The sequence below is a fragment of the Peromyscus eremicus genome, chromosome 7 (assembly GCF_949786415.1).
Source record: "Peromyscus eremicus chromosome 7, PerEre_H2_v1, whole genome shotgun sequence".
Classification (NCBI taxonomy): Eukaryota; Metazoa; Chordata; class Mammalia; order Rodentia; family Cricetidae; genus Peromyscus; species Peromyscus eremicus.
In genome coordinates, this window is record NC_081422.1 from 26,650,486 (window position 1) to 26,722,574 (window position 72,089).

The window sequence follows — 72,089 nt, forward strand, 5'->3', positions numbered from 1 at the left end:
CCTCTCTTACCCCTCTACCCACCCCCCACTCCCGCTAAATCACCAAATTTGGTTCTCTGAGGTCTGAGGAAGCCACGGCTCTGGAAATTTAAATAACCTAAGCGCTGATTTTGCAGACGACCAAAACTTGAAAGCCCTTTAGACAGTATCAGTCAAGTGACCCGCACATCCCCTCCCCCAAGGGCAGAGAAGTAAGAGTCGGTGTACTAGAATGCCATTCACGGTCGGGGAAGGAATAGTTCACAGTCGCTTTAGGTGTAGAAGCCACTCTGTGTTGGGGAAACTAGAGAGACATGGGAGCAGATTTTTTTTTCTAGTCATCTCAGAACTGCATTTCCTGCTATGGTAATCAGAAAAATGCTAGCTAGGGCAACCTCACAGTACTACGAGGATGTCAGACGCGCCAAGACGCTCTGTGGTATCGCTTGCAAGGGATCCCTGTTCATCGGGGAGAATGAAGAAGAGTTCGCCAGGTTCTCAGCGGCCCTTGTGGCCACGCCTTGATAGGCCTCAGTTTCCACGAGCGAAAAATGGCCACATCACCCAAATTCCTTTCCCGACAGAGAAGGGCTAGGGTGTTCTGCAGCTACAGAAAAAAAGAGAGAAAAACAGTTCCTGTGGGCTTTTAGTTCCAAGGGAAACCAAGTCGTTCTAACGCTCCCCTGGGTGCAGCTCAGACCACGGCCACAGAAAGGCAAACTGGACAGGCCTTGTGGCGCTTATGCATATGGAGAAGCACACAGACAAGTGCACAGACCGGGTCAAGGCCCGCGGGTGCTTCAGCGGCTAGCTGGCTGGCTGGCTCGACCGGCTAAGGACAGCTCGCGCTGCGCTTGCGCAATAGCCGCGCACCGCCTTCAGCCCGGCCCCGCCCCTCCCCTTCCCCAGCCCGGCCGTCCGCGCAGGGCATTGTGGGACACAAACAAAGTGCCCCCCAAACAGGCTGGAGTGAAACGAGCGGCTACGGCGGCGCCGGCCCGCACGCGCGCTGCGGCGGCTCCCTCCCAGCCTCCCCTCCCCTCCCCTCAGTCCCTTTCCCCCTTCCCCACCCCGCCCCGCCGGGCCAGCGCGAGCAGTCGCCCGCCCTCGGCAACCGCCCCCAACGGCCGCCCGCGCGCCGCGGGCTGGGCCCCTCGCTCCTCCTCTCAGGCCCACGGGCGCCGGGCGCTCGCTCTCCTCCTCCTCCTCCTCCTCCTCGCGCTCTCACACCTCGCGGGCACGCGGGCGAGCCGCGCCGCCATGCGCGCCCAGTTCCAGGCTGCACACTGGCCTAGGCGCGGCGGCCCGAGATAGGGTCCCCTGAGCCTCCCGGGGGAGGAGAGGAGCCAGCCGCGCGCTCCGCCCCCTCCCCCCGGGTTGCCGGCGCCGCCACCGCCACCGCCACCGCCACCTCGCCGCCTCAAGCCTGGCGGGGAGGAGGAGGAGGAGGAGGAGCAGTAGCAGGCCTCCGGACCCCCGCACCGCCGCCCGCAGGTAACGGGGAGGGGAGGGCCAGCGGGGGGGAGGGAGGGAGGGAGGGCGAGACGGCGGGCCAGCCCGGGCACTGACACCACGCGTCGCCCACCTGGACCCGGGGCGGGAGGCGGGGGGGTGGCGGGAATGGAAACCTGGTTTGTCACCCCGATTCGTGCGGGGAAACACCCCTCATTGGCATTTAATCCGGGGCGAGAGGGGTGCTGGCGTTGGTCCCTGCGGACCCGAAGTAGTCACCCGGATCTTCCAGAGGAGCAGATTTGCAAGACAATCCGCCCCACACTGAATCCGGCGCCGGCGAGGTGTTTATACCCGCTCACCTGGTCTACCCGCGAGCCCTAGACCTGTTATTCCCTCCTCTTCCCGGCTGCTTTCCTCCCCCGCCCCTGGTATTAGAACGGCACTTTTCTTTTAAAAGAAAAGAGGAAGCGAATGCAAACACCTCTTATTCCCCCCACCTACCTGAGGATCTCTCTGTGTCTGGTCATTTTACTGTCGGCCTAACAAAAAGAAAGGGGTTACCTGCAGGTGAAATGACAACTAAGTTATAACTGATTAAAGGAAATTGCATCTGTTTGATTTTTGTAAGCCTTAACCAGAATCTTTTGTAAACTGCGATGTTCGTGTACTTTCTAGTAACTTACAGAATTTAAAACTAAAACTTATTTTTTTTAAATATATAAGCATACTAATCTGTTGAGTGTGTTTATCGGAAAAATTCTTAACTTCCGCTTATTAGCATTTTATGCGGAGATAAATTAATACCCAAAGCAAACTACAGTATGATAGATACCAGAGGCTGGATAAGGATTTGATATTTGCTTTTGCTTTTTGGGTAATTCTTGGTTGAAAAAATACTATATAGATCTTGATTTCTTTTCCTCTCATTCACTTTGATTTCCTGTTGATTTATAATATTCATTTGTGTCCTTTGTAGTTTTCCACGTGGACTGTAAAAATGAGTGTTTTCTTAATATTTTGTATTTAATGATTTGTATTTATTAGTTATGAAAACCAGATTTATTTTGTGCAACAGTGTTTTGCTTTTTATATATGTAGTCTTAGTCTCAGAACATTTGAATTTTATAGAAGGGACAGAAACTTAGTAACATTAACTGGAACTTTTCCTAGGTTTTGCAAGTGGTAAGTTGACAATTGAACCCAGTGTCTTTCTGCTGTACTTCTCAGTGGTGATATAATTTCTTTTATGGCCTGAAAGTTTTTGGTTTTACAGAAGTTGTCCGGAAAATACAGTGACCGTATTAGTACCAGATTCAGTGATGAATGTTTTTTCCTGTATTGTTGCCTGTTTTGTTGCTGTTGTTGAGACAGTATGCCTCCTCCTAAGTGCTGGAATTAGATTTCTTCCTCCACCACCATGTTTGATTCTTAAATATTTCCTAAAAATACCAAGTCAGTAACAGTGCCCATCAAAATTTTTGTATTCGAATTTCCTAAGTAATCCCAAAGTATCTCCACAGCTGTAGTCAATCAAGATTCCTGTATTGCATTTGGTGATTATGTGTATTTCGTCATGCCTTTGTTAAAAAGGGTAGTACCCAGACTATCTCCTTGGGGGGGAGGGCACTTACCTGACCAAACCAGTTGTTTTGTAGAGCATTTGAGCCTTGACCTTGTCCTCTGAGTGTCATTTCATTTACTGCTCTTTCATTTTAAGTGAAAGTTTGGTTCCAGACCTGTCTGTGGTTGCATAAGGCCAAGGATATCTATGAATACAGCCCAACACAAAGTTGTAAACTGAAAATATTAGGGTTTTTTGTGTGTGGCTTGATTGTGGTACGGTTCCTTCGAGAACTGTAGATAATAGTGCTGTATCTTGTTAAAAGATTGGACTTGGGCATCCCTGGAACAAAGATTTAATTAGCTTAAAGTGAAACCCTCTTTGGCAAGAATACTTAAATAGGTGATGGCCTGCACTTTGTATTGTAAGTATTAGGAAGTTGGTAGTGTCGGAACACCACACAGTTGATGATGTTAAATATGACCACTTGATTAAAGTGGTGACTGCCAGGTCTTTTGTGAAGGTATGGTTTGACAGTTTGACTATACGTGGCCTTAAGATGGTAAATCTGACAGGAAGCAGGGAACTTGTTTCTGACTATACTTTCCTTAGTGATTTTTAGCTCTCAATCAGTTATTTTATTGAAGAGTCTCTGAAAAATTGAAATTTTTTTATTGGGTGTGAACCAAATTTCTTCCTAAAAATGCAGATTAAATGCCTGATTTTATCACCTTAATTATTGATTTTTAGAATACGGAGCTAGGGAAATTGTTATCCTAATGAGCAAATTGGTTTTTGTTTGTTTGTTTGTTTGTTTCATTTTAAGGGGTTATGATAACCATTACGGACTTGAGATTTGAGGGGATAGTACCACCTGGGAGTTTATTCATTTTATAACCAATTAGGATCCTTTTTGAGGGCCACATTTCACCAATTTTGACATAGGAACGTTTTTCAAACTAGCTATATAGTGTCTTTTGACACTTAGGCTCGCCTCTGTCCTGGGGCACTTTCTGGTACAAGGTACCCTAGGCTGCTTTTGCTGGGCCATCTGGAAAGGGCTGTTTATCCAAGGAGTCGCGGTCATTTCCATGAAAAATGGTATATATAAAAAGATCTGAAACTTTGGCATAATCATTGCTACCAGAGTATTACTGTTTCTAGACTTGTTTGAAAGGATAGAACTAAGAATTTATTTACGTAGACAGAGTCTCACCATATAGCCCTGGCTGCTCTGGAACTCACAGAAATCCTACTTCTGCCTCCCAGGTGCTGGGATTAAAGGTGTGGGCCACCACACCCAGCCATTTTGCATTTGTTTAATCATGAGTTCATAGTAATATGTCCAATTCATATTAGCAGGACAGACTTTCTCATCTTTGATTCTACTTTTGTCAAAAATGAAGATCTTGCCAACTAAAGTTTGTTTGCTTGCTTTCTGCTCTATTTAAATCATTTAAAAATTGCAATATCAATACTGATTCTTAGCAAAATTGGAGATATACATATATATTTTTTAATTTAAACATTTTTATGTGTATGGATGTTTTGCCTGCATATGTGTCTGTGTATCATATGTGTACCTGTTGCCCTCAGATGCTGAAAGAGGGTGTTGGAACCCCTGGAACTAGAGTTATAATTGATTGTGAGCTGCCATCCCGGTACTGGGAAGTGAACCTGGGTTCTGCATGGAAGCAAGTACTGTTAATTGCTAAGCCGTCTCTCTAGCTCCAGGATTTTAGTTTTGAATGTATAAAATATATATTGTTCAAAATAATGTTGCAAAAACTATGCCTTTAAAAACTTCACTTAAGGGGGCTGGAGAGATGGCTCAGCAGGTAAGAGCACTGACTGCCCTTCCAGAGGACTTAGGTTCAATTTCCAGCACCCACATGGCAACTCACAACTGTCTGTAACTCCCAAGATCTGACACATAAAATAAAAATAATGTCTCAACACAAAATTAAAAAAAAAAAAAGAAGAAGAAGAAGAAGAAAACGGGTGGTGGTGGCACATGCCTTTAATCCCAGCAGTCGGGAGGCAGAGGCAGGCGGATCTCTGTGAGTTCGAGGCCAGCCTGGGCTACAGAGTGAATTCCAGGACAGGCTCCAAAGCTACACAGAGAAACCCTGTCTCAGAAACAACAACAACAACAACAAAAAACCCCCAAAACTTTACTTAAGAAAACTTCACTTAAGGGCCTAGGTTGAGGCCCCAGTACTGTCAGAAATCAAAACCAAAACCTTGGCTCAAGTGCTAGAGGGTTAGCAGAAGAGTAATAATACTACATAATACTACTTTTAAGTTTTACAATTATATTCAGATGCCTTTGGCTAGTCTTTGGAAATTTGCAGAGAAGTAGATGTGAAGCTTGCTTTTGCAGGTGTCATATTTTAAGTAATAATTTGTGAAAGAAAAACTGCAACTATTACTTGAAAAATCTTCTTCTGGGGAATGGAGAAAGCACCTGCCATAGCAAGCATGAAGGCCTAGGTTCAGATTCCTAGTTAGTGCCAGTGTGAGGAGGGGTGGGAGCCCAGGATTTGGGGTGTGGGTAGAGGTAGCAGGATCCTGAGACTTGTTAGACAGTCTAGGCAATAGATGATCTCCAGGAAAGTGATCGAGGAAGACAGGAGAATTTGACTTTGTTCCTTCCTTACCCCCCACCCAAATCATCTTTAAAGCTGAATGTAATTGATAAAGGTTTTATGAATAATTGCTTTTATACTACACAACAAAATTGGCACCCATATGCTGTCTGCAGATATAAAAGCCATTTGGACATATGATCAGTGAAGATAATACATTTTTATTTGTATTAGATAAATTTGATAACAATTCATAATTATGTGATCTGAAATATTGTGTTCACATAGTTTTCAGAGGGAGCAGTGGTTGTCTAAAGTAGGTATAGCCATATACTAAAGTAGCTATAGTATAGCCATGCAGCAACTATAGTCTCTTGTGGTATGCTATGTGGGCTAATAAGATTGTAATTACTAGCATTTGTTGCACTTTTCCTATGCTAAATATTTTGTGAATTATCTCAGTTTGTGGAGGCCCACAGAGGCCATCTAGTGAGACCTTACTCAAGGTCAGAGAATCTGAGCTTGCTTTACCCAGCAGGGCTGCATAATGGGATGATTTGACCACAGATGTGGTTACCAGGCAGGTGTTTGGAAGGGTCTACACTTGGCTGTACGGTGTGCTTTGGTCTTGCAAGGGGGAGGTCTTTGGCCTCTCCCTTTGGCATATTATAAAAAGCCCTTTTGAATAAACAAAGAGGCTGTTGGGTATTGACCCAGGGCCTTCCGAAGCTATCCTGCATTTCTGTCTTCTCATCGTTTAGGTCTCTCTTTCTGATATTTTCTTATCCCTCTCTCCTCTACCTAAGAATCCTTTGAAAGGTGGGAACAGGTTGGAGCTGGACTCTCCACAGACTCCCACATCAGTTAAGGTTCATTTTAACACTTAGATATTGCTACTAATATTTTATTTTGCAAATAAACTGATAGCTGGAAGAATTAAATGACTTGTCTAAGATGTCACAGCTAGTGAGTGGCAGACCCAGATTCCAAATTCAAATGTATTTTCAGAGTTAGCACTCATCTACTTGCTGTACCTCACAACTGAATGTAAAAAGCTAAGACAATGAACTTATTTCCAGTACTACTAAGAACTACATGATTCACTTTCTACTATAGGAATACTGAAATTGTAGGCCGGAAGTCACAAGTATTTGTCATATCTATTATAAATCCTTAGATTTCCCCCTCTAAGAAATTTGGGAGTCCTGACCCTGTGTCAAGAATTGCCTGTAGGATAAGATTTTATTAAACGTATCAGAAGTCAAGATGGATTGATAAGTGGATAGGTTTGTAAAAAAAAAAAAAAAAAATTTATGTGTGTCTGTGTGTGTGTGTGTGTGTGTGTGTGTGTGTTGATGATAGACTCTAGGCATGGCTTTGTAGTCAGCTATAAGTTTGTTTTTGTTTTTAATTTTTCTATACCTGAAAATTTCAGTTAGGGGGAATGATTAAACATCACTTCTTATTAAAAGCCAGTATTACTGGGGCTGCAGCTCAGGGGAGAAGAGTGCTGGACCATCTAGCAGGTGAGGTCCCTGCATTGTGTAAATTGAGGTAGTGATAGGCATGAGCCTGTAATGCCAGCACTGCAGAGGTAGAAGCAAGACGATTAAGGTCATCGTAGACCTAAGCCAATTTTGGTCACCCTGCGTTGTTGAATGAGGTTCTGTCTCAAAACTACAATAAAGTTTGAGTTCTTAAAAACAACCACCCCATACCCCTATTATTGTGGCAGTTAGCACAGACCCCTCCCCCCTCTCCCAATCACTGTACAGAGAATAAGAGATGTGAAATGTTCAACCTTAAATGAGAAATGCATATTATTATCACCAAGGCTCTGGGTCTTCTAGGAAGAGGGTCAGAAAAATTGTAAGAAAAAGCCAAAGATGTGTCTAACTTCAAGGAAATAGTACTTCCTGGACACAACAGGGCAGCTGTTCACATAAAACTCAGTGGTTGTGACAGCATGACCAAGACCTGCACAAAATCATGCCAGACAAAATCCCTGCATTGTGGGAATGGGTATAACAAGTTTTTCTCTGTCCTGCCAGCTCCCAAATAACAGAGACTTCTTATGAATTGTGAAAGCTCAGCCTTAGCTTAGGCTTGTTTCTAACTAGCTCTTATAATTAAAATTAACCCATTTGTATTAATCTGTGTGCTGCCATGTGGCTCCTTCTTCCCAGAGCTCTCTCTGTCTGGAAGTCCCGCCTATACCTCCTGCCATTTAGGTTTTTATTAAACCAATCACAGTAACATATCTTTACACAGTGTAATCAAATATCTCACAACAAATGGGCAGTGGAGGTGGGTACAAAAATCCTATCACAAGCTGAGGAGCTATTTATATTTGATAGTTGTTGGGAGAGAGAAAGTCGGTTTTCTTTAATGATAAAACTCCTGGTAGATTGAACATACTACAGGGCAGGTCCCACTCCCAAGAGTAAGTTGGGCAACATAAACCATGGAAAAGGGAGGAAAAAAAGAAAACTCAAAGTTGGGCAGGGAGTTGAGGGTGGCTATGGAAGAAGTTGGGGTAAATATGATCAAAATACATGAAGTTCTCAAAGAATTAAAAATATTGGGTTTTTTTTAATCCCAATATTGACAGCTGTTTAAAAAACAGTAAAATACAATATCCCTTATGTCTTTGTGTACAATAATCCCCTGAAACCTCTAGTAAGTCTTTATAGTTTGTTTTTTTTTTTAAAGATTTATTTATTGTGCGTACAGAAGAGGGCGCCAGATCTCTTTACAGATGGTTGTGAGCCACCATGTGGTTGCTGGGAATTGAACTCAGGACCTCTGGAAGAGCAGTCAGTGCTCTTAACCTCTGAGCCATCTCTCCAGCCCCTTTTATAGTTTTTTTAAAAGATTTTTTTTAAAAAATTATATTGGGATAAGAGCATGTGCGCATCGGTGAGTAGTTGCAAGTGGTTGTAAGCCACCTGACGTAGGGGGTGGGCGTTAAACTCAGGTTCTTAGGGTTAAGAGGGCTCTTAACTGCTGAGCCATCTCTCCAGCCCCTTCTAGACTTGTAAAGGGAGTTTCCTCCTTACTTAAGAGACTCTTAATTAATTAAGTTCCTAACAATAACTTTAATACCCTTATAATTACTACATATATCAAAAATAATTTCTCCCTGTGGTTTGCTGACATTTTGCAGAATGCAATTCATGTAATTTTATGGGGTATTTTTGTTTTAAATGCCTCTACATTCATTATGAAACAAATAGTTCTCCCACTAAATAAGGATTGATTGAAAATTGGGTTAAACTGAGAGTCTTGGGGAAGTTATTTGTTTATATTAAAAATATTTCATTTTACACCATAAGCCGAAAATCTTCAGACTTAGCCATAGGTATGTTGGTATTAGCAATGGTTTGTTGAGAGTGGGTTTCATTATGTAGTGTAGACTGTATGCTAGGCTCTTTGGGTCTTCTACCTCAGTTTCCCCAGTGTTGGGATTGCAGGTGTTATACCACTATGCGTTAGTTTAGTCAGTAGTGATGGCATGTATGTTTGCCTTCAAAAATACAAAGAAACATTAAGTTTGTGTTATGTTCTTGCTTGACTGCTACATTAATTTCTTCATTTAACATTAGTGCCTTGGATGCTCTTGGCCAGGTGTCGAATCCCCTAGAACTGGAATTATAGGCAGTTGTGAGTCATGTGAGTGTTGAGAACTGAACTTGTGCCCTCTGAAAGAACAAAAAGTACTCTTAACCACTGAACCATCTCTTCAGCCTCTTTGTGAATTTTTAATTTTTTTTCTCCTTACATTTCATTCTCTTCACTGATAAAATGTCTATCTCAAATGGTTATGTAAAAATGAAATAATGTACTATGAAAAAATACTTTAAACATTGTTAGGCACTTATTAATGATTATTGTTACTATTCTCAATAAAAGAATCATTTTTTTAAGTTTATGAAATATAGCTTAAATGTAACTCAAAAGGCATTCTTGTTAGCAATTTTGGCTCTCTGATTTAAATTGAGTTGTCTGTGGCTCCTTGCCATCCTTTGGTTTGGCTTGGTTGGTGTTTGTTTTGAAACAGTCTCACTCTAGTCCATGCTGATCTATGCAGCACTCCTCCTACTTCAGCCTCCCAAGAGTTGGGATTATAGGCACTTGCAAGTATGTCTGCACCACGTGTGTGCCTGGTACAGGTGGAAATCAGAGGAGGGGCTTCAGATGACCAGGCCCAGTCCCCCCCCTCCCCTCTCTCTGCCTGCAACTTTCAAATCAGATGTGAGCACTCAGCTACTGCTCCACCTACCTACTGCTTGCCTACCTTCCTACCTACCACTATGCTCCCCTCCGTGATGACCATGGAGTAACCCTCTGAAACTATAAGCAAGCCCCCAATTAAATGTGCCCTTTTATAAGTTGCCTTGGTCACGATGTTTTTTTCCATAGCAGTAGAACAGTAACTAAGACACATTGTAAGTGGAAAGTGACATAGAAATAGAAGAGATTGCTAACATCTGGGGTAGAGAGAGCAAAAGAGGGGAATTTAACCTGTTGAGAGCATTTAAAAGAGCACCAGAGGTTGAGAACTAGAAATGCATATGTTAGATTTAAAGAATGAGGAACCAAAGTAGATTTTGCTGAAGTAGAATTCATATTAGAATGTGTGGAGGGAGAAGTGGAACCCTAAAGCCTCTGAAAGGAGAATGGAGCAGATAGTATGTATATATAGTGAGAAAACCTAGCATCAGACATAAGTTGCTATTACTGGCCTTGTGATGTTTCTGTTTCTGCTGCTGCCGCCGCCTCCTCCTCCTCCTCCTCCTCCTCCTCCTCCTCCTCCTCCTCCTCTTCCTTCTCTCTCTCTCTCTCTCTTCTTCCTTCTCTCTCTCTCTCTCTCTCTCTCTCTCTCTCACTGTCTCTTGCACTATGTGTATGTAAAACTTCGCATATAGGTATGCATGTGGAGGTCTGAGGACAATTTGACAGAAGTTGGTTCTCTCTTCTATCATATGGGTCCTGGGAATTGATTTCAGGTCATTAGGCTTGATGACAGGTGCCTATATACATTGAGCCATCTTGCCAGCTCTCATTTTTCTGAGTCTCTATTTCCTTGGTAGTATAGTAGGAAGTAATAATTCTCTTAATGTTAATAATCTTGTACCCTAAAATCAATATTAAATGTTCCACCCAATGGACGTACTGCAAATCACCGAGGGTTAATAGTTGTTTAATGTGCTAAAGTAGGAGCTAGTAGGTGTCTGGACTCCAGTAATTGTCTTATTGGATAAACTCACGAATCAGGATACTGGCTTTGTGTGTGTGTGTGTGGGGGGGGTTGTTTGGTGGTTGTTGTTTTGTTTTTGTGTGTGAGACAGGGTCTCTCTGTGTAGCCCTGGCTGTCCTGAAACTTGCTATGTAGACCATAGTGGCTGAGAACTCACAGAAATTCTGCCTCTGCCTCCTGAGTGCTGGGATTAAAGGCATGCACCATCATGCCCTTACTACTGTTTTAGGATACTGTTTTAAGTAGTCTTAACATACTTACAGTTAAAGTAAGGACAGAATGGGTTTGGTCCTAATGAACAGGTCTATGTTGGAAGGAAAAGAAGAAATGTGTTAATTTCTAGATTATCACAAACTACATAATTTACAATCACATTCTTTTCCATAAAGGTGTCACTAGTAAATAGAGATTAAATAGGATGAGGATATTGATGGGGAGGTGTTTTTGTTTTTGTTTTGGTTGTTGCTTTCTGGAGCCACTAAAACTTAAAAAGTACTCTTTTTTTTTTTTTTTTTTTTTTTTTTTGGTTTTTCGAGACAAGGTTTCTCTGTGTAGCTTTGCACCTTTCCTGGAACTCACTCTGTAGACCAGGCTGGCCTCGAACTCACAGAGATCCGCCTGGCTCTGCCTCCCAAGTGCTGGGATTAAAGGCGTGCACCACCACTGCCCGGCTAAAAAGTACTTTTGTAAGGCATGAGAATAGAAGTTGGGTTTTGTGTTAGTCGGATTTCAACTCATGGAAGCCTTGAAACAAGAGAGGTTGTTTTTTTTTTTTTTTTTTTTTTTTTTGGTTTTTGTTTTTTCAAGACAGGATTTTTCTGGATAGCAGTTCCAGCCCTGGAAGTCGCTTAATAGACCAACTGGCCTCTAACTCACATCTACCTGTCTCAGCATCTGTCTCTGCCTCTGCCTCTGGGATTAAAGGCATGCACCACCACCACCACCACCACCACCACCACCCAGCTAAGAGAAAATTCTGAAACTAATTGACTTTCTCCTTTTGTTTCATCCAGGACCCAGCCTATGGTGACATACTCTCCACATTCAGGTTATACCTTTTCCCTAGTTAGTATTTTCTAGAAACATCCTTACAGATACACTTAGAGGTATGCTTTGTTAATCTCCTAGGTACTTCTCAATCTAATCAAGTTGACAATCAAGATTAACCATCATGGATGGAGAGATGGCTCCCTAGTTAAGAGCACTGGTAGCTTGTCCTAGTTAGGTTTCTATTGTAGTGATAACACCAAAACCAAAACCAACCTGGGGAGGAAAGGGTTTATTTCTTTTTACAGTCTCAGCTCACAGTCTACTATAAGGGAAGTCAGGGTAGAAACTCAAGCAGGAACCTAGAGGCAGGAACAGAAACATAGATTTATATGGAGGCATAATGTTTACTGGCTGTTCCTCATGACTTACTCAGTCATAACCATCTGCCCAGGAATAACATCACCCTCTGTGGACTGTGGCTTCCATATCAATTACTAATCAAGAAAATGGCCTACACGAACTTGCCTATAGGCAACCTTGTGGGGAGGCATTATCTTATTTGTGATGGTTCTTCCCAAATGACTTATCTTGTGTCAGGTTGGTTAAAACAACAACAACAAAACTAGTACACCCTTCTTGGAGAGGACCCAAGTTCTGTTCCAGCACCTACTTCGGGAGGATCACAACCATCTCTAACTCCAGTTTTAGGGGATCTGAGGCCTCTTCTGGGCTCCATGAGCACCTGCACACACATAGTGCGCATGCATACCTCAGGTGCACACACATGAAATAAAATTTAAAAATAAATCTTAACAAGGATAAACCATCACTGACCATTTAAATTATCTATGGGTTAGCTATATGAGGATACTGATTTTATGATTAGCAATCTTGAATTGAGTAGCTAAAACAGTAAAGGCATTTGTCATTTCAAACAAGACAGACACTACAGTAGTACAGCTATGGAGTTGTTTTATTTAACAGCTCAGTGACATACGCTTATGTTCTCACCTTTTTATTTTGCCATTCTTAGACTAGCTCCTTGATGGTTACAGGATGACTGCTGATTCTCAGTCTTGAATCCAGAGATGAAAGCACTCAAGGGCTTGTTTTGTGCCAAGAGATTTATCTGAAGCTCCTCGGCAGTTTCTAGTTTTCTATCCAGATGACATTCTCTTGGCTACTATCTTTTACCTAAATATATTTTTTATAGCTACAGTGAGAAACTGTTGATGTCTGTTCCTCTGCTCAATAATACGAATATGCCCTTCCTTTATGATATTTTAAGTGTTAAATGACAGAAGAAACTATTTGAGCACTTACCATGCCACACTAATTACTGTTCACCAGGCATTGGTTAGTGGTTAGTGTTGTCTGGGGATCTCTAGAACTTCTAAGAATCCATGAAGTCAAAGCAATTTCATAACAGTATTTTATTTATTATCATTATTTGGTTTTGGCTTTGGTTTGTTTTTCAAAACAGGGTTTCTCTGTGTGGCCCTGGCTATCCTGAAACTTGCTTTGTAGACAAGGCTAGAGCCTCAAACTCAGATTCACCAGCCTCAAAGGTGTGTGAGTGGTGACCATAACACTCATAACAGTATTTAGATGCTATTTACAACTTGCTTTTTATTTTCCTTTCTCAAATGTACAGTGGAGATTTCCAGAGCTAAGCATGGTAGTACATACCTGTAATTATAGCATTTGGGAGCCTGAGCCAGGATTACTAGCTTAGCCTGGGCTACAGAGTAAGCTCTAGGACAGCCTGGGCTAAAGTGAGACCTGCCTTCCAAAACAAAATCAAGCAACAATAAAAAGCTATGTGAAACCCAGTGTAACAGCAGAGTGCCAGTGCAATGGAAGAATTTTACTGACTTTTTGTACCACCACCCCCTTTTTTGTTTGAGAAAATAATTTTTTAAAAAACCTATTTTGTGAGCTGGGCAAGGTGGCACTCACTTTCAATCCCAACACCTGAGAGGCAGAGATAGATGGATCTCTGTAAATTCAAGGCCAGTGTGGTCTACATAACAAGTTCCAGGACCACCAGGTCTACACAGAAACTGGTCTCTCAAACCAAACAACTACCAAGTTCTTTTGTGTTAAAGTATGATAGACTTGTTTTTAAATGAATCCTTTTTGTGTGTGTGTGTGTTTATTTAATCTGTATGAGTGTAGGGGTGTGTGTGCGTGCGTGCATGCACGTGCGCTAGTCAGATCAACTTTTCGGAGTCACTTGTCTTCATCCACAGGTGGCTCCTGGGGCGGAACTCAAGTTATTGTCAGGTTTGGCAGCAAACACCTTACATGCTAAGCCCTCATGCTAACCTGAATCCTTTTTTTTTTTTTTTTTTTTAAATTTACAAGTTTTAATTTATAATATCATTGGTGTTAGAAATATGCATTTTACATAAACTTAAGAGAGTAAAGAGACAACAAAGCTTGAAATCTGACTGCTAGGCTTAATGTTACTCTGGCAGCACACATCAAAGTTTGTTTCTTGTTATTTTTCTTTGTCTTTTGTTGATTATCCTTAGTTATCATGTACATACCATGGCTTCATATGTTGCAAAGGTTCTTGAGGGTATTTCAGTTGTTCATGCTGCTTAGTATTTGTCCCATTGATAGGGCAGCATGCTTACTTTCCCCCATTCTTTACTAATCTAGGTAATTCTGAATTTCATTTCAATCATAATGGCCTAGCTTTGTTTAGTAGCATTTTCGATTTTGTGCCTATCAAGCATGATGGATTTTTTGTTGTTGTTGTTGTTGTTGTAAGCATCTCAAAACTAAGCAGAGAACAAACCAGTGAAGATCAGAAAGCCAATAATTAAGTGACATCACAAGTTCATTATTACTGGCTGGGCATGCTAACACATACATGTAATCCAAACTCTCAGAAAACTGAGACTGAAGGTCTACCAGATGTTCAAGGCCAGCTATATAGTAAGTGCTAAGCTAGATGAGGGCTACATAACAAGACTATGCCTCAAACAACAACAAAATTTTGTTATTTCTTAATAGTAGACACAGTTAATACTCTTGCTCTGGAAAATGACTTTATCATTAAACATAAGTAGAAGATGGTCTTTAATCTGTCTAAATTTGGCTATAAAGGAAAATACCTGAGAGATGGTTTCCGGGTTTTAGTAGGTTGGGTTGGAGAATTAAAAATGAACAGTCTCCTTTATCCACAGCTTGACTTTTGCAGTTTGAGCTACTCATGATAAGCTGTAAATGCTTCAACACTTTCAAGAGAGAGACCAGGTTTACATAACTTTCATTGTATATATTGTTATAATTGTACTACATGATTATTGTTGTTCATCTCTTTCAAGTTAGGTCTGAATAATAGGGGTCAGTACTATCACTGTACATGGCTTCAGGCATCCTTTGGGCTTCTGTAGCCTCAAATAAGAGGGGACTATTATCTTAGATTTTAAGCTCTGAGTGACTGGGCAGTTGAAGACATCCATCATTAACAGAGCCCATGCCTGTAATCCTAGGAAAGACTAAGACAGAAAACCATACAGTTGAGCCAGTCAGGGGACTCATAGTGAGCCCTCTCTCAAAAAAGAGGGGTATGAAGAGAAAGTGTGGCAACAGAATGTTAGCTCAGTTTCAGATACTGAATTTTAAATGTGGCAAACACATCCAAGTGGAATTATCAAGCACTCTCCGGGTCACTAGAAGCCCATAATTGAAGTTAAAGAAGTATGTTGGAGATTTGAGATTAATTTAATCAGATATAGTAGTCAAATCTACCGTTGTTTACTCCTTGCCATACCACATCTGTGTGTGTGTGTGTGTGTGTGTGTGTGTGTGTGTGTGTGTACACTATGTGTTAGTAGTGGGATACTTTACATATACTCATTGACTTCCTATACCTAAATTAGGTCATCCAGCTTCTTTGGCAATACAGTGATGATTTAGGGCCCTCTGATTACAAAGCTCTTTGTTTTTGCTTTTTTAAACTGGGCATTGAATCTAGGGATTTTGCATTGCATAGCAAACACTGTATATTGAGCTATAGCCTCAACCTATTTTTACTTTTATTTTAACACAGTCTCATTAAATTGCCCAGGTTGTCCTTGAACATTGTGTAACTCAAATAGGCCTCAAACCTGTGATCCTCCTGCCTTTTCTTCCTGACTGATTTTATAGGAAGTGAAGGAGTCTTACTACATTTTACTACAAAAAGTGTGGGAGACCAGCTCCAGGGTAGTCTTGATGAGAGAGGGATAAGAGATTTAGATAGGATAGAGGGGAGAGAAACAGAAACACAGGACAGCCTCGAGAGGGCCTGGATCCCAATCCACCGGCCCCTCCTGTCTCTTCTAAAGGGCTATTTATAGGAACGCCAAGGGGTGGAGCAAAAGACCTCCCCCTAGCACAGCCAAGTGCAGACCCTTCCAATCACCTGGTAACCATGCACGTGGTCAAGCAATCCTCTAATGCAGCCCTGCTGAGTAAAGCAAGCTCAGATTTCACTCGGAAACCTTTGTGGGCCTCCACAAAAAAGACTACCTTTTTTTTTTTTTTTTTTAATTAATGTATAGTAATGTATTAAAAGACTTGGTACATTTATCCTTACGTCAGTCTTCTGTACTTTAAATGGACAGATATCAGGGATGTCTGTCCATGGCAGATCTAGAGTTAGAAACCTTAATTGGAATTGAAGAGTGGTTACGATTTAAGGTACATACAGTTTATTGGGAAGACTTGAGATAATCGGTTTCTAAGAAAAGAAGTTAGACCTATTGGCATGTATGTTGGCCCTCAAAGCTAGGTCCTGGAAACCTGACTGGGAGCTTAGATGGTTAAGACAGACACAGTAATGTAAAGCTGGAATCAGGTGAGTTGTGTGATCAGATGGAGACATGTCAGCAGTGGGATGCACAGTGCATTCATAATATAGCGTGGTTGAGAAGGCAGGTTAGTTCATCTCTGTAGGGGAACAGTCAGAGACGGGGGTGCAGCATGGGAGAAGGGACAAGGAAACACAGTACATACTTTTTGCAATGTACTGCTTAGCAAAAAGTCAACCGTTTGTCAATATTCCTGCTTACACCGGGGAAGACCTTATCATCTGAAGCATTGGAGGCCTTTACTTGGCCATGCTTCTATCATGAATATTCATTTACTCAGGAGTATGCTCCCTCTCCAAAGTCATGAGCCTGTTGTAGTCTAGCTACTAGGGTTGCTAAAGCAGCATAATCTTTTAATCCACTTTAGTTAGTTTTGTTTTTGTTTTTGAGACAGGGTCTAGCTATGTAACCGTTTCTCAGTCCTGCTCAACCTCATGAGTACTGGGATTACAGGCATGTACCCAGGAGTTTAAGGCCAGATTTAGCAATAAACAAGACCCAATATTTAAAATAAAATTGAAGGGGCTGGAGAGTTGGCTCAGTAGTTAAGAGCACTTGTTCTTACAGAAGACCCAGGTTTAATTCCTAGTACCCACATGGCAGTGCAGGGCAGTCTATACCTCCAGGGGATTTAACACCCTCTTCAGGCCTCTGTGGGCACCAGGAATGCACTTGGTGTACTTATATACATGTAAGCAAAACACTCATACACATAAAATAAAAGAATCTAAAAAAATTTGTTTTGTTTTTTGAGACAGGGTTTCTCTGTGTGGTAGACTTGGCTGTCCTGGAACTCACTCTGTAGACCAGGCTGGCCTCACTCAAGAGATCCATTTGCCTCTGCCTCTGTGTGCCACCACCAAATGGCAAAAAAAAAAAAAAAAAAAAAAAAAAGTTTTTAAAAAACTTTATTGTAGTTTTCGTTTACACTTGCAGATTGAAAAGTATTTCTCTGAGACAGTCAGAATATACTAATGTGCTAATGTTTGGCATTTTCATAATCACTTTTTCATTACTTGGTTTTCAAGCAACAATAAGTACTACAAATAGGAGAGCTTTGAATATTCTAGCGCAGGCTGTAGCTCAGAGATGTGACTAGTGTTCTTTGGTGTTGGACTTGATCCCTAGCACTTCAAAAGTTACAGTCATTGTTCTAGTCCAACAATAACTTTTCAACCTTTTGTTTTGTTGTTTCAGTCAATATTAGCAACCTTTAATTTATTTTTTGTTTTACCAAGGATCAAAGGTAGGACCTTTCCCTTGAAAGAGACTTTGTGCCACTGAGCTAAATCTCTAGCCTCTTTTGTTGTTGTTGTTGTTGTTGTTTAAATACCATTTTGTTATAGGACTTGCCTGACTTTGCAACAGTTTTGACAATTTTAAATTAAAAGACAGTATTATAACAAGCCCTAACTTTTCACCAGAGGAACTGCTTTTTTTCTGTATAGAAACAATTTGACACTTTTAGGAGAGTTGACTGTGAGTTCTAGAAAGAAAAGATTTCTATTCTATTAACAATTGTCCTAAGACTGGGAAGGTAGCTCAGTGGTAGAATGTTTGTCCTAATATACAGGAGGCCCTGGGTTCTACTCCCAAGATTAGACACCCATCCCACCCCCGTGCAAGGAGAAGACAGTTGTTTCTTTAGAGACAGGTATTTTATTATTGACAATTACAAGTCACTGGAAAGAGACTCGTGTATTAGTTATGTTAAAAGACCATGACCAAAAGCAGCTTAAGGAAGAGTTTTATAGCCGGGTGGTGGCGCACGCCTTTAATCCTAGCACTTGGGAGGCAGAGATAGGCAGATATCTGTGAGTTCAAGGCCAGCCTGGTCTACAGAGTGATTTCCAGGACAGCCAAGGCTGTTACAAAGAAATCCTGTCTTGAAAACCAAACAAAAAAACCAAAACAAACAAAAAAAAAAAAACAAAGAAGAGTTTTATTTTAGCTTTGGTTTCAGGAGGAAGAGTCCATTATGTATGGTAGGGAATTCATGGAAGGAAGTAGTAGGCATGGTGGTTGGAGCAGGAAGCTGAGAGATGGCATCTGACAAGCAGAGGGAGCAAACGGAAGGTGGAGTGAGGCTCTGAACTCTTCCTCCTGGGATGGACCTCTTCCACCAATGCTCCCTAAACTTCCCAAATGACTCCACCAGCATGAGGCCAGGTGTTCAAATACATGAGCCTGTGGAGGACTTTTTTATTCAGACCACCACAACGTGTAATATGGAAAGCAGCTTCCTGAGGGGTGGGTAGGTAGGGGTGTGTGTGTGTGTGTGTGTGTGTGTGTGTGTGTGTGTGTGTGTGTGTGTGTGTCTCCAAGCTCCAATAATCCTCCTGTCTCTCCCTCCACTCTCTCAAACTCTAGGGTTATAGGTACTTGCAAAGACACCCATTTCCCCCCAACTTCCACCATGGCTGCTAGGGATCTAAACTCAGGTAAGATCCAAACTCACTGAATCAACTTCCCAGCTCTTAGGTTCTAGTTTTAACTCTTGAATTTTGTACAAAGCTGTGGATTGTAGAAACCAAATTATCTGAGGTCCACTTCCAATTCTGTTAAGTTACTAATTTAGCTAAGCTGTCTGGATTTTAGCACAAGTATCTGGCAACTGATGTTTAACTAAACTTTTTTCTGAACTATTTTTTTCATGTCTCAAATTCAAATTCCTTCATTCTGTTTGTGTTATGAAAAAAATTGTTTTTATTTTAGTATTTTTATGTAGCTTTCTTGTATGAGCACATGTGCATGCCATGGTACATGTATAGAGGTCAGAAGCCCTCTACCTTGTTTGAGGCAGGGTATCTGTGCATTCCAGGCTTCCTGGCCCACAAGTTTCCCATCTTACCATGTGAGTGCTGACATTACATGCACCACCCTGCTTAATTTTTTTTTTTTTTTTACATGGTTCCAGGGATGCAAACTTAGGTCATCTGATTGTGTAGCAAGTACTTTTATCCATTGAGCCACTGCACTGGCCCAAGTAGTCTTTGTTTTTCTAAGAGGGGTGAAATAGTGCCTCTTTTCAATTTTGCCATCTTTACCTTCTTAACCTTAAAAAGAATGTTTAAGCCATGAATACTAATAGCTATGTAGTACATGAAAATGTTCCAGTTCCAGTGTCACATTGACTGGGCATATAGTTAATCTAGAGCGGCAGTTCTTAACCCATGGGTCACAACCCCTTTTGGAGATCAAAATGACCCTTTCACGGGGATCACATATCAGATAATTGCATCACGATTCGTAACAGTAGCAAAATTACAGTTATGAAGTAGCAACAAAAATAATTTTATGGTTGGGGTTACCAAAATGTGAGGAACTATATTAAAGGGTCGTGCATTAGGAAAGTTGAGAATCACTGATCTAGAGGCACTTAGACTACTACTATCACCAAAGTAGAATGTTTCTCTGTAGTTGCCTGTATCTACAGATTAGTGATCTCCAGAGCAGCTATTTGAAGTCCTGTTCTTGATCAGTTTAGTCAAAGTCCTCAAATGAGTAACTCGAGAGTGTCATCTGTTAATCAGTTGTGAGTAAATTAGAGCTTAAAGAATTAGGTTTCATCCCAGCACTAGGGAGGCAGAGGCAGACGGATCTCTGTGAGTTCGAGGCCAGCTTGGTCTACAGAGTGAGTTCTAAGACAGCCAGAACTACACAGAGAGACACTATCTCAAAAAAAGGGGGGGGGGAGGGGTCCTACCTTAATTTGTTTAAAGAACCATTATTAATGTATAGTATCATTAATAGTTGTGGCAGTTATCAGTTATTGGCATGTTTGTGATTATTAGAATTCTAGGTTTTGGTGTGTGCTTATCATTATTATTATTATTATTATTATTATTATTATTATTATTATTTTGTACTTCATGGGATTCAATTCAGGGTAATGCACATGTTAGGGAAGCACTGTGTGTACCCATTGGGCTATATTCCAGCTCTTGCTGTATTGATCAACTTGTCTCTGATTCCCGAGTACTGGAACTAAAAGCATATGTCACCATGGCTAGCCTGAATTTTAAAAAAGTTAATTTTATGTTTTATGTGTGTTTTGCCTGTCTGTGTATGCTTGTGCACCAAGTATATGTCTGGTGCTCATGAAGATCAGAAAAGGATGTTGGATCCCCTGGAATTGCAGTTACACATGGTTGTGAGCCACCATGTGGGTGCTGGGAATCAAACCCAAATCCTCTGTAAGAGCAACAAATGCTCTTAACCTCTGAGCCATCTCTCCATCTTCCAGCTTTTTTGTTTGTTTGTTTGTTTGTTTGTTTGTTGAGACAGGGTTTCTCTGTGTAACCTTAACTGTCCTAGAACTCACTCTATAGACCAGGCTGGCCTCAAACTCCCAGAGATCTACCTGCCTCTGCCTCCCGAGTGCAGGCATTAAGGACACCGCGCCACCACCACCCAGTACATTAGTAATTTTTTAAAGGAGGAAGGTTGTGATAATTGTTCATCCATTGTATATTACCTATAGGCATCTAAGATAATGAAAGGAATTCCAGTAATATCACATCGTGTAAATTATATGAATTCCAATATTAAATTTATGAATTTTTAGTTATACATATGTTTGTCTTTGTGATATCTGTGGAGTAAAGAACAAGAAAGAAAGATTTCTTATTGTCATAACTTTTTTAAAATTAGGTTGAATATAAATTATACAAAAAGGACAATTTTGTGATGTTGAGATGGCTGCACTTACTACACAAGTCTGACAACTTTAGTGCCATCTCTGGAACCCATGTAAACATAGCCAGAGAGAACAGACTCTATAGAGTTGCCCTCTTACCTCTGTAAGCATGCCTTTCTGAACCTAACATGCACACATAGGATAATACATTGTTTTAAGGAAAAAATTTGGTGCCAGATGTGGTAGCACATGCCTTTAATTCCAGCACTGGCGAGGGGGTGTGAGAAAATGAGAATTTAAGTACTTCCTTACACTTTGTAAAATTCATTGGGTAGAACCATGTTAAAAATCTATGGTGATGTTTACTTTGGTACTCTGAAAAAATTTTTTTCTCTTTTTTTGTTTTTCTAGACAGGGTTTTTCTGTATAGCCCTGGCTGTCCTGGAACTAGCTAGCTCTGTAGACTAGGCTGGCCTTGAACTCACAGAGACCTGCCTGTCTCTGTCTCCTGAATGCTGGGATTAAAGGCCTGTGCCATCACTACCTGGCCCTGAAGTTTTAAAGGTAGATAAAAATGCTTCCACTTATGCCAAGTATAGGGGAGCACACCTTAATCTCAGCACTCAGAGGGCAGAGGCAGGCAGATAGATCATTGAGTTCCAGGGTGGGGGTGGGGGGGTTGCTACTTATATAACAATGTGAAGATACTTAAGTCATTGAACTGTACATTTAAAACTTATTGTCAGAATGACATTTGTTATGCTATCAGCATGATTTTGAAAAGCAGCTTTGCCCATGGAAGTGTATCACATACTTGAAAATCAGTCAGTCGTACATGTCATGGCTAAAATAATGAAAATACAGATGAGACTGGTAACTTGCAAAAGAAAATGTGAACCAGTTATAATAGCCACTGTTCTGAAAATGCAGTGAAATGTTAGGATTTGATGTTTGGGTGGACTTCAGTCAAGTATATTAGAAGGCTATAGGAGCCGGGCGGTGGTGGCGCACGCCTTTAATCCCAGCACTCGGGAGGCAGAGCCAGGCGAATCTCTGTGAGGCCAGTCTGGGCTACCAAGTGAGTTCCAGGAGAGGCGCAAAGCTACACAGAGAAACCCTGTCTCGAAAAACTAAAAAAAAAAAAAGAAGGCTATAGGAATGCAAGGTCATTCAAAACACCTTCCTAAAGAGTTGGAATTTGAGCAAATTTCATTAATGGGTAAAACAAATGTGATACATTCACACAGTGTTGTAATATTACTAAGTATTAGAGAGCAGAGAACTGTAGTGTGGCTCAGTCATGAGAGCATTATGCAAGTGACCACTTAAACCTTGAATTGTAAACTGAGACAAACTAGGAGCCAAGGGAGGGAGGACTGAAGAGTTGTTGTTTAGTGGATACTGAGTTCCAGGTTGAAATGGTGAAGATGATTTTGGAGGTGGATAGTGATTATTGTCTTCTAGAAGTGCAAATGTACTTAATGCCACTAAAGTGTAGACCTATCTTAAGGTAAATTTTATGGATGAGCCATATCTCCAGCCCCAAGGGAGAGTGTTCTTTTTTTAATTACTTCTTCAACCATGTTGCTTTTTACTGGTCTTTTGAATTTGTCTTTCTCATCTTGGGTGCATGAGTCCATCCATTTCTTTTAGATTTTCCAGTTGTTTGTAATGTAAGTTTTTAAATTCTTGTGCTTTTTTAAAATTTTACTTGGAATCCATTGTATTGCCTCCCTTTTCACCTCTTACTTGTAAGTAGAGTCTTCTCTTTTAGTTAGCTATAGGTTTTTGGATCTTGCTAACTTTCTTAAATTTATTTATTTTTGTTTTTGAGACAGGGTCTCTACATAACTCTGGCTGTCCTGGAGCTCACAATGTAGACCAGTCAGGCCTTGAACTCAGATAGATCTGGCTGCCTCTGTGAGTGCTGGAATTAAAGGCATTCGCCACCACCGCCTGGCTTTTAGTCTTCACTTTCTTTTGGTTGATTTGGCTGTGGGTTTTTGGATCTTGTTAATCTCTTTGAAGAACCATTTCTTTGATTAATTTATTTATATTTTCTTATTTCAATTTCATTAATTACTGACCTGATCTTTATTTGGGTTTCTATTATTCTTTTTTTTTAAATTATTTACTTGTTTATATTTTTGTATGCATGCTCTGCATGTATACCTGCATGCGAGAAGAGAGCATCTGATCCTATATAAATGGTTGTAAGCCACCATGTGGTTGCTGGGAATTAAATTCGGGACCTCTAGAAGAGTAGCTAGTGCTCTTAACCACTAAGCCATCTCTCCAGCTCTGGGTTTCTATTATTCCTGTTTTTACAAGGCTCGTAGAGAACTAAATTATTTATTTGAAGTCACTCTGTTTTTTAAAAATATTTTATACTGGGACAGGAGGAGCACACATTTGTCATGTGTGTGCAGAGGCCCAAGAACAGTATATGGATGGAGTTGGTTCTCCTCTCCCACCTTTTTGTGGGTTCTGGAGACCAGATTCAGTTATCAGACTTGGCAGCAAGTGCTTTACTTACTGACCTATCTCTTTACCCATGAACCATTTCATTAGACACCTCTGGGTTTTATAGATTTTTTAAAATGTAGTCACTTATAGTGTGAATTTCCTTCTGTAGTACAGTTTTCATGGTATCCTAAAGGTACTGGTTTTCATTTTCATTCACTTCTAAGCATTTCAAATAAACCTTCTCCTCAAACTGTGAGCCAAAATAAATTCTCTCTTAAGTTGCTTCTTGTTAGGCATTCTGTACAGCAAGGAAAAATAACTAGTACAGAACATTGGTACCAAGAAAAGTATGGATGTTATGTTATACACCTGACCATGTGGTTCTTAGGTGCTTAGAACTGGTTTGCAGGAAGGATGTGGAAGAGTTTGGAATTTGGAACTAGAAAATTGCTAGTTAATGGGCTATTCTGGTTGGAACTTGGGAAAATAGAATACTAAGAGAAACATAAGGTGTGGACACCCAGCTCATGAAGTTTCAAAGGGGAATAAGGATTCTATTGGGAAGTGGGCTAGGTGCCATTCAGGTTACATTAGTGCATGAGAGGGGCAGAGGGGGTGCGGTGAGATCAGTCTTTATTGTAACTGTGGCCTGAAAATTTTAATAAGGCTGAATTTCAAAGTAATGAATATAATATGTTTGGAGAAAATCTCAGTGCAAGGGTAGCATTAAGAGTGTGTGGCATGGGTACTTGCTCACTGCTCTTACTCAGGTCTAAAGAGAGGGGAAAAGACAAAAAGGTATGAATTGTGCAGTTTGCAATAAAAAGGAGCCATGTGCAAGTTTAAAGTTGCAGGCAAGGGGAATGCTACAAAAGAAGCCCTAACTGTACCACACTCAGGCACCAACACCCCCCTTACACACACACACACAGGTGCACATACACACAAATAAAACTGTAACTGTTAACTGAATTAGCCCCCTTAAAGAGAAACTTCTGCTCTGCACTGGGAGAGTAGGACAAGTGCCCTGAGGATAGTAAGATCCCATCCAAAGGCTCTAACTTACGAAAATGCACATTTGCTATGAAAGGAGAGAACCTGAAGTGAGAATGCAGCTGAAGGTGTTCCTGCCCCAAACAGCTGCCTAGGAAACTATACTAGCAGCCTTAAAGCTGTGATCCAAAGGGCCAGGCTCCATCCCAAACTAGCAGCAGAGATTGGAGCATCCATGTGGTACTGATTTTTCAGTCATGAAAGATTCAAGAGTGAGTGGGTCGTGGAAACATGCTTCAGGGAGCTGCTGAGGCTGAGCAATGTATGGCAGGGTCAGAGACCTTGAAAGGATCCCTACATCAAGGTGTGAAGGTGAGTGAAACCTAAGTTACAGTGGCGCCTCCAGTATATTAAAGATGTCAGAACTGTGGGATATCTAAACAGAAGAAGAAAAGGGAAAAGCCTGCAACTACGTCATAGACCTGGGCTAAGAGAGAGGCTGCAAGTGTGCTGCAGGCAGCAGGGCTGCGGGACTGGACTACCCAAGCTCTTTGGAGCCCAGAGGAGTCCACAAATTTCAGATGCCAAACATGGGCTCCAGGATAGGATATTGGCCCCCCTGAGCTTCGATCTTGTTTTAACTCAATCTTACCTTACTACACTCCTGTTCCTCCCTTTTGGAATAGGAATGTTTACTCTGTGCCATTGTATAGTGGAACTGTGTAACTTTTTCTTAATGTCATAGGGGCTCACAGTTAAGAGATTGCCTTGAGTCTCAGAAGAGCTTTGAATGTTTGTTTGTTTGTTTGTTTGTTTGTTTTAACATTGTTGGGACTAGTATAAACTATGGGAACTTTTGGAGTTAAGAGTCAATGCATTTTGCACATAGCCTAAGGCTATGGGAGTCATAGTTGGAATATTGCAGTTCTTCATTCCTATTTAGTCACAGTAATGAGAAAAGTAATTGATGTGATCCATTTGTGACCTATGGTTTCATTTAACTCAGAGGTTTCTCTTTATATTTTGTCAGGATGACATACGTGTTGATGAGAATGAGGTATTGAAGTCACCCACTAGTGTTACAGTGGGAACAATTTGTCTTTACATCTAGTGTTTATGAAATTGGGTGCACCAGTATTCAGTGTATACATGTTTAGAATTGTAATGTCCTCTTGGTGGATTGTTCACTTTATCCTATCATTGTGTTTATTTTATAGTATTTGCTTTCCTATTCATACTCTAAACTATTGTTCTGACGTGGTCTATTCTTCGCTGCAGTTTCCTGCTTATGTTTATTTTTCTCTTCTGTGTGAAAGATTCAAGTATCTGTCTTAGTGGTCACAAACTTGGAAAGTTTCTCCTTCAGTTATGACAGGTAGTTTTACTCGGTGTGTAGTCTGCAATCTGCATTCTTTCTCTTTTCCCTCTCTCCCTCCCTCCCTCCCTCTCTCCCTCCCTCCCTCCCTCCTTCCTTCCTTCTTTCCTTCTTTCCTTCCTTCCTTCCTTGTTTTGCTTTCCTTCGAAACAGGGTTTTTCTGGCCATCCTGGAACTTGCTCTGTAGACCAGACTGGCTAGCCTGCCTCTGCCTCCCCAGTGCTGGGATTAAAGGTGTGAGCCACCACACCTGGCTTTCTTTCAGAGTTTGAAATACATCACATCATTCCACGCCCTCCTGGCTTTTCAAATTTCTGTTGAGAAATCTGTTATTTTGGTGGGCTTGCCTTTGTGTGTGACTTGTTTCTCTTGGTATTTTTTTTTTGTTATTATTTAGTGGGTTAAGTATAATGTGAGGGGAGAGTATTTAAAATTTTTTTGAATTGTGTGTATGTTTGTGTGTCTGTGTGGGGGTATATATGCATGATTGCAATTGCCTGTGGAGGCCAGAGGATAGTGTTGGATCCCCTGGAGCTGGAGTTACAGATGGTTGGGAGCTGCCTGATGGAGTACTGGAAATCAAACTAGGGTCCTCTGTAAGGACAGTCTGTCCCCTTAACTGCTAAGCCACCTTTCTAGCCCCAAGGAGAGATTGGTTTTGTTTCCCCTGATCATCTCTAGTGTTCTAATTGCCTCCTGGTTTTTGTTTGATTGTTTGTTTGTTTGCGTTTTTAAGAGCATCCTTTGCCCTAATTTTGGGAACTTTTCTGCTATGACTTTTGTTGAAATGTTTTCAGTGCCTTCAGACTGAAAATCTTCTTTATGATTCTTGGATTTGGTTTTTAATATCCCATGTATCTTGAAAATATCATACTTTTGAGCCATGCATGGTGGCACACAGCTTTAATCCCAGCACTCCAGAGGCAGGCAGATCTGAGTTCTAGGCCAGTATGGTGTGCAGAGAAAGTTCCAGGACAGTGATGGTTATATGGAGAAACCCTGACTCAAAAATCAAAAAGAAAATATCGATGTTCATACTTTCTCCCTAATCTTTGTCTTGTTTTCACATGTCTATTCCTCCACCTGTCTTCAGGCTCCAGTGTTCGGGCCTTGCCTTGATCTTGGTCTGTTGGTGGCACTGTCCAAGGAGCTCTTGATTTTACTTGATGTGTTTTTCATGTCAGTATTTTCTTTCTTTTTTTTAATTGAATTTGTCTTTCATATCTTATATTGGCTTTCTTATTTCATTTAGGTGTTTGTTTTCTTTGAATTTCTTCAAAGATTTACTTGTCCTTCTTTGACTTCTTTGAATATAATTATATTTTGTTGTTATTCTTTGGGATTTCATCTATCACTCTCACTGGATGCCAGTGACATGGATTAGTAACTTTGGGGGCGTTTCGTGGCTTGAGTTTTTCTCGTTTTTCATATTACTGTTAGGATTATTTCATTGATTGGAATTTGTATTAGCTGTATCCATTCTGTTGAAATGGTCAAGTGGGGCTAGATTGTAGAAGAGTTGAGATACATGGTTCAGAAGTTATAGCCCTAGTCCAAGTGCCCAGGGTGCTTGGTCTTTCATGTATATCTCTCCCAGTGTAGAATTTTAAATGTAGGAACAAGCACAGCTCCTGACTTCCTGTTATGCAATTCCTGTACCAGCCAGGGAACAACCATAGTGCCCCCTTCCCCTGCCCTTTAAAAAAAAAAAAAAAAAAACAGTTGCAAGGTAAAGGAACAAGGATAAGGATAGTATGATGTATACTAGGACTTCAGTCACTAAGAGTCAGTGGAAGAAAGAAGGGTGAATGTGGGGATAAGGATAAGTATTAAATCAACTTTGAAAAAAATCAAAGTAGTGGGGAAAAAGCTTGGAGAGGAACCTGAAGATGCTGTTAGGTTCTACAGATTTTAGAGATTGTTAAAGCTATGGAAGTTTTTGGTTCAGAAATATAAAGATGAATAGGTTAGAAATGAGAATGTATATGAGTTGTGCATAGGAAGAATAGAGAGTACCCAACTGTGGACTGGACAAAACAATCCTAAAACCTATCCAAGCAATTTTAAACTAAAGCAGGATTATTATGAGATGTGCAAGAGTGAAGTTTATTTTTTAAAAAAGGCAAATAAAAGAATAATAAGCCAAGAGACAAAGTATAATAATAGATTAAAATTTTTTACATTATTATGGAAGGCGTTCACTTCGCAATTCCAGTTCAAACTCATAAAACCGAATTTGAGATGTGTACTGCACCCAGGGAGTTGAGACCAGTTAAGCTTGCAAGTGCATTTCTGGCACAGCTGTACTGAGTTGAGTGTGAGATTATTTCCTCCTTGGTACTGTCTGGGTGGTGCAGTCAGGGGCAGGCATGAGCAGGAGCCTTGTCAAAGAAACTCACTTGAGTCCCAGTTGCCATACCAGGCAGCTGTGTAGAACCCAGGGTCCCCACCAGCTCTTGGTTCTGCTGCAGCTCTGCCCTTGGGTGTGCTATATAGAAAGCTGCTGTTAAGTCCTTGTCTAGGGTTTCTCAGGGACTTTTATCAATCTCCACACTTGGCTCCAGCCCTTGCTCATGCAGCTGACTCTACAGGTTTGCTATGTGTAAGGAGAAGCACTACTCCAGCAGTTTCTGCTGCCCTCCTTGGAGCCTCTTGGTTCAGTCAAATTCTGATTCACAAGTCATTTCTGCCAGCAGTCCATGGAGATCTCACCTGGACTAATAAATTAATTGACAAATACAGTCTGTTACAGGAATAAAAATTGTTGTTTTATCTTGACTGTTTCTTTCATTGAGTCTTATTGGTGGGACTGCCAATCCACCATTTTACCCATAAATTCTCTGCTTAAATTCATTTTAGTCCATACTATTGCTCTGGATATTGATATCACTGAGAGTGAGAATTTGAACCTTTGTGTGAAGAACAGTGATCATGTCAATGGCTGTTGTTTGACTCTGGAAGATGATGCTAATAGTTACCCAGTCCAAAAGATTTGTTGTGAGACTTTTTTTTTAAATTTTACACTTTAAATTTTAAATTTTACACTTTTGGAAAAATACTTTATTTTATGTCTGTAAGTGTTTTTGCTTGCATTTTATGTATGTGTACCATATGTCTGCCTGATGCCCAAGGAAGCCAGAAGAAGACATTGAACTGTAGTTACAGATAGTTGTCAGATACAGTGTGGGTTCAGGGAACTGAACCTGGGTCCTCTCTAAGAATGACAAGTGCTTTTAATTGCTGAGCCATTTCTCTAGCCTAGGATGAGTCTTGAGACAGAGAAATTCAGCAGTCTGTAACTAGAGTGTTTTTGTGTAGTCTATGCTCTTATGCCTTTTTGGTTGGTTTTGTAGTAGAGTGGAGTAAATTATGATAACAAAGGGCGCAGAATTCCTAGAGTGAATAAAAGAAGTTGAGGCCAGATGGTAGAGTCATATTGTGAGCAAAAGAAATGATTACCATCCAGCTGGAAATACAGAGGCTCTCACACACTGACCCAGGAGAGGAACAAGAAAAGCCAAAATGAAGGGTTGTTTGAATTTTAAACATCATAGTCACAGCAGTTTTTATTATTTTGATATTTCGTGTGTATGGGCACTATTGCCTGCATACACGTGTGCGCGCTAAATTCATGCAGAAGGCCAGAAAAGGGCGATATCAGATCCCCTGGGACTGGAATTACTAAAATTATGAACTGTCGTGTGGGTGCTGGGGACTAAACCCAGGTCCTCTGGAAGAGCAGCCAGTGCTTGTAATAATAGCTGAGCCATCACTCCAGCTCACACAGCAGATTTTAAATACAAGGTTACATTTCTTGAAGGTGTAATTAATCTTAGAAATCTCCCTGATGATATTTGTTCCAGGCTAGAGTTAGGGCATTCTCAATAGCCTGAGCACTGGGCAAACTACCGAGGTATTTAGAATAATACCCAAGCAGAACACAGAGCCAAATGCAGAGTTAAAAGCCCCAGAGGTCAGAGAGCAGTAGCTAAGAGCTGAGACCAAGACTGACTTCTTACCACCCGCTGCCGTCCTTCCCCTGAAAAAGAGACCTACTTCCTGTGTGTCTGTCTTTTTATTGACTTTCTGTTCTGCCTTCTCATTGGTTGTAAACCCAACCACATGACCTCCTCATCACTGCCTGTCTATACAGACCTCCAGGTCTCTATGGTTGGTATTGAGATTAAAGGCATGTGTCTCCATGATGGCTGTATCCTTGAACACACAGAGATCTGCCTGTCATGTGATTGAGATTAAAGGCATGTCTTACCAATGCCAGACTTCTGCTAAATGGCTTGCTATTAGCTCTCACCCCCAGGCACTTTTATCTATTAACATACAAATAAAATCACATTTCAGCACAAATAAAATATCACCATACAGGTCACCTGCAGATTTGTTGGTATAGTGTGAAAAGTTAGCTTGAGTTGAGCTTGATCTGAGATGGGAATCCTGAAAGTCTAGACTGCAGTGAGAGTGATAAGAATAACCCTGCCCTTGCTTGAAAAGGTTGTTTGTTCTTGAAAGTCCTTTAAGAGGATACAGTCTCCAGGCCTGATTTCAATAAGATACAGGGTGAGATATGAGAAGAGTGCCAGGAAATGTTGACCAGCATGCTCCCTGATCAGGCTTCTAAGAATCAAGCTGTAAAGACTGAGCTGGTCGTTTCCTAAGATAGGGTTTGGTAGGGATCCAGTGTTGAGGAGAAAAGGCCTATGGTGGGATAACTTGAAAGGGCTTCAGCATAAAGGTGCTTGTTTTCTTTGTTTCTTTTCCTCTTGTGATGACAAACTACTATTGCAAAAGCAACCTAAGGGACAAAGGGTTTACTCTGGCTAACAGCCCCAAAAGGTGTCAATAACATTGAATAAACCACTTATATTGTTTGTATTTAGATACAAGTGAAATCTCTTTGCCAATCCTATCCAGGTAAGTTTCCTCTCAATTGAGTGGGTAAGGAAGAGGTAGGTTAGCCTCAGATGTCCTTGAGGACTGACAGGCCTACAGATAGAGCAGTTTTAAATTAAATTTATAATTTAATTACTGATTGAGAAGTAGATAAGGGGAATGTGGAGAGGGTGAAGAGGCTTGCACCTACTTAAGTATTATGTAGTCTGAGAGATGTTCCCTTTGTTGATGGAAGGATTTTTTTTTTCTTGTAAGGAAAGCCAGAACCATTTTTGTTAGCTTCTTCCTCTATTGGTTCCTCCTGTTCCTTTTAGCCATACTCAGGAATGATTGAGGTAATGAATAGCCAGGGCTTCAGTGGCTGGAAAGGGTAAAAGAGTATCTTTCCTTGCTTTTTATGTCCATTCTGATACTTTCTAAAGCTTAAGTGTTGGTGTCCTATGCGGTAGATAACTGCAGCCTGGCTGGAGTTTGGGCAGCCCCAGTTAAAAGTCCTCTTCTAGATTGCTGCATGTGAATGCAGGGTGTGGAAGATACTTTAGGAGTCAGTATAGATGTTAAGTCTTTTACCTTTTTCCAGGATGAAAGCTCTGGTAAAGGCAGTAAGTTATGTCTTATGGGCAGATGTTGTTTAGGGATATGTATATACTTATAAAAACTAAAAACCCATACCCCCACGCAATGTGTATGAGATTATCTATAACCACAGTCAGTATTCATAATCAAAAGATAGGAACAGGCGGAAGAGAGAACTCAGTGGCACAGTACTTGTGTGCTGTGATCTGAGGATCTGAGTTCAGCTCCCCAACACTCATAAAATGTTGGGCATGGAGTTATGTACCTGTGATCCCAGAGCTGGGGACACAAGACGGGAAGGTTCCAGGGGCCTAATTGTAGTCTTGGGTCCTTTTAGGATTGGAAGAGACTACTACTGTTCAACTACTGGATTTCTCTGTTGTTTGTTACTATCTGAAACATGTATTTGATTAGCTTCAGAGATCTGATATGGGTTCTGTTTTCCCTGTTTTACTGCTGCAGAAATTAAGTACAAAGGTTAAACTTCATATCACTGTATGCATGACATAATCAAGATGACAATCCAGTATTCTGGTCCCATTCTATGCTTTTAACCACCCCACTCTTGGCTTTTATATACTGTTGGAAAATAATGGCACATTTCTTCATCTTGGCTGTTCTTTACGTCAGACTCATGTCTTTTAGAGCTTTCTCAAGTATAATAGGCCTGAGATAAAGAGAAAACATGCCTCTGCTTTTAAAGTTGGGCCATTAAGAGTGATTACTTTGATTGGGATTGTGTGGTTGAGGGCAGTCACTATTTTTTCCCTTTCAGGAAAAAAGAAAAGAGTTGAATGGGGTTTGGAACTCAGAACCCAATGATTATTGGCAAAACTCCGTTTCTAATTTCTAGCTCTTTGATGGAGTTTTGCCAAAGAGGTTTTTTTTTTTAAACCATTTATTTATTTATTATGTATACAGTATGCCTGCACGTGTCCCTGCAGGCCAGAAGAGGGCACCAGATCTCATTACAAGTGGTTGTGAGCCACAATGTGGTTGCTGGGAGTTGAACTCAGGACCTCTGGAAGAGCAGTCGGTGTTTTTAACCACTGAGCCATCTCTCCAGCCCCATGCCAAAGAGTTTTGATGAAGATGGAGGTAACACCAGGCTGAAAAAGGTTTCCATTCCCTCTCCTTGTCAGGTATCCTTGTACTTTCTTGGAAGGCTGGTACAGTGTCTGGACTTCCACCCAAATCAAGTTTGAAGTGGTCTCATTTTAGCATTCTGTTGCACATTTTCCAACTGATGCTTAATTTCTTGTTTTTTAAATACCCGGGTTCATATAGATGGTCCCTAGTTCATGAGTGTCATTTGCTCTGAGGCATGCTTCTGCTCTCAGCCACATGATGGGAATCAAAGTAATCACTCTTGTGTGTTTACTGACATACAGCCAGTGAACAACACAGGTATGCAACTTCCTGTTTGTATAAGAGAAAATTTGTCAAATCCATTGTTATGTCTTTGTGAGTACTTTGGGGTTTTTTGTGTGTTTATTTAAGTTTGGAGTTTGGGCGTTTGTCTTTTGTTTTGTTGTTTTGAGTTTTTTGAGACAGAATCTATGTATGCCTGCTTGTCCTGAAACTAACCATGTAGGCCAGGTTGACCTTGAACTTGTGGTTATTTTTCTAATGTACTGCCTCCAAAATGCTAGGATTATAGGCATGCGTTAATATGTCTGCCTGTGGTTACTTGTATTTAGGAAGAATATGTGATTTTGTTGTTGTCTTTAACAATCTTACTTGACTTTCTTCTCCATGGAGGACTGAGCAACGCTTTTATCCATATAACAGAATAAGTGTTCCTGGAGCAGGAACACTTCTGAATTTTGTCAAGGTCATTATTTCTTTTTCTTTTTTTTTTTTTTTTTTAAGATTTATTTATTATGTATAGTGTTCTGCCTGCATGCATCCCTGTAGGCCAGAAGAGGGCACCAGATCTCATTCTGGATGGTAATGAGCCACCATGTGGTTGCTGGGAATTGAACTCAGGACCTTTGGAAGAGCAGCCAGTGCTCTTAACCTCTGAGCCATCTCTCCAGCCCGGTCATTATTTCTATGGTATCAGCTCTCTCACCTTATTTTTTTTTAAGATTTTATTTATGTATGTATTTATTATGTATCCAGGGTTCTGCCTGCATATATGCCTGCATGCCAAAAGAGGGCACCAGATCTCATTATAGAATAGAGCCATCATTTGGTTGTTGTGAATTGAACTCAGGACCTCTGGAAGAGCAGCCAGTGCTCTTAACCTCTAAGCCATCTCTCCTGTCTTCTCTTACCTTCTTAAGATTCATTTCATGTTATCCTTCATCATGATGTCAAGTAGGGAACAGTTTTGTCTCCTGTCATTAGATTATTCAGACTTTTAAAAAATCTTGAAATCTTTTCTTTCTTTTTCCCTTCTCCCTTTCTCCTATACATTTATCTGAATAAAACATTTGACAGAAAGCTGCGTGGTGGCGGTGGCGTCACACGCCTTTAATCTCAGCACTCAAGAGGCAGAGGCAGGTGGATCTCTGAGTTTGAGGCCAGCCTGGTCTACAGAGTGAGTTCCAGGATAGCCAAGGCTACACAGAGAAACCCTGTCTCGAGACAGAATCATTTATAATGCTTACCTGACATTATTTACTGCATGTTCACATTTAGAAGTAGGGATAATTATATACCTACTGACCAAGGTGTCTTTGACAGTCAAAAGATTATCATGTGTTAAATATTTACAACAGTTTCTAGCACATAAAAGCACTCTATAATTGTCATTTAACTATCGTTTTAGAATGCTGCTCATTAACAATAATTTATAAACCACTGGTTGATGGTTTAGAGAATATATTTTTATTTGTGCATTCATTTTATTTATTTGACACAGGTCTTACCCTATAGCCCAAGCTGGGCTCAAACTTACTGTGTAGCACAGGTTGGCCTTGTGGCCGTCTCCTTACTAGGATTTTTAGGAATTGGACACCACAACAGACCAGAAAATACATTTTAATACATTCCATACCTGAAGTTTTTCTATTTCACAGTCTTATTTTAGACTTTTTATTTGACATAGTGGCTACATGAAAATGATATAAATAGTCCATTTCCTCTGTTAAGCTGTCATTTGATGTTTTGTTTCTGTATTTTTTTTTTAGGACATTTCTGACTTAATTGCATCCTTGAAGAGCATCAGTAGAAGTGGAAAAAAAGAAAGATGGGTGTGAAAACATTTACTCACAGTTCTTCTTCCCATAGCCAGGAAATGCTGGGAAAACTAAATATGTTACGAAATGATGGACATTTTTGTGATATCACTATTCGTGTCCAGGACAAAATTTTCCGGGCTCATAAGGTAGTACTAGCAGCTTGCAGTGATTTCTTTCGAACAAAACTTGTTGGCCAAGCAGAGGATGAGAACAAAAATGTGTTGGATCTGCATCATGTTACAGTGACTGGCTTTATACCTCTATTAGAATACGCTTACACAGCCACTCTGTCAATTAACACAGAAAATATTATTGATGTTCTTGCTGCAGCAAGCTACATGCAAATGTTTAGTGTTGCTAGTACCTGCTCAGAGTTTATGAAATCAAGTATTTTGTGGAATACACCTAATAGCCAGCCAGAAAAGGGTCTAGATGCTGGACAAGAAAATAGTTCTAACTGCAATTTTACTTCTCGAGATGGAAGTATTTCTCCAGTGTCTTCAGAGTGCAGTGTTGTGGAAAGGACCATTCCTGTCTGCCGAGAATCCCGGAGAAAACGCAAAAGCTACATTGTTATGTCCCCTGAGAGTCCTGTAAAATGTAGCACACAAACAAGTTCACCCCAGGTATTGAATTCTTCAGCTTCCTATGCAGAAAATAGAAATCAGCCAGTTGACTCTTCTTTAGCTTTTCCATGGACTTTCCCTTTTGGAATTGATCGAAGGATTCCGCCTGAGAAAGCGAAGCAGGCAGAAAACACCCGGACTTTAGAATTGCCTGGCCCATCTGAGGCAGGTAGAAGAATGGCTGACTATGTGACTTGTGAGAGCACAAAAACTACCTTGCCTCTAGGTACAGAAGAAGATGTGCAAGTCAAAGTAGAAAGATTAAGTGATGAGGAGGTCCATGAGGAAGTGTCCCAGCCTGTCAGTGCATCTCAGAGCTCACTGAGTGATCAGCAGACAGTGCCAGGAAGTGAACCAGTTCAAGAGGACCTTCTGATTAGTCCACAGTCTTCCTCTATAGGTATAAATGCTTCCTATGTTTTTCATGATTTTTATAGTCAGTTAAAACATTTTTAGGTTTTTATTTTCTGTGCTCAGTCTTATTTAAAAAAAAAAAAAACCATGAAGGGGGTGTGTTAAAATATGATAATTGAATTTAATTATTTGTTTGTTTGTTTGCTTGTTTTGGGTCCAGGTCTCAATATATAGCCCTGGCTGGCCTGGAACTCACAGAGATCTATCTGCCTCTGCTTGCAAAGTGCTAGGATTAAAAGCATGAGCCACCATGATTAAAGGCTGATGAGTGAATTTTTAAAATTATTATTAGCACTATATGTTTTGTGTATGTGTTTAACAAGTTACACATTGAGGAAAAGCAAAGGTCAACGGGGGATATAAGGGACAAAGGCAGAGATAAAAATTGTGAATTTCCATTTATTTAAAGAGACAGTCTTGCTTTATAGTCCAGGTTGGCCTCAAACTGCTGATCCTCTTGCCTCAGACTCCTGGGTACTGAGATAGCAGGTATATACCACCATACCCTGTTGTGAATTACTTTCACTACAAAAGAAAACAGGTTTTGAAAATCTAGTTAAGGATCCAGACACAGTGATGCAGGCGCTAAGGAAGCACAGGCAGGAGGGTAGTAGCTCACAGCCGTCCTCAGCTGCATAATCAAGACCTGGCTAGGAGAGACCCTGTGTGCCGTGGGGATCCACTTCTTGTTTTGTTCTTATTAAAATGGGTAAGGGCATTTGCTGCCACATCTGAGGACCTAACCTCTGATAAAAAGACAGATCTTAGCATGCTTGTGCTCTTTCTCCCCTTGGTTCCTCCTCCTCCTCCTCTCTCTCTCTCTCTCTCTCTCTCTCTCTCTCTCTCTCTTTCTCTTTCTCTCTCTCTCTCTCTCTCTCTCTCTCTCTCTCTCTCTCTCTCTCTTTCTCTTTCTCTCTCTCTCTCTCACACACACACACACACTACATAAATTTAAAAAATAAAAGTATTTATTGAAAATTTAAACAATGTGCCAAACATGCTGCTATGTAAGGAGAAAACATCACTCTTACAACAAAGGAGGTACTAGCCCAAATGGAGAGGCAGATATATCAATAAGTGACTACAACAAACCAGTAAAGATCCTGTGCTGGGCAAATTAAAAGGCATTATTAGTGTAGCAATAGAAAAAGCAAGTTAACAACATCGATTTGAGTGGAATCTTAAATAGTGAGAATTTGCCCAAGTAAGCCCACAAAGTGAAGATGTTAAGAAACAAAGCACCTAGTAAAAGAGCTTGATGGTTTAGAACACTGAATGTTCAGTAAGCAGTGAATCTAGTGCAAAATGATATCCAGAGAAAGCATGGATACTTGAGTCCTTGGGGAATGAGTGGGAAGTCCAAAGGAGCTGGAAAAACAAATTGTGGAGAGCCTTGAACACAGTTCCCGTTAAGAGTTACATTTACCTACGTGTAACAGACCCCTTCTACAGTGGCTTTACCAAACAGGATCTTTTTTTTTTTAATTGCATGATATGTTCTAGAACAGGCAGTCTAGAACTGGTAATGTGAATCTACAGTATAATTAGTGTTCTAGGCTCCTTGTATATGTATAACTTACCGCCTTTAGTTAGTTATCAGTTTAGCTGTAGGCTTATTTACTTTGTGATTATAAGCTCCTCTTGACTTGCGTTCTAGAAAGGGGTAGATAGCACTTGTGATCAGGAATGCACTGAGGTTTCCCAGAAGCTCTTAAGAAACTAGTGTTAGTTTGTGCCTCATTATCTTTCTTAGCTACAGAGAACCTGAGAAAGTGATTGTTTGTTGGGCAAATGACGGCTTTGAACAGAATTAGAGCAGAGTAGAGCTGGTGTAGCAATGTGTGCCTTAACACCCCCAGGATTAGGGAGGCAGATGCAGGGAGATGGATCTCTTTTGAGGATAGCCAGAGTGCTACAGAGTAAGACCCTATCTCAGAAATAACAACACCAATAATAAAGCATAGTGATTATTGAACATATAACAAGCAGTGCTCACCATAGATACAAGCTCAGTAAGCTTGTATTTTACCGTAGTTGGTCTGTCTCTCAAGAAGACTGTAAAGTATGCAGGTACTTGAGGAAAACCAGTTTGCTTTTGGTATTGGTATGCAAGAGATTTGGCTCAGAAACCTATTAACCTATATAAGACTAAAACTATTTTTTTTTTATTTTATTTACTTTTTTCCCCCCCCTAACATAAGAGGTCTCTGCCTGCGTGGCCTGCATGCCAGAAGAGGGGCTTTTTATAAGATGGTTGTAAGCCACCATGTGGTTGCTGGGAATTGAACTCAGGACCTCTGGAAGAGAAGCCAGTGCCCTTAACTGCTGAGCCATCTCTCCAGCCCCCAAAACTATTTTTTAATTACAATATTTTATAAATAATGAATCAACACAACCTAGTAATATTGAGTATGTGCAGTGAGAAGAATGGGGTCAAAGTACTCAGGATGAAATAATTGTTTCTATTCATTGATTCTAAGTAACAAGTTTAATTTATTGTCTAAATCCAGATGTATCTTACATTGATAATCTTTGTCATTTTTTTTTCTTTCTTAAAAGGACACAAAAATTGATTAACTATAAAATAGAATTTTTTCATCTAAATTCAGTAACTGCAGTATGAACATTAGTAGGAGAAGGTTGGAGACTCACTTTTAAGAATAATCAGCAAGATCAGTTGTGTGTCAATTCTGCTTGGATATGATATGACCAAGCAATATTAGGCCACAAAGAAATCAAAAGGTGAGATTTACAAATTTGGACTTTAAGAAACTATGGTAGAGCCAAAATCCTTGAGTGATTCCTATATTCAAGGTTAGGAACTGATTAAAAAAAGAATAATAATAATTATTAATGATCTTTCTAGAGGTTAAAAAAACCAAGAACATATTAACTTTGTTAATTTCTTGTGTTTTGACACACTGTTGAGTTTCCAGGGCTGCTACAACAAAGTACCACAAGCTTGGTAATTTTCAAACAGTACAAATGTATTTTCTCACAGCTCAGAAAGCTAAAATTCTTCTTCTTCTTCTTTTTTTTTTTTTTTGGTTTTTCGAGACAGGGTTTCTCTGTGTAGTTTTGCGCCTTTCCTGGAACTCACTTTGGAGACCAGGCTGGCCTTGAACTCACAGAGATCCACCTGGCTCTGCCTCCCGAGTGCTGGGACTAAAGGCGTGCGCCACCACCGCCCGGCTAGAAAGCTAAAATTCTTAAAATAAGGTGCCAGAGATCTCTGTTCCCTTTAAAGGTTCCCTGGAAGAACCCTTTCTTGCTTCTTCAAGTGACAGTTGCCAACCATCATTTACATTCCTATAAATTATGGTTTTATCATTCAAATCTCTACTTTTATCTTAACATGACTTTCCTTGTGTGTCCAGATCTGTTTCTGAATCTCTGTCCTTATGATGATACCAGTCATGGGGTATAGGACCTCACTTGATCTTATGTAACCACATCCTAACTTGACTATATCCACAAAGGCCCCATTTGCAAATAAGGTCTTATTTTTAGTAGCTAAGGTAGGACATCAACGTTTGGGAGACAATTTTATACACCTGAATTTGAGTAAAGAAATTTTTGAAGAATTGAGTAAAGAAAATTTGAAGAATAAATATAACATTGATAAAATGTTTAATGTGCACAGATCATAGCTATTTTGAGTCTTTAGTCTTAAAACTATAATTGCTATTATTTGAAAATTTAGAAATCCAAATATTTAAATATCTTGGTAACTACATGTGAAATATTCATTCATTACTTCCAGATATATCTACTCAGTTCATATTTTGCCTTTACAATCTTACTAAATATGGCTATATAGAGGAAATGAGTATAAGTAGACAAAACCTTTAAGTTAGAGAAGCAAAGTTTCTGCCTATATTGTTGTGGATTCTGTAACATGGACATAGGACTATCTGACCTAGATATCATGTAATCACATACTCTGAGTGGTTTTTTTTCCCCCCTGCCTTCATAATCAGGTGCACTAATTACTCTATCTTACATCTACAGATTTCTACATTACACAAAGGTGTAAAGAACAGAAAAGTAAATCCCTAGGACACTGTGGGCAGTCAATAAATGTTCTATTCATGGTGTTTTGTTCTCTGTATTTCAGAAGAGCATTACTGTGAGCAGTTCATTTTACTTACTAATTGATTAAAAAAGATACCAAAGTGATAGCTTATCATTCTACTGACTGATAAACTTGATACCTAATAACATTCTGAAATTCTGAAGTAGTAAAAATTTGACTATGAATTTTATTCAAGTGGAATTTTACCTATATTTTAAGTTCTCGTTTTCACCAGTTACCCTGTAAGAGGTAGAAATCTAACTCTTGAGCATAGAGTAAGTAGAGGCAGTAATTACAACAGATCTAAAAGGGAATAAGTGCTGCTGAGATGTATCTTATTATCTAGAGAGATACCGGTGGGGCTGGAGAGGTAGGTAGTTCAGGGGTTAAGAGTGCTTCCTGCTCTTCTAAGGGAATGGATACAGTTCCCAGCACCCACCACTCAGCTCACAACTGCCTACTAACTCCACCTTCAGGAGATCCAGTGCCCTCTTCTGGCCACTGCAGTTACTGCAGTCACATGTACACTCAGTGCACACACAGGTAATTCAATTTTTTTTTTTTTTTTTGAAACACAGGCCATCAATTTGTAGAACATTTCAAGAAAAAAAGAATCTTACATGTAATGGCTTCATTATTTTAAAGTATTCAGTTATCTGTATTCACCAAGAACAAATATGAATGACTTTGATAAGCTGCAGCTCACTGAGCTAGCAAAGGAATTCTGAACTCTAGACTACAATTCTACCATTAAAAATAAAGTGACTGAGGTTTGCTCAGTCACCTTTTCCAGAGGACCAAAACTGTACTTTTTGAAATTGTTAGAAGCTGCTCTTAGTGTTCCTGAAAGCAGCTCCTTACCTCTTTGTGATAGAGTTTGAGGCAACATACAGATCTTTTGAAGCACCCATCATGCCGACTTGTAAGAGTAAATCCTAAGATTCAAAGTAAATTCCTGATTGTTAAAGGCTGCCTATTCACTTAAATGTCTTTAGAAGGCTAAAAAACGGTTTCACCAAGGAACAATTTGTATCTGGGTAAATAGCCAAAATACTCCTAAAAGACCTTATTTATAAGAAGCAAAATGAGCCAAGCAGTGGTGGCACACGCCTTTAATCTCAGCACTTGGGAGGCAGAGACGAGTGGATCTCTGAATTCGAGGCCAGCCTAGTCTACAAAATAAGTTCTGGGACAGCCAGGACTTAACAGAGCTCAAAAAATAAAAACAAAAACAAAAACAAAAAAAAGATGAAGAAGAAGAAGCAAAATAAATCCAGCAGAGCAAAGAGCAGTCACTGAAATAGTTGAGCTTGGCTCATGAGTTTACCCGCCAGGCAAGTGTAGTTTGCATCTCAAAAAGGATTTCCAATCTTCAGTGTTTTCAAAGAGCTTTAATGCATGGGAACTAGAGAATCTCTTAGACTTCCATTTCTGTCAAGTGCTATCACCAAGACCAACTATAGTGAACAGTTCACTTCAACACTCCTTTACAAGGGTGATCACACCACAAGGCTTTTGGGGTTTTTTGTTTGGTTTTCGTTTGGGGGTAAGATGGTGCTTGGAGGAGCTAACAGAGGATTTAAGCCTGTGTTGGGTGATTTTTAGGAGTTTGCTCAGTACTGTGGATACTAGAATGCAGGCATAATTTCTGGCTGAACTGTAATAAATATCTTCTAGAGTACAGATTTAAGATGAGTTCACAGTGTCAATAATGTATTGGATAAGGAAGGAGAAGGATATGGATATTGTTGTAATGCAGAGTCACCTTGTTTTGTCTGCACTTTTCCACCCCTTCCTTACCTTTAGTAAGAGTCACAGAGGAACCATCTGATGTTGATGCCCCATGAGGTTATGTCTAGCAGAAAAATGCTGTGGCCTAACCCAGGGCATTAGGCCTGCTCCTGCGGGGATCTTGTCTGGTCCTGAATGTTAAGGCTGCTTTTTTTCCTTCCCTCTCCTCTTTCTCCTTTTCCTTTTCTCACTTGACACTAGGCAATGAATGTAGGGCTTTGCATGTGCAAATACTCTCTATCACTAGATCCTCAGCCCTCTTGTCCTTAACACACTATACTAGAAACAATGTCTGAGTTTATTGAATCCCAGTAATGTCACAAGATGTAGCAGTTTCAATGGCTGCAATTTGCCAGATAATCTCACCTGCCTTTTGTAACTGATAAGGGGAATATATGTTTTTGGTGGTTGTTTTTGTTTGTTTATTTGGTTGGTTGGTATTTTGAGGCAGGGTTTCTCAGTGTAACAGTCCTGACTGTCCTGGAACTTGCTCTACAGAACAGGCTGTTCTCGAACTCAGAGTTCTGTATCCTGAGTTCTGGGATTAAAGGCGTGTGCCACCACTACCCAGCATACATGTTCTTTCATTCCAGTTTTAATCATTAATATTACTTCTGTATCATGCAACACATAGTAAATGTATCTCTGTATATGTATATATGTGATTTACAGAATGATTGTAATAGGCTACAACAGAGGTTTCAGAAATAGACTGATAGAAATGCAAGAAGAGTCTGTACTGGTAAAGTAAGATCCCAAGAACAGCCACAGGGGAGAAGATGTTGCCACGGCCTAAAGGCTTGAAAGCAGAAATGCAGAATTGAGTCCACTGCAAGGTGAAAGGACAAAGCCAGAACAGGAAGATCCAAACGGGGACAGGTGGACAGACATTCAGATAGACTGTCAGCTGTGTGGAAAACCAAGCCATGCTGAAGCCCTAGGGTAGTTCACAGGCATCTGCCCTGTCCTCCATGATGACAGACCAGTAGAAAGGTCTCTGAAGGGCTATGCCACTATAGTACTTGGTATCTACTGCTTCATGGGTTACAAGTAAAGGAGTTTTGCACCCTTTCCTTGCTCTGGTATGTCTGATGAGTTCTGATGCAACAGAAGCCATATTGTATACCATTCCTTATTGTCGAAAGGGTGGGTTGATTTTATAAGCCAGCTTTTTCCAAATCAAGCTGATTGTGGCCACAAATCAACTTCACTGTTTCAAGGGGGGGAAAGAGTCTGTCCAGGATTCTCAGCTATCCTTACTGCCTCTGAGTTAAGTGGAACCCAGTGCCTTTTGTAGATTTTACTCTTATCACTAAATGTTATACCGCCAACCCAAAAAATTACATTAAAATTAAATTTTAATAATTTAAGAAACATTACCAGTCATTAACTTTTACAGCTTGCTGTTAAGTCATCAAATTCCAGTTCATACAATTACTGGTATATGTTTGTTGGCAAAAGCTTATCAGGAAAATTTTTATGAAATTTATTTTTGTTCATATTCCTGTTCTCTAAGGAATAAAAGAGAGAATGGAATGAAAATAAGTGAGCAGTTCTTCAACAAAATGCTATATTATCTGGTTTTCTACCCTAAATCAAGATTTTAAAAAAGTCAGAAGACCCAGAGATAAGTTGAATTAAATAGACATGAAGGACAAACATAGCCATTTAATAGTAAGGAAACAGGGAAAGGAGAAGGCATGTACAGAATCAGTAGGGTGGAATGGAGGTACAATTGAAGACAGGCGTAAAGGCTTATAGCCCTGTCTACTTACACAAGTCTCTAGTAATCTGCGTATTAGGATGTAGCATAATAATTGGTATCCTTGATGGTTGCTTTGAATCAAGAAGCAGGCAAAAAAAAAAAAATAGTATTCTTTATTTAAGAAGTCAAGGAAAAATGTGTGCCTACCACAGATTTTCCAACACAAATGATTATAGTAATTTTGGATACATTAAAAGGGATACGGTTAGGCTTTTTTGTTGTTGTTTTTCAAGACAGCATTTCTTGGTTTAGTCTTAGCTGTCCTGTAACTGGCTCTGTAGACCAGTCTGGCCTCAAACTCAGAAATTTACTTGCCTCATACTCAGAAATTGTCCTGCCTCTGTCTCATGAGTACTAGGATTAAGGGTGTGCACCACCATGCCTAGGCTTAAAAAAAAATAAAGTGGAACATATGCTTGTTTCCTAGTAATACAAAACAAGTTCAAATAGTCTGAAGAGAAAAACTGAAATAATAGATTCTAACTTTGTATCTGAAGGAAATGCCATGTATGTTATATATTCATATACATATAATTATTACATAAATGGTTAAAACTAGAATATGTAAATTTTCATTAAAATATGGCCAGCTGGGTGTAGTGGCACACACATTTAATCCCAGCACTCAGGAGGCAGGGGCAGGATCTCTTTGAGTTTGAGAACAGCCTGGTGTATATAGAGAGTTCCAAGACAGCCAGGGATACATAGAGAGACCCTGTCTTGGGGGGCTTAGGTTTGTTCATTATGCAGCACAGCTCATTTTTCATTACCTGATGAAGCTAGGTTATTTGAATCCACTGTTCTATTACAAGCAACAAATTGTAGATTTTAAAATGTCACTTTAAAAGTGTTTTAATAACCTGAAAAGATTGTCAAAGAGATACCAAATAAAATTATTGGAAGGTCTCCAACCCAGAATGGCTTACAGATCACTAGAGCCAGCTATTTTCATTTAAGACCTTGGTCAAATTCCCTGGTGCAAAATACTGTTTGTGCTGGGCAACATCCTCTCCCTGGCTCTGCAATCAGAAATGCTCCATTTGTCACCATGATGAACATCTGCAGTGCTTGGCCAGGCAGCCTGATAAACACGAAACACTGCGACCTCTCTGCCTTACGAGCACTGCCAGATGAACTACATTTTCAGATGTGACTTCTGGCCCTGCTTCCCACAGTGTTGAAGATGAGGACCACATGAGTATGTCCTAGCCAAAATGGAAGAGGACCCGAATGATATCCTACGTGGGTATATGGCCTCACTGGTCATGAAGTACTCACACTGGTGTCTTATCCTGACCTAGAGCTAGATAGTCAAGACCATGATGGCCATGATTGTGAACCTCACCAGCAACCTTGTGTCTTTGCATTTCAAGAATAACAACAAGGCAGCTCTGTACCTTTATTCTAACACTCTCGACTTCCAAGTTAGTGAGATGGAACTCAAATACTACTAGGCAGGTATGGCAGATACAATAAGTATACTTTTTTGTCCCTTAGAGGCCTATTGGCAAGAAAATTCAATTGTGTATGATAGCAAGTAGTGTACCAAGTCAGAAATACTGGTGTCCAGTACTCTTCAAAAGCCTGGATTTCACCTCTGGAGCCTGCCTGAGCATCACAGGTCTTGTGTCTCAGCTACTGTCCATCTTGTGAACACTGGCTTTGCCTGTCCGTGCTACAGTATCTACTCGAGGCTCTTGTCACAGTGACCCAAATGGCTTCTCATTTTGAACTCTCAACAGCAGTCTTCCAAATAACTTGCTGTTGGTCATGAAGGAATACCTGGATGTAAGAACCAAGAAAGCCTGGTGGATGCTATGACAGTGCCTCCTTGCTGGACTCAGCACCGCTGGTGTATTGTTTAGAGTAGGCGTACATTGGGCTGTGGTTATTCTGAAAAGGTTTAGAATGGGAAACAGGGAATGTTGATGCAGCTCCACTTTCAGGTTTTGCCTCCTTGAGGGAGTAGTCATTGTGAACCATCTGTTCAGAACTAAACCTGCTCCTTGTCTTTTAAACTCTAGGAGACTCTCACAGTTAGGCATCATGCCTGTTTGTTATTCTTTACTAGAAGAGGTTATTTTTCTAGCCTTCTCCAGTAGCTTTTCTAGCTCTCTAGAACTCCTCCTGTGTCCTTGCTGCTCGTCCTTTTTCCCTCTCTCTGAAAGAATGAGTGAGGTCTTCTGTTGTATAATCAAAACTTGTAGATTTTCAGCTGGGCAAAGCAATATGCCTGTACTCCCAGCACTGGAGAGGTGAGGCAGGAGGATCAGAAAGAAGTTAAAGGCCAACCTCTGCTATGTAAGGAGTTTGAGGGCCAACCAGAGCCATGTGAGAACCCTGCCCCCACACTGTGAAAGGGCCTTATAATTTTTTGGAGGGTTTCGTTGTCATTTTTGTTTTTCTTGGTTTTCGAGACAGGGTTTCACTGGGTAGCCCTGACTGTCCTGGAACTCACTATGTGGACCGGGCTGGCTCCAAATTCTGCCTCCCGCGTTTTGGGATTAAAGGCATACTCCACCACCTCCCAGCTATGGGCCTTATAATTTTAAGAAAAGTACAACTAGAAAAGTACTAGAATCTCTGGTTGAGGTGAGAGTTTTGAGGGCTTTACTAGACACAGTAGGAAGGATTGGAAACCAGGTTTCTATATAAGCAAGTGCAGGTTTTTTTCAGTTTTAGGTTGCTCCCCTTAAAAGACTGGATTCCTAGAACTAAACCTGCTCCTTGTATTTCAAACTCTAGGAGACTCTAACAGCCCTTTGGCAGTTGGCAGATTAGAAGAAGGAGGGAATTGGGGAGATAATTCAGTAGGTAAAGCATTTGCCAGAGTTCAGATCTACCACCACCCACATAAAGGAAGCAAGCATAGAGTTTGTAATTGCTTAGAAGACATGACAACCAGCCCCACCCTCCCAGAGCAAGCTACACTACATTAACTGTATTGGTGAGTTTGGTTTCAAGTGAGTGACTTTGCTGAGTTCAGTATATAAGGTAGAGTTTAAGGAAGAGCCAGGTGTCTACCTCTAGCCTACACATACATGCATATGAAAGAGAAAAAAAACCACTTTCCTGAAAAGTGGGCACTGACTAGATAACTTTTACACATAATCATCTTGGTTATGCCACATGTGAACAGGCCAAGGAATCACAAGTCATGCTCAAGAACCTAGCAGAAGCAAGTGTAAAGCTCTAGAAGAGGTCATATTTACTCTAGCCCCAGCAAATTGGTCCTTTACAAATGATTTTAAAAGACAGAAAAGGCCACAAACAACCAGGGTAAGCAAGAGAACAAGGCAACAGAGAGACACACCCCTACATGGAAAAGATGAAATAGAAATATGTAGTAGAAAAAACTAGAAAGCCAGTTAACAGGTTTGAACGATGATTGCAGACAACAGTGAATTCTACACAAAATGAGAACAGATTTAAAAGAAAAATTCTAGCTAAAAACAAAATTATAATCTCAGTGAATGTTTTGGCAACAGATTGGATTTAACAAAAGAGAGTTGAGAATCTAAAAACAAACCATTTTAATGTTTTGTTGAGAAGAGACAGAAAGAGAAAATAGAGATTATATTAGAGAAAGAAGGGTATGGGAAAACATACAAATAGAAGAGAGAATATTGGAGCGTTTTCAATATCAAACAGGAATAATAAAAAAACCTAGACACAGAAAAAAAAATGGTTAAAAAAATAAAGGGACTGGAGAGATGGCTCAGTGGTTAAGAGCACTGATTGTTATTCCAGGGGGCCTGGGTTCAATTCCTAGTACCCACATGGCAGCTCAGAACTGTCTGTAATTCCAATTCCAAGGCACCTGACATCCACAGCAAAACACCAATGCACATAAAATAAAAATAAAGAAAAAAAAAAAAAAAAGAAATGTCAGAACCCTGTGGGGTGTTGTCCTAAGAAATGTAACTGCCATTCTAAATTGTTCCTTATAATGAGCTCAATAGTGAAAAATGAAGGATGGAAATATTGCTTCATTGGTAAAGGGCTTGCCTAGCATACAAGAAGTTCTGGGTTTAATCACCAGTGCTGCGTAAAGCCAGGCATGGTAACCTACTGTGTAATCCCAGCACTCAGGAGGCAGAGGCAAGAATACAGGATCAGGATATAGGAGGTTCAGGTATCTCAAAAAGATAAAGTGATGCCTCTGCCTTAGCCTTCTGAGTGCTTGGTGTATAGGTCTGCCACCATGTACTCCATGAGACACTGCCTCAAAAATAAAGTGAAGATGTTTTCAGATGGATACTTTTTTTTAAATTTCATCAAATCATCACTAGACAATTTTAAGAATGGCCTTCATCGGGCAGAATTAAGCACAAATAGGTTTCATGTTTAAGAACAGGCGCCGGGCAGTGGCAGTTCATGCCTTTGATTCCAGCACTCAGGAGGCAGAGGCAGGCGAATTTTTCTAAGTTCAAAGCCAGCCTGGTCTACAGAGTGAGTTCCAGGACAGCCAACGCTACATAGAGAAACCCTATCTCTAACCCACCTCCACCCCATCTCCCAAAAAACTCACCAAATACATGAAGAAATGTAAGTATTACTTACACAACACAGCAGTAATATCTGTAGGCTTAATCATACAAAATACCAGAAATTTGTTCCAGAATTGAGGCAGGTAGGACAGGGAGTTTAAGCTGTTGGCCCTCTCTGTATTATGTAGGAAGTAGTAAAGGTTTGATTAGACTTGGTAAGTTACATCCTGCCCAAGGGAGAAGGAGTTGCTAAGGACAGAACCCAGGCTTTGTCCATGCTAGGCATTTGATTTACTGCTGAGCTACTACTGAGCTACACCCCAGCCGAGCGTATATGTAATGACTAAGATAACCAGTAAAAACAATAGGAAGTATATAATTTCCAACCTGGTAGAGCAGGGAAGTTTGAAGCATACATATGTGCATTAATTCCTTCTGCAAGAGCATTTACAGCAGCATAGTTTATACTGCCCTCACAAGGGAATAGGTTATTAATATTCAGTAACAATGAAAATAAACTGATATATAACAACATAACTGTCTACAGTGTCTGAAGGAACAAGCCCCAAGAATAAATACAGTATATGAATATGTGTGAATATGTAATTCAGCTTTACATATAAAGCTTATAGCTAGACAACACTAAACTTTTTTGTGGGGTTTTTGTTTTTTGTTTTGGTGCAAGTTAACCAAGATACTAAATTGTATTGTTTTTAATGGATTGACAAGCTTTCCCATTAATATCAAATAGTAAATAGCTCAGACATAGGTGTCATATAGTCGCTAGCATAATCACAGCCAACCTTGTCACTGTGTTGAGTGGGACAAAAGCCCACGACAGTCAGTGGCAGCATGTTTGGTAAATATGTTGATAAAAAGATTACTTTTAAAGGGTGGGGAGGCCAGGTGACAACCTTAAAAAGACTGGCTGTTGGAGGAAGGAAGGTTCCTGACCAGTGGGGACCCGTAGAATGTGGGTACTGGTATGGAGGCCACCTAGGTGTTCACTTAGTGTCTTTTTAGTTTTTTCCAGTATTACTTATTCTGTGTGTGGGTGTGTTGCCTGCTTGTTCCTCTGCACCACCTGTGTTCTGCTGCCCTCAGAGGCCAGAAAAGGTTGTCTGATGTCCCGGAACTGGAGGTAGAGACAGTTGTGAGCCATCATGTGAGTGTTGGGAATTGAACCCAGGTCTTCTGTGCTCTTAACCGCTGAGCCATCTCTCAGTCTGTCTAGACCCTTGTCTTTTAAATTTTCTTAAATAATGGTTAAGTATCATTTAATTTTATGTGGATATCAGTTTGCATTTAAATTGTTCTGCTTATTTTCCCAAGGTTTCTATTAAATATACCTGAATAAATATTAAAACAAAGCTGCATTTATTAAATCACCTTGTTGGCTTTAGGACACACATTTAATCAAAAATAAAATATAAGCATTACTACTTTTTTTTCCCCCAAGACAGGGTTTCTCTGTGTAGTTTTGGTGCCTGTCCTGGATCTCGCTCTGTAGACCAGGCTGGCCTCAGACTCACAGAGATCCACCTGGCTCTGCCTCCTGAGTGCTGGAATTAAAGGTGTGCACCACCACCACCCTGCCACATTACTACTTTTTAATGGGATTCAGCCTTAGATAAGTTAGAGGATTATATCTGTGGCTTGCAGTTAACATCTTGGCTTATTTGCACCAGGCATTAACTACTGTCCCTCTTAAAAACCCTTTTCGCAGGCTCAGTAGATGAAGGAGTTACAGAGGGGTTGCCTGCACTTCAGAGCACTTCTAGCACCAATGCTCATGCCGATGATGACGACAGGTTAGTACCAACATAGTGTGTCCTTTTCTCATGAAGATTGTGCTTATGCCTCTACATTCAAACTTGTGTGAGAAATTTATTGAGACTTTACAGTTTTGTTCATTACCAAAAATTGCCTGGACCTCTTACTTTATGTAGAAGGATTGCTTTCTTGTTTGCTACAGTTTGCTTCTGAGAACTGTACATTATCCTTTTTCCCTTATCACTTCTCACTTTGTCTCTCTGTGTTGAATCATTTAAGTCCTTTCAACTCTGTCTTCCGAATCCTTAGTTGACTTCCTCTGTACTACAGCTGTGTTGATTTAAGTCACCACTGTATTTCTCCTGACTACCACAATAGTCTTGACATTGACCCCTGATTGCATTCTTCAATTTAAGTCCACTCTCCATGTACTACCAGATCATTTCATTTCATTTTTAACTAAGATGTCACGATTTTTACTTAAACTCTAAATTCTTGCTGGGTGATGGTGGGACACACCTTGAATCCCAGGAGGGATTAAAGGCAGAGGTAGGCAGATCTCTGTGAGTTTCAGGAGAGCCAGGACTACATGGAGAAACAAAAATAAGTCAATCTAAATTCCTTGCTGTTTATAAAGTCCTACATGATTCAGATTTACCTAGCCCCCATCAGTTCTTAAAACTTTCCATATTGTTCCTACCTATTTCGTAACCTTTGCTTAAAATGTTTTCTCCTCTGATTTCCACTCTTGACACTTCATTTTTTTTTAAAAAAATAATTTTATGTATTTTATGTTTTGCCTGCCTGTATTATTGTATACTACATCTCTGCTGGTACCTGCAGAGGCCAGAAGAGGGCATTAGATCCCCTAGAACTGGGGTTTCAGATGGTTGGGAGGTGCCATGTGGGTGCAGGGACTCAAACCCAGGTTCTGAAAGAGCAGCCAGTGCTCTTAACAACTGAGCCATTTCTCCAGTCCCCTTTCTGACTGTGACCTTCAGATGATTGACGTGTCAGTTCTCAAGGAGACTTCTCTGACTACCAGTTTAAACCAGCACCCAATCATTGTTGGATCTTCCTGATTTAATTCTCTACCTTCTGGTCCTTTTCTGATTATTTGCTTGTTCTCAGCACTGAATATAGATTCCCCTGATTGAATTATTCCTCATACAGAGTTCAGAACAGTCTTACCTGTATTTGCTGAAAACTGGAAGGACTCAAAGATTATCCAGTAGCTAAACCTGGAAGATTATGAACCAAAATAATTTCAGTTAATTAATAAAGGCATAAATAGGCACAAGTGTCCTTATTCCTTAATTTTAAATAGTAATCAAGCTGTCTGTTCTTTATTAAATACTTGGCTAAGTCATGGGAATATAGAGATGAAATAGCCTTTTGTCTTGAGAGCTCTGTTGAGTTTTCAGGGAAGAAAAGAGGTTGAAGATAGATAGGGAAGGAGATCACCAAAAGTAATCTGCAGGGAGTTTGTGCTGTGTGTAGGGAATTATCTACTTAAGCAATCACTCGGTGAAGGTTTGCCGGAAAAGGAGGCCCTGACTCAGCTACGTTTTATAAATGAGTGGATACTACCTAAGCAAAGGAGATAGGCTTGTAGAGAAAATTCAGTATGGGAAAACATAGCATATGGCAGGCACGTTAGAAGAATTATTTTGCATAAAGTATATTTTGGGGAGTGGGAGTATGATCAGAAATGAGCTAGATATGGGAAAATAGTTCATATATGACTAGTTTTGAACACATTGTGGGGGGGTTGAGAATTTATTCTGAAGAAAACAGTTGTAGCAAGATTTAAATGGGGGATATGATAAAGGTCTAAATTAAAACAGCAGAAAGGAGGGAATTCAAGAGATTGAAGGATATCTAAGGTAAAATAGCTTGTGATATGTTCTATGGGGTTTTACATCCGTACTAGAGATGCGGGCATTTTGGACAGTAACGTTGCTTAACAAATTTTTTTAAGTGAAAATCTTTGTAAAAGTCTTTATTTTTCCTCTGTTCATTTAGAATTGGGCTGCAGAGATGTGTATTCAACTTAAAAATCAGAGCCTGGTTGCCTTCTTTGGTTTATTTTTTTAGATTGGAAAATGTTCAGTATCCCTACCAACTCTACATTGCTCCTTCTACCAGCAGTACAGAGCGACCAAGTCCAAATGGTCCCGACAGACCTTTCCAGTGTCCGACCTGTGGGGTTCGATTCACCCGCATTCAGAACCTAAAACAGCACATGCTTATTCACTCAGGTAATGTTACCTTCCTTGTTGATGCATAAGGGGGCATGCCAAAACATTTTACTTTGTGATCCCAATTAAAATAGAATTTGTGCTGGGCATAGTGACAAGTGCCTGTAATCCCACCACTCAAGAGACTGAGGCAGGAAGATCCAGAATTTGAGGCCAGCCTGGACAAAATAATAGAAAGATTTCATTTAAGAGAAGGGGGAAGGGCACCCAAGGAGCAGGAAAGGGTGAGTGAGATGAAGGAGGTGTATTAGAGAACAGGAAAAAAAAGTTAAAAATCCTGAGAAGTCAGATGAGACCAGGTTGGCTAGCTGTGGTCTCTTGGAAATGTTGGAAAACATTTACCACAGGTATCAGGTATTCTGATAGAGGCTTAGAAGCAGTATGTGTGGTCAATAAATAAGTTAACAGATACTGGGTATGTTAGGAACATGTTCATAAATGAGAAAAGTACAAATGCAAGTAGAATAAAAAAAACTATACATGGATTCTTGGAGTTTGTCTGTAAGTTTGAATGTTTTGCCAAATAAAAAACACTTAAAGGATTTCACATTTTTTTTTAATTCTGTCAGTCTCTGGTTTTGTTTAGTCAGCTTTGTAGTATTTTTAATAGGAAAAAAGATGTTGGATGGATGTGTAGGCAGTTTAGTGAAGCTTGTGCGTAGTGATGACATAAAGGTAAACAGTACAACACTGGCATTAGGGACAGACCTTTGCTGCTGCTTTCAGCTGTGTCTTATTTCTCCTTCTCTAGATAGGTAGGTCTTGGGATCTTATTAAATCCACGGGTGGTTTTACAGAGTTTTAACCTCCCGCTCAGTCGTGGTAGTGACTATAATATAATGACTGTTAATGTACTTTATAATTCCATTATTAAGCCAGGCATGGTGGTGCATGTGTTTAATCTCAGCACTTGGGAGACAGAGGAAGGTGGATCTCTGTGAGTTTGAGGCCAGCCTGGTCTACAAATCAAGTTCCAGGACAGCCATGGCTGTTACACAGAGAATAAAACTCTCTTATTAATATCTAACAATATTAAACATTCAAAAGCTAATTCACCATGTAATGAGCCTATCATAATCATTACATACAGAGATGTTAGAGTTTTTCATCTTTCTTATTTCTGTCTAAAGTAATATCTTAGTTTTCCTGTTGCTGTGATAAAATTCCCTGAGAAAAGCAACTTAAAGGAGAAAGGTTTTATTTGGCTCACAATTCCAGGCTACAGTAAGTCCATCATGGCAAGGAAGTCATAGCAGCAGGAACTTGAGAGAACAGTCATGGATCCAGTGAAAAGCAGAAAGCAGTGACTAAAGCATGCATGGGAGTATTCATCTTGACAGTCCAGGATTCCCTGCTGAGGGAGAGATCCCACTGGCAGTTAAGCTAGATCTTCCCACATCAATTAGCTTAATAAAGATAAGCCTTCAGAAACATGCCCAGAGGCCCATCTCCTACAGGAGTCATCACAAACAGGTTTCAGTGTGAACCTCTCTAATGAAGTATATTTTGTTACTGGGGACTTGGGTAGCTAAATGGTATAGTTTACTAGAGGTTTGTGGCTAGAGGTTTGACTCCATGGTAAGACGCTTGCCTGGTGTTCACAAGGCCCTGGAGTGGCTCCCCAGCACCACAACAAATACAATTACTAATGTTCTAGTTTCTTTCCATTGCTGTGGTAATACACTCTAACCAAAAGAAACTTAGGGGAGAAAGGGTTTTTCTTTTACAGGTCACAGTCCATCATTTAGGGAAATCAGGACAGGAACCAACAAACCCAGAAACCATAGAGGAGTGCTGCTTGCTGGCTCACTCACAAGCTCTTCCTTCCCAGTTTGCACTCTGGAGAGGGGTGCTGCCCACAGAGGGCCGGGCTTTCCTCCATCAGTTAGTCCCCCACAGAGATAGATGCAAGCTAACCTGACGTGCAGTTCCTCAGTTGAGATTCTGTTCTGATGTGACTGTAGCCTGTTGTCGTGCTGACAGTTAAAGCTAACTAGGACGATTCACTTCTGAAGTTTCTGAATACATGACTTAGAAGAACATTCAGAGACCAATTCAGTACATATTACTTACCTGTTTCCTCCCTATCTTCCCCTTTTTTAAGCTCTGGTGACTTGAAATATTCTGATATTCTGAACACCTCTGAAATATGTTAGAGTCTGTTTTATTGGCAGTTTTTTTTTTCAATTATTGTTATAAAATTGTTATTCAGAAATGTGAGATTTTGTGACCTTTCAGTTTATTTTATTTCTCAGATGGTATTTTGCTATTTTGTTTTATAGGAATTAAACCATTTCAGTGTGACCGCTGTGGAAAAAAGTTCACCAGGGCTTACTCGCTAAAGATGCATCGCCTAAAGCATGAAGGTAAACGCTGTTTCCGGTGCCAGATATGTAGTGCCACTTTCACTTCCTTCGGGGAATATAAACACCATATGAGGGTTTCCCGGCACATTATCCGCAAGCCTCGGATTTACGAGTGCAAAACATGTGGCGCCATGTTCACCAACTCTGGAAATTTAATCGTGCACCTGAGGAGTCTGAACCATGAAGCATCAGAGCTAGCAAACTACTTCCAGAGCAGGTGAGGTGCACAGTGAAAACCCAATCAGGAAAACTGCTTTCTAAACTCTCCTGCGGCTAGGGCAACCTGCTGTTGTATTAGCAGGCTGCCAGCAGTTAGTCCCTTCATTTTCAGTTGCCACTGTGCAGACAGACTCTGATCTCCTGATCGGATGAGATTTTGCTAAAGGTCTCTTAAATGATAAAGTCATATATGTTTTATAGTTGGTATTAAAAATATTTCTGCAAAATAAAGAGTAACAATATCCCCACAGAAGACTATTTGTCCTCTTGGATTTTTTTTAATGAAGTTAAATAAATTTCTATATTGGATCTTAACTAGATCTTACTAGCAGATATACCATGTCAGGTGCATCTTAGTAATGTGCAGCCAGACTCTAGCTGCTAGCCAAGTTCTTCAGCACCAACCCTCCTTTTTACTATCTCATATAGCAAGGTGGTGATGGGCGTGCACTCCTTTCATCCCAGCACTCGGGAGGCAGAGGCAGGCAGATCTCTTGAGTTTGAGGCCAGCCTGTTCCACAAAATGTGGTTCCAGGACAGCCAGGGCTACACAGAGAAACTCTGTCTTGAAAAAAGAAAAAGAAAAAAAAAAAAATTAAAATCTTATATAAAAGAATATCCATTTATCAATAAAAACATTGTTGAACTGTTAGCAGGGATATAATTAGATCCAGTAAGTCTCCTGTTTATCTAAGTCCTCCTGTAGATAAAAAATCTCTGTTATGTGTGGTTTTTAATACTTGCTAGGAATTCTACCTCTGTAGAAACCCTTAGTTTCTCAAATATAGAAATCCTTCTAACTTAAAGTTTTTAATTAACCTTCATTTTTTAAATCTTTTCAGTTGCAAATTATTCATGAATAGATTTTGTTTTTCCCTTCTGATGGGCATTTATTTTATTTAATCACTTCTAATTCTAAATGTGTAGTTACTGTCACTAAAGCAAGATTATACACTTATTAAACATAGTTGTTTAGGAATAAAATAGTCCAGTTTCACTACTCCCATATAATATAGGGTCCTGTATCTTATACTACTCTTGTCTAATCCATGAAGACTTTTTAGGAAATATAGCACAGGACATTAGAAATTGCTTTGCAGACAAAGAAACAGATTTTATTAATACTGCATGCTCAAATTATTAAGTGGCCACCTCAAATGTATGTTATTGACAGGTCTAGTATAATATCCTCTTAAGTTTAGCAATGAAAGTTTTTGTTTTTTTTGTTTTGTTTTTCAAGACAGGGTTTCTTTCTGTAGTCCTGGCTGTCCTGGAACTAACTCTGTAGACCAGGCTGGCCTCAAACTCATAGAGATCCACCTGCCTCTGCCTCCCGAGTGCTGGGATTAAAGGCATGCGCCACCACCGCCCAGCACAGCAATGAAAGTTTAAAGTATCTGACTTATTTTATAATAAGAGATTCTTTCCAAATTCTTATTAAAAGTATAAAACTTTATTAGTTTCCATATACTAAATCTACTAGCAAAGTGAACACTTTTCTCCATCTTTTGACTTCACATAGTAGAATATATGTAAGGTCATCTATGCATAAGGACTTAGCTCCTTAGCTAACATACATCCAGTTGGTAATATAAAGGTAGGTTTATATATACCTCGTACTCAGTATTCCAAGAAAAGTTAAGCATTTACATTAGTCACATGATTGTTGCTTTAGTGAAATGCCACTTACATACATATATACAGACTCCTGTATGTAGATTCAGAAAGACCATTGATGTGTCCAGAGAACCATTGGAAGTGATCATTAATCCTTTTTATTGCTCATAGGGAGCTGGGATGCACTTTGCTTTCTACTGAATGACTTCAGTTCATATTCAGGAAAGTTATTTATTAACAGCTTCGTTGAATTAGTGAAACGAAAAGTCCCAATCTTGTTTTATAAATGACATTTCTTTATTGTAGTTTGAAAATTAATTCTGTATTTTATCCTTTGCCTTTCGTTTAGTGATTTCTTAGTGCCGGACTACTTAAACCAGGAGCAAGAAGAGACTCTTGTTCAGTATGATCTTGGAGAACACACTTTTGAAAGCAACTCTTCTGTTCAAATGCCTGTGATTTCACAGGTCTCCTCAACCCAGAATTGTGAAAGCTCTTTCCCCTTGGGGTCTCTTGGTGGGCTTGCAGAAAAGGAGGAGGAGGTGCAAGAGCAACCAGAGACCAGTGCTCATGCTGAGGCCCCCAGAGAAGACCCCCCTAAGTCAGAGCTGGCTTCTATAACTGTCGAGTGATTCTGTGATGTGGCCGCCACGAGTTTGGTTTTTGGAAAGTGCCTGTGCTTGGTCTTATATGTTTAAATTTAATTTTTCAAACAAAGAAGAGTTCCCCTTGTAAGCCCTGAAATTGGAGGGTTGCTTTGTTTTGATTTTTTCATAGCTGAGAGATTGCTTCTGTATGTGTACAATAAGGTAACATTGAAACAGAACATAAACTCTGAGACTTAAGGGAAAGCAGCTGATTTCAAACGTGGCAGTTCTTCCTCCCATTGTTAAAGGTGGGCAGCAGCAGATACAGAAGAAAGCAGGTTGTTGTTGACCTTCCTGAGATGAGAGGGCTCATTGGAAGTTTCTAAACAGAATTTGACAATGCCTAAGTAAATGTTTACTCCTAGCTGCAGGGTGTTATAAACCCTGTAGTTTTGGAAGTATTTATGGTAATTTTTTTTCAAATGAAGGTAAATAACTTTTGAAATCCAGCATATTCTTTTTTTAAGCCATTATGAATTTTCATGGTGAAAAATTGGTATTGGGCAGGCATTTCCTGTACCTTTATAGTAGCACTCCAAAGGCTGAGAGGTGTGACTGAGGGGAGGTCAGGCTGTGCATGGAGTAGCCAGGGTGCAGAATGAGGTTTGTATACCCCAGCTTTATAGGAATTGGTGTAATACTGTTTTTCTTACTGGAATGAATGTTTACCTGGCCTTTGAATGCTGATACCTGACTAACTAGGACATTGCCCAGATTAAGTGTCCTCTTGTCCCATCAACAGTACTTTCACTTGCATATACTATTGTGCTGCCATATAAAAGAAAAATATTGAAGATATTCTATATTTTATATATAGGTTTATGTATTGTTGGGGATGTTTATGCTGTACTGTTTTGGACAAAATAAAAGAATTCTGTTTTGAGGCTACATTCTTAACCCAATTAAGATTGTTTACAAGATCACATATGACAACAGTACATTGTCCTTATTCTGAAATATTTTGAGGTATTGCCAAGTTTGTTAAAAGCTGTTATAGTTTTCACAGGATGTAAGCAATAATGTGAAAGATAAAAGGTTGTAAATGATCACCTGTGACTCAGAAATTGGGGGAGGGACGTGTTGTAAAGATTAAAATCTAAAAACTTTGCTACTCAAATGATGAAATTTATATAGTACTCTAGATTGGGATATACTTTTTTTTAATCTGGTGCCATCAAAGCCTCTTTGATCTGAAATATTCATGAGTTCGTGAATAGTAAACATTTGAGTAATTTTTCTATATAGAAAATCACCTTAAGGTGCATCATTATGATTGCTCCTGATGGGGTTAGAAAATAGAAACAGCATATGTTTTTTGTTTGACTTTGAATACTTTCTTCTGTTTTGTGACAGGATCATATGTAGCCCAGGCTGGCCCAGAACTCACGATCCTCTTGCCTCAGTTCCCTGACAGCCCTTGCTAGCATGATATATTATAGACACATGTCACCACAATCAAACTATAGTTCTTAGTCAGAAACATGATCTGAATTTTATTCCAATGCCAGACCTTACTTTTTACATTATAGTAAGTTGTTTCTTTAAAGTTTATTAATTCTGCAATTTAATTTCTCTCTTTCCCTGTCTCTCTTTGTGCATATTCTCCTACCTTATTTCTACTTTTTTCTTAATCTCAGTATTGAGAACTGAACCGGAGACTTTACCCATTATTTGCACATGGTCATTCACTGAGATACGACCCTAGCCTTTATTTCCAGTTCTTCATCTGACTCAGGAGCTCATTTGCTCCTCAGCATAAGTGTGTGACTTTCAGAAAAATCAACTAGGAAAGTCAGTAATTTTTATTTTAATGTCATATATGATCTTTTAAAACTGTGCCTACTAATAGAGGAATTCTAAAACTCATATTAGAATCCTATTTTAAGTATGGTAAGGACTAGGTTAAATTATGATCAGGAATTATGGTTTTGGTTTCAAGTTTTGTTTTCTTTTTATTCTGTTAAGAGTCAGAAAAAAAGAAAAGGAAGAAAGAAATAAGAATCAACCAGAGATGAGCTGTTGAAGAATTCTTTTCAGATTCCTTGGTTGAAAGTATTTCGGTCTACCCTATCTTGAGAATTGTTGAGTTAGGACATCCCTGGCAGCCCCCTGTGAAGGACACTCCTCACTCTGGATTTTCATTGCTGATGACAAATCTTGTAGCCAACCTTTATGAGAGATATGAATATACCGTGAAAACACATACAGTTAGTTGCCCACTGCCCAAATCTTTTTTATAAAGGTGCTTGACCAGTGTTTAATATAAAGTGATACAAAGGCCTTTTTCTGTTCCATTAAGACTCTACATTTGTGAGGACATTTGTCTATGGGCCTGTTATAGGAAACACAGCTGCAAGAGATAATTGTATATATAGTAACATTTAAGGTTTATTTAAAGTTGATATAAGAGAGGAATGCCTAGATGTATACTTTTCACCAGAATATATGGAAAACATTGTGAAGAGGTGAAGCCGGTCACGATCCCTTCCATAGAAGCCACCAGGGTAGCTCAACAGAAAAGCATCCTTTATTAAAGGATACCTATCTTTTGTAAGGCCTAAGGGTAACTTTGTGATATTTAAAGGGCTTAACTTTTAGAATGCAGGAAAATACTTTTTAAAAAGCTAAGCATTTTATACAAGAAAAGCTTTTGTTTTCAGTGTTTTCCCAACTACCAAACAGAAAGGATGTGCTTTAGAAAGAAGATTTTTGCCGTGATATTGGGTCTAGCTGCTCTTGTCACACTTTACATTTCCAAATTCTGGCCTTGGGAGCTTCTCATCAGTGATTCTGCTGACACAAGGACAAAGGTGACAATGGCTTTCACTTTGTGCATTTAAAATCTTTAGTGTTGCTGTCCACAGATGTGTTTCAGTGACTTTCTCTTAATCGGCCATTTTAAATAATCCCAATTTTTATTTCAAGTAACTGCAATTCATTATATTGCTAGGTCACGTTTTGGGTTTTTTTTTGGGGGGGGGGGGTTGGTTTTAAGTTCACAATTTCGTTAAAACAAAATTAACTAAAATGTGTAAGTGGCCTCATTTTGGTCTTATGAACATTCTAACACCCTTAAGTAGGTTCCATGTTAAGATACATGCCCTTTGTTGTTAAAGACCAACAAACAAAAAGTACTTGTATTTTGTTAAAATGTTTTACAAAATAGACTGAAGTGGTCAGTGCCTCTGATGTGCTGAGACATTGGTAACCCAGTTACTGTCTAAACTGCTGAGCCAGGCTTTCCTCTCCTAGAAACTCATCCCGTTCCTTTGGAAGCTCTGTTAAGTCGTTCACTCCTTTCAAAAACAAAGAAACAAAAACAAAAAAACAAACTCCTACTTTATTCTCTTAATCTAATAGGATCCACTTAGGCAGTTAGTGGTGTCTATAGATTTTCAGAATCAGCTTTAGTCTGTTAGCTTTGAATTTCCTATAAGGTACATTACCATACAGTGTTATGGTAGATGGCAATTCTCTACTAGTGTCACAGAGAATTGTTTCTTAGGATGACAGATGAACAGTCCTGATACTTTAACTGAAGAGATTGTGATTTGTGGAGTAATGACCAGGCAGATTGGAAACTTCCATTGGTACTGCATCACTCACCTGCCAAAAGGGCCTTAAAACTCTGAAGTACACAGCTAAGTGACGACGGAGTGATTTCTGAGTTCTTAACTAGGGGTCGGGGAAGGAATCAGGGAAGCTCACACATGGAGCAAGCAGCCCGAGGTGGGGGAGGAAAATGGGTTTTCAAGGTAAGTTGTTGACATCAGATGCTTTCTCTGTTTTGATAGTTACGAAGAGGATGTGTAGAAGCCAGGAAGCAGTGGAACAGTTGAGGAAGCAGGGACTTTATTGTCACTAAACTCGGGTATTAAGTGAGGTCATCAAAATTAATACTTTAATTCTTGTTTATGCTAGTACTTATCTCTCAGTGTCATTTTTGACAGAATGTGGTGACATGGAATATTTTTATTTGAAAAATCCTCACAAAGCAGTTTGCCAAAATGGTAATGGTTCAGATAAACAGTGAAGTAGAAATGAGCCAGTCCTCATATAGGCTGGGAACAGGCTGTGGGTATCGCATTCTGGATTACACAGAGATTAAGATTTTTGCTGTGGCCCAGAAGAGTTGAACTGTGAACAGAATGGTAACCAGCTACCACCAGGAGTTGCACTTTTTATTTGTTAGTTTGTACTAAAGTGATAAGTTAGATGTTTCCCCTATATCATAATTCTATTTTTATAATAGAAAAAGATAGTTCCATGATTTTGGAAATAGTTGCTGTAGCGATTTGAGACAGCGTGTTGGACCCTTGGCTTTGGCAGTGTCTGAGCAGCAGGAGCCTTCCCCTGTTTCCGTGACTGATTAAGACCCAGGCCAGCGCCAGTGGACACAGGCTTCCTGTGCACATAAATTTACAAAGAACTTAGTTCAGACCATAATTGAAAACGTGAAAGTTAGTGATTTTATTAATTGAAACTTGAAATAAAAAATTAAAGAAAAACGTTTAAAATTCAGGGTTTTTTTTATTTTATTTTAGTGCCTAGTTTATAAAGTCAAATCCTTGATTTCTTTCTCTCTTAAGTTAACCAGGTTTACTAAGCCTAAAGCCCAGGGCTCAGTTGTGAAGACTCACTGGTAAAACCACCGATAATCATTTGAGGAGCTATAGTATCATTCATGACTTTTACTAAACTCCATTGTTTTCTCACATGCCCGTTTGACCATACCTAGAGCTTGAAAACTCATCCTGGGAGTGAATGTTGGTTACCACATTGCATCAGCTGCTGAGGAGTCAGCCTCCTGTACTAGGGGAGGTGGTGTGTCTTTTCTGTGACAAGTGTGTGAGTGTGCTGTCTCCGGGTTTGTCATTTTAGGTAGCAGTTTTCAGCTGACAGATGTCTTGGAAGGTCTCTCCTACTGAGAGTACATTGATTTGGAAAGTTGCACTGCTTTTCTGTTCCCTGGAGTAACTGGCATTGGGTATTTAGAAGTGAGATCATAAACTTTGTTGTTTTACTTATACAAAATGATGGCTTCTGATGCTTGCATTTGAGGTATTGTTTAAAGAAATAGCAGTCCTTGATTGGGTAGAATTTGGCTTTGACCCGAGTTCCAATGGTGTATTTAGTTTGCTGATACGGGTGTGTCCTGTTGCATCAGCTGGATATTGCCTGCCTCTTTGTTAGGCACTCTTGTGGCACCTTATGTTCAACCTGAAGGATGGTATGTGGCCTCTTTGTGCCTCTGCTGTCTTTTCAAAAGCCATTTTATAAAAACCTTAGGTAGCCTATTTTAATATTTAAATATATATATTTGTGAAAGATACTTTTAGAACAGACCTTTTTTTTAACATTAAAATTCCCGTATTCCCATTTTTAAGAGTAAACTAAAGCTTTTCCAGGCTTAGGAAGTATGTTTTTTTAGAGCTGTAATAAGAAAGTCAGATTGAGGTGAGAAACTGGAAAGTTCAGTAATAGGGAAAAGATGTCTGCTGAGGGGAGACAAATTTAAAAGTGAAAACAATTGCTTTGATGGAACATGAATTTTTAAAGTAAAATTGTGGGTTTTGTTTCTGTAATTTCATATTTGCTGCTACAGTAGCTCACTATTTTACAGGGCTAATATATAAATCTGGCTCCATTTAAAAACTGGGGTCTTTTCTGATAGAAGCAGCTTAGAAAGAGACTGCACCAGCCTGCCGACCAGTGGCGGCAGGTGTCCGTGTAGCTGATGCATGCTTTAATATTTGCCTGTAGCTGGCAGCCCGGACGGAGGTCAGGGAAGCTTCCTACCCTGCCAGCTAGAGCAGTGCGGCTCGTGGGGAACGGGCACCTGTGAAACAGGCCAGAGGGGACTTGTGAGGAGAAACTGTGAATGGAGTTAGATGGATGGCTGTCTCCGTGTCCTCTGCCCCCTCCCAGAACAGTGCTCCACTGTGCCGTCCCCAGTTCACCAGCTCTGTACCAGTCGTCATCGTCATCGCATTCAAGTATAGCTTTACTTGGTGACAGTGGCCATAGCTAAAGTACTTGGCATGTTTGACTTCCTACAATAACAAAATGGTCTTAAATTTTGTTTTGTTTGATTTCCTTAAAAAATGTATACAGTGTCATAACTTCACATTTTATATACTAGTATCTGACTATTAGTATTTTACAGAAACCATGGTTCTTGGTGACTACATATATATATATATATATTTTTGTGACTTTTTTGTAAACTAAGTGCCGTTTCAACGTTACAATCATTTTTAGAGTTATTGTAATCAATGTGAATATCATGTTTTTTCAAATCTGTTCTGAGCCTAGTGTTTGCTTTGTGAACATATGTGTATTGTATATATTCTGTATAGTTAATACTGTACTGAAATATTAGCTTGTTTGATATGAGAAAAGTATGTATTGAGTACCTTTTTGCTAGCCTGATTGCTTAATCTTTTTTAAAAAAGATTTAAAAAAAATTTTTTTAAATCTTTAAACTGGCCTTTATTACATGGTCACAGATAAAGTTGCAGTTAGAAGGAATGGACAGGGAAAAATTAGTCTTGAGTGTCTTTGGATAGAAACATGAGACTAAGACTTGTTTTTTGTTTTTCCTCATTAAAATAACTTACTGGTGTTTTATGAAATAAGTTTTTCTGCTGTTGTCATTGACTGTTGGCTAGAAGGAGGAACTGGTTATTGAGTGGTATGCAGACTAGAGACTGTTACAGTGAACAGCGTCTGTTGGTGCTCCAGAGTACAGACCCTACCACACCAGGCTCAGGCCCGGGCGGGAAACGTAAAGAGGGCAGTTGGGGAAGCCATCAGGTCTGGGAGCTAGGAGCCAGGATCCTGGATAAAGCTACTCACTGGATGGTGAAATTATTTCCTATTAATATATATTTAATATTGACTAGATAGAGACACATTGCTGCCATTTCAGTGATGACTGATGAATGGAGTCAAGACAGGTGGGAAATAGGAAAGCAGCTCATTGCAGAAGTCGTGTGCCTGTGCAAGCATAAAAGGGACCGCAGAAGAAAAGACTGTTAGCTCAGTCAGCCAGGGTCATTTTAGTCAGTTGGGTCCAGAGGCAGGTTTTAAGAAGTGCTTTGGTAGTGGGCATCTTTAACAAGTTTATCCAATGTCTAAGGTCAGCAAGCTGGTTCCTTGGCATCCTGAGCCATAAATGATAGGGCAGAGGTAAGATTCAAAATGATACTAAAACAGTAACCAAAGACACCTCTTCTAAATTGGTTAGGATAAAATTAATAACTTGAGCCTTCTGTTATGAACAAGAAATTTTATTCTAAGAAATAAACAGAGAAAGCAAATTACAAACATACTAAACTTTAAAGGATGGGGTGTACATAAATATCCTCAGAATTTAATGTGATTCTTTTTTTTATATTAATAAACTTCACAAATGTGAAAACAGAGGTAGGTGTGTTTGATCTAGAAGCACTCCTTCCTGCAGACTGCTCTGTGACCAGAGTTGGAACCCGCCAGGACAAGAAGAGCTGCTCTTGCGGCCGCTCCTGTTCCATTCGGTTCTGATCAGCGTACTTAAATATTAAAGTATTTGTACTTCATAAATAGGAACAGATCATTGCAGAGGCCATGAGCAGACTTGGCAGAACTTCCATGCAGGACCCCCTATTTGTCAGTCCCTGCCTAATTTTTCCCATGGTCATGGTTTTAGCTGCCTTTTTTTTTTTTTTTTTTTTTTTTTTTGAGACAAGGTTTCTCTGGAGCCTTTCCTGGAACTCTGTAGCCTAGGCTGACCTCGAACTCACAGAGATCCGCCTGCCTCTGTTCCTGAGTGCTAGGATTAAAGGCATGTGCCACCACCACCTGGCTTAGCTGCTTTTTTACACGTAAAAATTACTAACAGTGTACAGCAGGCCCTAAGACAACACTGCATTCTAGCGATAGAAGAAAAAGTCACCGTCTCCTCATACAAGGAACAGGCCCTTCTCTGCCTCCTTTGTATTTACACCCCACTCCGAGTTTCCCTTGTGTTTCTGTTTGAAGCATTGACTTCCTTTCCAGTGTCTCCGGCTGTTTGGGAGACTTTACTGTACTACCTTTACAGTATGACGTGGTACCTTTGGCTTTCTCCCCAGGCCCCGATCCTAGGTCCTTTTGCTGGATTTACTGGAAGTCATTTACTGAATGAGTAAGTCTCATTTACCAGAGAACTTGAAAACCTGGGCAGGATCAATACTCACCCGCCCACGTCCATGCACAGCTAGTGTGAAGCCAGCCTCGTGAGTCATCTAGAGATCATCCATTGGAAAGTTGCTGTAGGAGACAACCAACTAAAGAGCCCAGACTCTAGATTAAATTGGGGGCAAAGGCAGAAATGCTCTCTCGGTGATCCATGCATATGTACATAGTAGGATCCTGCAGTAGAACTCTGTTTCACAGCGGGCTGGCCCTGAACTCACTGTAACGTAGACTGGCCTTTAATCCTTTGGACAGCTGCTCTTGGCCTGGTCAGTGGTATCTCGAACTTCCTATAACCCCGTGTGTGCAGTTTTCCTCCTGCTCTCAAATGGGACTTCTTTACTTTAACAGAATGTTTGGTAAATTTCCATTACTTGTCATTGACAACCGCCCTACTCACCTATGGGTTGCGGGCCCTTGGCTGACTGGATGAACCCTTAATCTTTTGGAGGCAGTGGCTTCAGAAATGAAGAAAAAAAGACCAGAGGAACACCAAAAAAGTCTGGAAATTGGAGGAGCACCCTGACTGATGGGACAAGGAAGAGTATGGGGAGGAGCCAGCACTTCAGTGGCTCTTGAGAAAAGGGTTTGACAGACAAAGGGAGAGTGCTTCAGGTCGAGGGCTGAGAGTCAAGGTAGAATGAGCGGAGTAGAGGATTGTGTTAAAAGCTTGGCAAGGGCCAAGCCAGGGACATCGTGAGGAGCCCCCAACACCTGCCCAGAATCCCAGCACCTAGGAGGAGTTCAGTGCTGGCCTGGGATTTTGTGAGGCCCTGTCTCAAAAAAAGAAGGAAGAATAGAACTGTGTTTGGTAGGAAAACTGATAACAGTAACTGAGAAAAGACAGGCTTCGGCGAGTCCCTCGGAGTTCAACTTAGAACCTAACAGATGTGAGAGAAGAGCTGCCAGAGAAGCAGCAGGTTAGGGGATGCCTGAAAAGGGCTTGAGCATGAGTGCAAGTCTGGTCCTCAACAGTGAGGAATACCTGCTACGTCCATTCCACTGCTCAGGAAACTGTCCAAAATAAAGTAAGAATGAGTTCTGACTGGGAAATTGCAAGGGGACCACGGCGCAGCTTAGAGCTAGAGTGCACACTCACATGCCAGCGCCCCCAAATGTGATCCCCATCGCTGCAGGTCAAAGGATGAGCTTGCATCGTGCTGAGGAGTGTCCCTCCTTAGAACGGCTGTACAACGTTTAGCTTGTTATCAATGAACTTGCTTTCCAGCAGAATTCATCTACTGAGCCAAGTTCATGCGATTGGGTATTCCAGACATTCTCTGTGGCTTGTAAGTCATCTGTTGATAAGCATTGGACAACCCAAAAACCAGGTGTGGTGTTGGGCATGCAAGCACAGATCTTGCCCTGCTGGAGTCATCCTGGGATGATAGGGAGCAGGGACAACAATAAAAAAGAAAAAAGGAGGGGGGAGGATATGTGCTGAAGGAAAACATGTTGGTAGGCTGAGGGAGGTCAGGTGACGGAAAAGAGTTAACTAAAGTCCCTAAGGAGGAGATAAAGACAGCCAGCTTTAATCTGTGACCAGGAAGGTAGGCATCCAGAACAAAAGCTAAAAGCAGACATTGCTGAAGAGATCGAGAATATGAAACAGAATGACAGCGGGAGTTGGTGGTTCTTTCAGCATTAAAATGTCATTTAAAATACTCTGCAGGCTGGGGATATGCTCAGTTCTAGAGTAGCATGGTCAGGGCAAGACTTCTGCATGTCAAACATATGCCTTGGTACAGGACCAATGGCTAAGTAAGCCCGACTGCTAGCCCCAGAATGCACACGTGTGCGTCCCTCCCGAGCCTGCGTTCCCCTCCTCCAGTGGACACGAAGCGGCTTTGTACAGCAGGTCGACCTGACTGCATGGGAAGAGCTGCGAAGGACAGGTTCAAGCAGGAGACTGACTGTGTAAGCTGAACATTGCTCCACGTACCCAGGCCATGCTGCCACACTTGTAGATTCTCCAGAGCTGGGGTCCACAACATCCCACTTATGTGTGACTCTGGAGAATTCCAACCTACCATGTGGGCAAACTCATATAATGGGTTTCCACAGATTTACTTTGGACTGAACTGCATACTGTAAGGATCCCATAATCACATCTTCACACACTTCCATGTGTACATGTAATATTTCTTCTCTCCGTGACAAGTAGCCAGAACTGAGGAAGAAGGGCCGCCCTAATTGAGTCCTCCCATGGCCTGGCAGTGCTGCTGAACGGTTATTAGGCCCATGCAAGGCCTCCCTCACAGGTCAGACTGTGATAGGACACTGCCGCAGTCCCTGGACCAAAAGCTTTAAAACCAAGCCTCCTCAGATCAGTCCACACCTAGTGAGTCCGCCCTTCCTTTCTCAGGGTTCTCCATGCGGTCATCTGCAGCACGCTTTCCAGTCACACTTCCACTTTGCCTTTGGCTCTAAGTGCCTACACGAGTTAAGCATTCCACAATGTGCTCTCCCTCCCCCAGGACCCTCCTGCCCAGTCCTTCCTTGCCCTTGCTTCCAGTATGTGCTGTGGGTGTTAGAGTTCCTCCCATTGGCAGCGGGGAGGATGAGCAGGGCAAACACCAAGCAGCTCCTCTGCCTAACTCCCCTCTGTGGGCAGAGGGAACCTGCAAAGCTCAGTCCTAATGGCTCCGGGGTCCTGGGGCGTGGCCCTCTGCCTGGTACCTGCGGAGGCCTGAAGAAGGCATTCAGTCTCCTAGAACTGGAATTACAGATGGTTGTGAGCTGTCATGTGGGTGCTGGGAATTGAACCTGGGTGTTCTGGAAGAGCAGCCAGTGCTGTTAACTGCTGAGCCGTCTCTCCAGCCCTTAATTAACATACTAGTTGTACAAAATAGTGACTTTAGCTGTAACATTTGCACATATGAATATATTATGCCTTGTTCATTGTCACAATTTCTCATTCTCCCTTTCTCTCACCTCCATACATCCTTCTCCCTGGCCCATAATAGTCTCTGTTTTAAGGTCATCTTATTTTTCTTTTCAAATGTAAAGATACATGTCCTTTTAATCTAAAGTATATCCTGATTCCATCTCTGATTGGTTGGTTTCCATGCTGAGGATAGAACCCAGAGCCACCAGCATGCTAGACACTACCAATGAGCTAGCTAGTCCACAGACTCCAATACTTGTCTTTTGGGAATAAGTTATTTTACTTAACATCATACCCATCCTTTTTTCCCCCTCTTTTTCTTTCTTTTTGTTTTTTTAAGACAGGGTTTCTCTGTTTAACAGCCCTGTCTGTCCTGGAACTCACTCTGTAGACCAGACTGGCCTCGAACTCACAGAAATCTACCCGCCTCTGCCTCCCAAGTGCTGGGATTAAAGGTGCGCCACCAAACCCGGCGCCCATTCCTTTTCTTGCAAATGACAGGATCTCATTCATTTTCTTTATCCATTCATCTGTAGATAGGCACTCAAGCTGATTTTATAACTTGGCTATTGTGGGTAATACTGCAGTAGACAAGCGTTTCAGTTGATTGGATTACTCTGGGTGTTCCCAGAAGTGGTATAACTGGATCATAGGGTGGGTCATTTAGTTTTCTTGAGAAGCTTCCACACTGACATCAAGCAGGATCATGTGTGAGGGCCCCTTTTCTCTTGCATCATCGCCAGAATTTGCTGTCTGTTTATCACCATTCTGACTGGCGTGAAGTGGAATACCAATGTGGTTTTGACTTACATTTCCCTGACAGCTAAAGATACATTTCCCTGACAGCTAAAGCATTTTCCCCATATATATTGGACATTTCTGATCCCTTGAGAAGAATCTCTTCAGGTCATTTGGGCATTTTAAAAGTCTGGTCTACCACCACTCTTTTTGTCAAGTATTTTGACTACCTTATGGTAGCTATTAGCCTGACAAGATGAAGAGCTGGCAGAATTTCAGTCAGGAGACTGGGTCCAGCATGAGAGTCACTTTCCTATGCCTCTCTTTCATTATTTTGGAGTTAATGACTACCGCAGGGGTTGGAAAAGAGGCATGGTACCTGGTAAGAAATCAGTAAGTGTCCTGGAGGGTCCTGGTGGAGGACACTCTTAGAGCCAAGGGAGAAGTGGGCATGTGACAGGTGACAGCATGGAGAACTTGGACCACAGTCACAGAATCAACAAAAAGATGTATAGCCGACTGATATGACTTAGAGGCTGTCACAGGAGAGTCATTGAAGCCCAGGAGTTCCAAGAGCAGTCTGGGAATGTAATCAGGACCTGTCTCAAAGGGGTGAGGAGAGACCATTGTGAACCTCAGCATACTCCTACTTGTCAATCATTTGATCTCTCTGCAGTGAAGACACCCCAGTTATTCACAGTCAAGCTCCTCCTGGTTCATGCATGCTCTTTGAAGACCCCAGTATGAGGAATGATGCCAGGAGATGCTTTGCAGGACCTTAGCTTACATGTGCATGCACCAAGTCCTCAGCTTCCCTGGTACCTGATGTAAACAGAAAGGCTAGAAAAGCAGGCCTAAAGGTGTTAGGTTTACTTAACCTTAGAGAAGAAATGCTTTAGGGAATGGATGTTTCCAAATCCTTTAAAGGGATGAGATCCAAGCTCTGCCCAACCTGACCTGAGGAGCCCTTCCAGGCTGGCCATAAGAGAAAAATGAAGGGCCCCTTCAATGGCTCAGTGGGTAAAGGTATTTTCTGCCAAACTTGACAATCAGAGTTCTGTCCCTGTGACCCACATGATAGAAGGAGAGAGCTGATCCTGCAAGTTGTCTGACTACCTGTGTGCTGGGGCACACCACTTGCCACACACATCCCAAATAAAAATGTACTTTAAAAAGGACTTGCTGATGGGTGCAGATGCAGAGACCCACAGCCGAGCATTAGGCCGAGAGAGAACCTGAACTGGAGATATCCATAGGGTGCTCCCCTTGGAGCTCAGGGGAACCCCTCGAAAGATGGGGAGGAAGAATTATAAGAGCCAGAGGGGTCAAGGATATCAGAAGAACACAGCCCACAGGTCTCACAGAGACTGAAGTGACAGTCACAGAGCCTGCATGGGTCTGTGCTAGGTCCTCTGCACGTATGTTATGGTCGTTAGCTTGGTGTTTTTGTGGGACTCCTAACAGTGGGAAGGGGGGCATCTCTGACTTTCCTCTGCTTTTGAGACCCTGTATCTCATACTGGGTTGCCTTGTCTAGCCTTAATATGAGGCTTGGTGCCTAGTTTTACTGTGGCTTGTTATGCCATGTTACGCTGATGTCCCTGGGAGGCCTTTTCTCAAGGGAAACAAAGGAGGAGTTGATGGGGGAGGTGGAGACTGGAGGGAAGGGAAACTACCTTCAGATGCATTGAAAAAAATAAATACATAAGAAAATAAAATTTAAAAAGAGTGCTTAATTCCTCATAGCTGCGACCATGTACCCCACTTCCCTTGGCCTCTCACAGACTTGCTCCAACCTAGGCATCAGCTGAGGAAGCCTGTATCTTGTTTGTTTTGAGACAGGACCTCACATGTAGCCCTGGCTGGCCTGGAATGTGGGCTGGTATCAAACACATAAGAAAGATCCACCTTCCTTTGCATCCCGAGGGCTGGAATTAAAGATGTATGCTACCATGTCGGCCTGAAGCTTGTGTTTTCCACCCTTAACTGTCTCTGTCACAGCGGTGAAGCTCCCACCACATAACCAGTGCTGGCAGTCCAGTCCAAGAGCTCAGGAGTCGTTTGGGGTCTTCAGAGGAGTCTGCCAGGTTCTCTGTTGTACTGGAAACAGCAGGCAGCATGTGCCATCGCCCTTGCGGTGGTCACACGTCAGGGCTGAGCTCACGGCGTAGGAAAGCCAACACAGCCAGTCCTGGAAGGCCACCTTGACAGTGGCGTGCAAGCCCGACGTCGCTCTTTATGGGAAAACAGGTGGTCAACATCTGTGCCTGCTAAGACCACGTCATAATTGCGCGGGAGGAGGTTGGTGAGAGCTGCCCAAGCTTCTGCTGAGCCTCCCGCTGCCCTGGCCACTAACCACACGTAATGAAGTGTGTGAGCACCCCCTACTGTTCTCATCTGGAATTAACTGCAAGGTAGGAACCAAAGTCAAACCGAACGTTCTGTATTTGTCCTTACAGAGTGTTTAAAATTCCATCAAAAAGTTTCTGTTGAAGCACCTAATGAGCTTGTACAAACTGTTAACCACTTGAGGTCTTTTTCAAAGTCCCTTAACAAAATGGAATTGTTTTGGTTTTTACTTCATTACCCCAGTTCCACAAATATCCTTGGTTCTTAGGTATTTCTACCTCTGCCCTCCCCTGCCCCATGATCAACGTGTAGACCTCTGGGAGAAAGAAACCTGGCAAAGGGGTTGCCCTAGGTGCAGTGGCACCCGACCTCGGCCCTGGCTGTTCCTGACCATCTTTCCAGGCAGGCCTGGCTCAAGGCAGAGCTACCTGCATCTTGGGCTCCGTTCCCTTTGCAGAAGCATCTCACCAGGCCATGCTGTTGTCCACAGAAGTTCAGGGCTCAGGGGAGGATGGTGAGGGGCAGGGGCTAGTCCTGAACTTCAAGATGGAACATGGTGTTCTGCTGCCCACAGCCAAGACCTCAAGGAAACATTTCTCCATCCACACTGCCCCAGGCAGGGTAGTAAGAGAAAGCATATGGCTTGGACCCTGAGAAAGGGAAATGCCCAGGGGCTACTGGAGGTGGCCAAAAAATGGGAATGGGAAAGGTTTGGAAATGGAGCCAAGGCAGGCCAGCTAGTGAAAGTTCCTTTTAGCCTTTTCCACATGTGCCTCAGCCAGTGAATTTATTACCTGGCAAGAGAGTTCTGGCAATTTAGAGCTCCAGGTGGACAGGGCCTTGGCTCCGGAAAGGGGCAGAACTCTGCCATTCCCTGGGCAGCTACAGAACTACTCCCCCCACCCACACTGAGAAACGTTGAGCAGGGCATTTACAGGGCATCTCTGGGCCTGCTGCTCCCGCGTGGTGGGAATGGTTGGTCCGCTTAATGGCTGTGTGGAGAGTGAAG

At 40.8% G+C, this 72,089-nt stretch overlaps 1 protein-coding gene across 2 annotated transcripts; it reads left to right on the plus strand.

The window, feature by feature from the left end:
- Positions 1-1,421: 1,421 nt before the first annotated feature.
- Positions 1,422-57,780, plus strand: Zbtb44 (zinc finger and BTB domain containing 44). Of its 2 annotated transcripts, XM_059267558.1 has the most exons (6): positions 1,422-1,473; positions 34,796-35,872; positions 49,734-49,818; positions 51,878-52,041; positions 54,324-54,624; positions 56,593-57,780. In XM_059267558.1, exons 2-6 carry the CDS (start codon positions 34,855-34,857, stop codon positions 56,873-56,875), a joined length of 1,851 nt encoding a protein of 616 aa, XP_059123541.1. In that variant the 5' UTR covers positions 1,422-1,473; positions 34,796-34,854; the 3' UTR covers positions 56,876-57,780. The 2 variants fall into 2 exon arrangements, 1 of the variants encoding a protein (XP_059123541.1); XR_009380194.1 differs by lacking the exons at positions 1,422-1,473; positions 34,796-35,872; positions 49,734-49,818 and having other exon boundaries at positions 52,012-52,041; positions 54,324-54,407; positions 56,593-56,705.
- Positions 57,781-72,089: the final 14,309 nt, after the last annotated feature.

What these genes read in the sequence shown, in the direction of transcription:
- Zbtb44 (XM_059267558.1), top strand. Translation starts at nt 34,855, where the DNA reads ATGGGTGTGAAAACATTTACTCACAGTTCTTCTTCCCATAGCCAGGAA. An exon ending in GCACATGCTTATTCACTCAG is followed by an intron (nt 52,042 to 54,323) that starts GTAATGTTACCT and finishes TTTGTTTTATAG; the next exon opens with GAATTAAACCATTTCAGTGT. An exon ending in GCAAACTACTTCCAGAGCAG is followed by an intron (nt 54,625 to 56,592) that starts GTGAGGTGCACA and finishes CCTTTCGTTTAG; the next exon opens with TGATTTCTTAGTGCCGGACT.